General features: G+C 51.3%; 2 protein-coding genes across 3 annotated transcripts; both read left to right on the plus strand.

Moving 5' to 3' along the window:
• Positions 1-17,421: 17,421 nt before the first annotated feature.
• SLC26A9 (solute carrier family 26 member 9) lies at positions 17,422-32,425 on the plus strand. 2 transcript variants are annotated; one of them, XM_021535337.3, is made up of 21 exons: positions 17,422-17,678; positions 18,274-18,413; positions 18,584-18,694; positions 19,500-19,675; positions 20,853-21,017; positions 21,531-21,683; positions 22,025-22,107; positions 22,592-22,739; positions 23,374-23,487; positions 23,904-23,981; positions 24,472-24,567; positions 26,973-27,079; positions 27,583-27,652; positions 27,741-27,833; positions 28,257-28,373; positions 28,913-29,203; positions 30,436-30,490; positions 30,863-30,984; positions 31,652-31,678; positions 31,758-31,823; positions 32,378-32,425. In XM_021535337.3, the coding sequence occupies exons 1-21, from the start codon at positions 17,554-17,556 to the stop codon at positions 32,423-32,425; spliced, it is 2,385 nt and encodes a 794-aa protein (XP_021391012.2). In that variant the 5' UTR covers positions 17,422-17,553. The 2 variants fall into 2 exon arrangements, with proteins under 2 accessions (XP_021391012.2, XP_077645154.1); XM_077789028.1 differs by lacking the exon at positions 31,652-31,678 and having other exon boundaries at positions 30,863-31,008; positions 31,746-31,823.
• A 2,762-nt stretch (positions 32,426-35,187) lies between these two features.
• PM20D1 (peptidase M20 domain containing 1) lies at positions 35,188-47,630 on the plus strand. The gene is made up of 13 exons (XM_021535318.2): positions 35,188-35,389; positions 37,128-37,214; positions 37,747-37,979; positions 39,777-39,863; positions 40,599-40,732; positions 41,174-41,293; positions 42,041-42,116; positions 42,329-42,390; positions 42,632-42,710; positions 43,802-43,873; positions 44,369-44,537; positions 45,216-45,315; positions 46,050-47,630. The coding sequence occupies exons 1-13, from the start codon at positions 35,194-35,196 to the stop codon at positions 46,177-46,179; spliced, it is 1,545 nt and encodes a 514-aa protein (XP_021390993.1). The 5' UTR covers positions 35,188-35,193; the 3' UTR covers positions 46,180-47,630.
• The last annotated feature ends 3,284 nt before the right edge of the window (positions 47,631-50,914 follow it).

The raw sequence follows: 50,914 nt of genomic DNA on the forward strand, positions 1-50,914 counted from the left end.
CTTGCCCTCAGTGTCCTCTCTTCCTCCTTGATTTTTCCCCAGGTTTTGCAGCAACTCTGAGCTTTGTTTTGGCATCTTTTGCCCCTTCCCACTACACCTCATTTGCTCCCAGACCATGTTCTTATGCTCACTGCATGTCTCAATTTCCCTATTTTTGGGGTTTTTTTTTTCCTTTCAATGGTATTTCATTTGATCATATCTCATTTCCAGAGTCTTTGGCACTCAGATTCCCAGGGAGGTCAGCAGGGACCCCTCCTGCCATCCCTCCATCCCCCTCCAGCCCCCCGCACCCACTGCAGCGGTGCCGCAGCTTCCCGCAGGCTGCCCTGGCATCACCCGGGGCTGCCCGTGGGGACAGCACCCATGGGTGGCACTGCCAGGGGCTGGGGCTGGCAGGTGAGCTCAGGAAGGGTGAAAGCTGAGCGAGGGCTGGGCACGGGGGGCGTGGGGGCTGCAGAGCTGGAGCTGGAGAGAACGGAGAGTTCCCACCCTCGTCCTTACGCAACGCTCCGCCTGTTTATCTGGGCACTGGGCCGGGGAGAGGATTTGTCCCTTCCTATGAGGAGGAGAGGGGCATTAACTATTTCCTGCCCACCTTCTGGACGCCCTCTCCCCACCCTGTCCCTGCCCGGAGCCGCCCAGCATCTCCCGGTTGGTCCTGGCACCCGCCGGGGCTGTTGGGACGGCTCTGCCGGGCACTGGCCGTGCCAGCAGCGATGTTGTTTCTCATCACACCCTTCTCCCAGCAGCTCCCAGCGCTGGCAAACAGGAACCTGATCTGTTTTAGCCCAGCACGCAGCAGTTCGGACCGCCCGGGCTGAGCAGGTCACACAAATGCACCCAGGGGAGGGGATCCTCCCTGAGCCGGGGCTGGCAGCCCTGGCACAGCCCGGGGCTGCTGTGGGTGCTGCAGCCCGTGAGGGGAGGAGGTGGTGCCGGGTGGGAGCTGCAGGCTTGGCTCAGGGTCCGGCTGGATGCTCTGGACAGGGCTGGGGTCACACCTGGAGCTGCAGGCACAGCTCTCTGCAGAGCCCCCGGGCAGGCTCAGACTTTGTGCATCATTCCAGACGCGGGACTTGGGACTGTGAAGGATGCTGCAGCCTCGGGAGCTGGCAGGATCTCCGGTGGCATCACCACCGTGTAGAAATCCAACACAGCTCGCAGGGGTGCAGCACCGTGCTGGAGCCAGCTACTGCCCTCCAGCTTTTCCTCTCCCTCCATCCCTGCTGGCCAGGCAGCCCTGGGACAGCCAGGAGAGCGGGCAGGGTGGCACGGTGCCAGGCAGGATGCTGGCAGGAGCAGCCCGAGGTGCTAAACTGGTAACACTATCCCGCGGCCGAAACCCGATAATGGACAGGGGGAGATTTGCAACACGTGGGATTAACAAGGTCAGCTCAAGATTTTCTCAGGGTGAAAATCAAAGGGGAAAAATATTTGCCTTGTGTGACTCAGTGAGTTCCTGACAAGCCACCTGAGTTCCTGAGCTCACCCCGGCGGAGAGCCCGGCCTGTGGCCACTGCTGAGGAGCCAGACTGAGCCCTCCTGGCCACAGTTTAATATCCAGACACTTCCCAGCTGCTCTGCTGTCCCTACAGGCTTTCATTCCCAGCAAAAATCAGTAAAATCCCACCCTGGTGCTGGTCACCAAACACCAAGCCTCATGCAGAAGATCTGCCCTCAGTATTTGAGGAATTAGCACCCCACACTCACCCTAAATCCCCGACTCCCAGTTTGCTTCATTGTTCTGAGGTTCAACGACCCCTGAGAGCTCTTCACCAGCCCTCACCCCCCCTGCTCTGACAGCCCAGCCTGATGGAGCCTGCCCTGCTGAGCCCGGCTGGTTCCAGGGGGGTGGGAGAGGGTGGGTTTGCATCACAAATCCCCCTGCAGGGCTGGCAGAGAGCGGCTCCTCCGCTGCTCCTTCCCGAGACACATCCCAGGCACAGGCAGCAGTGCCCAAGAATGACAGAATCGATCATTCAGGTTGGAAAAGCCCTCTGAGATCATCAAGCCCACCATGAAATGATGTGCCTGAATGTCCACCTACCCCAGCCTGTGGCACCTGGAGATGGGTGGGATTAAAATCTTTTACTGAAATGTGAGGATTTAAATAAAGGCACTGGAAAATACCTTCAAAAGCTGCAAAAAGAATCAAAAACCACCAAGTTTTCCTGCTTGGAAGCAGAAGCCCCATTAACCTGGAGCTGGGACTGAGGGTAACGCAGTGGCTTCAGCCACTTCAAAGCTGACCTGATAAACGCCAGCGGTTCAAAGTTCCAGGTAAACTTTCAAAGGCGTCAGACGTGAAAAACAAAGCCAGGGCATCACGCAAACCTTATCTGTGTCCCGTGGTGCCACCGGCCGCAGGGCAGTAAACACCTCCGGAGGTGTCAGCACGGCCCCTGGGTCACCGGGGCCACTCCTGGTCGCTGTCACCCGGCAGCGACCGGCTCGGGGTGGTGGCCTGGCCTGTGGCACACTGCGATTTCTTTCCAAGAAAGCTCCTGGTGCTGTGAATTACCTGAAGGATTGCTGTGCTTTTCCTCAGTCGCCCCCGGAGTGAGGGGGTGGCACTGATGGGGTTGGTGACTGTCCCCACAAGGTGTGACTGTCCCCCCAAGGTGTGACTGTCCCCACAAGGGACACACAATCAGCCCAGGTTTGAGGCACAGCTGTCCCCTCATCCTCAGCCACAGTACATGTTGGTGCTCCTCCTTCCCCCCAGCCCACGGGAGCTGCTGTCCCGTGTCCCACCCCAGAGCACTCCCGCGTGTGGGGCTGTGTGGGGTCACAGGCTGTGCCTGGCCCCGGGGCTGGGACAGCGGGCTCTGGGGACACGGAGGGCTCCGAGCCAGCACGGAGGAGGACTAGGGGCTGTGGCAGTCCGGCAGCCAGCGCTGGGACATGCTGAAGTCAGCAGCCAGCCCGAGCCCCAGGATCAGCATCAGCATCAGGATCGGGATCAGGATCGGGATCAGGATCAGGATCAGCATCAGGATCTGGATTAGGATCAGGATCAGGATTAGGATCAGGATCAGGATCGGGATCAGGATTAGGATCAGGATCACGATCAGGATCAGGATCAGGATCAGCATCAGCATCAATATCAGGATCAGGATCTGGATCTGGATCTGGACCACGATAGGGATTGGGATCAGGATCAGGATTGAGATCGGGATCGGGATCGGGATCTGGATCAGGATCTGGATCTGGATCTGGATCTGGATCTGGATCTGGATCAGCATCAGGATCAGGATCAGGATCAGGATTGGGATCAGGATTAGCATCAGGATCAGGATCTGGATCAGGATCTGGATCTGGATCAGCATCAGGATCAGGATCAGGATCAGCATTGGGATCAGGATTAGGATCAGGATCAGGATCCGCATCAGCATCAGGATCTGGATCAGGATCAGCATCGGGATCAGCATCAGGATCGGGATCAGGATCAGGATCGGGATTGGGATCAGGATCAGGATCAGGATCTGGCCCTGCCAGCCTGGCATGGGGCTGCCCCACTGTCCCACTGCGTTCCTCTGGGTTTTGCAAAGCCCCACAGAGGTGCTGAGGGCTGTGGGGAGAGGATCCCACCATGGGACAGAGCCTGGAGCAGGAGCAGCTCCAAAAGCAGCCGGAGAAACTGTGAGGGGCTGGTTTGATCAGGATTTGATCCTGACTGGTTTGATCAGGTGGGATCTGAACTGGTTTGATCAGGTGGATCCTGATTGGTTTGATCAGTTTGGGACCCTGACTGCTTTGATCAATTTGGGACCCTGACTGGTTTGATCAGTTTGGGACCCTGACTGGTTTGATCAGGTGGATCCTGACTGGTTTGATCAGGTGGGATCTGAACTGGTTTGATCAGGTGGGATCCTGACTGGTTTGATCAATTTGGGATCCTGACTGGTTTGATCAAGACAGGATCTTGACTGCTTTGATCAGTTTGGGACCCTGACTGGTTTGATCAGGTGGGATCCTGACTGGTTTGATCAGTTGGGATCCTGACCGGTTTGATCACAATGGGATCCTGACTGGTTTGATCAGGTGGATCCTGACTGGTTTGATCAGTTGGGATCCTGACCGGTGTGATCACAATGGGATCCTGACTGGTTTGATCAGTTTGGGATCCTGATTGGTTTGATCAGTTTGGGACCCTGACTGCTTTGATCAGGATGGGATGGGATGGTCCCGTGCCAAGGGCCGGGCAGCAGCTCCGCGGTGGCCGGGGCAGCACCGAGCAGGGCTCACACGGGAGGCTGTGGCCCTTGGCACAGGGCTGGGCACCCCCTTCCCATGGGAATTGCAGCGTGAGTTGGACCTGGCGAGCAGCAGCCACCTCAGCCTCCTGCTCCTGCTGCCCGAGGAGGAGCTCACTGTCCAAATTGCCCAGATTTGGGTTTGAGGTAGGCTGGACTCTGTCCTGGGTGAACAAGCAGCTCCTCAGAGTGTGGACAGACACAAACAATGGTGATCTGCAGCTCCACTCGTGCTCAGCGCAGGGGAAATGTGGATTTGATCACTCTTGGTGACCATTTCCCTCTGTCCCAGGGTGAAAATGTGGGGAACAGAGAAATGTGGATTTGCCCAACCTGTGAACTCTTGGTGACCTCTTCCTGCTATTCCAGGATGAAAATGTGAGGAACACGGGGGAAATGTGGATTTGGCTCCTCTCACTGCCCTGGCTGAGCTCACTCAGATCTGCGTGAGGCCATCAGTGATGAACAACACAGAGAATAGAAAATTTCAGTTTTTCCAAAGCTGCTGAATGGAGTTTCAAGATTAAATACTTCAAATTGTGTTAGAAAGTTGATTCTGGCCCATTTTGGTATCACCAGCATCCCTGGGGATGGGGCTGCACCAGAGCAGAAGCCAGGGCAGCAGCAGAGCCTCCCTCAGGCCCTGGGTGAGGCTCAGGGTGGTGAATCCCTCTCCCACCAGGTTCCACCTGGACACTGCATCCCTCCGGCCCCAGATGCTTTATTTATCTTTAATTCCCTTTAACCAGCCGCTGTTCCAGGGCAGGCTGGCACCTCAGCTGGCCCCTGGCCTCATGACAGGGCTGCAGCACCAGCACTCCTAAAACTCCCCAAAAAGGCAAAGCAGGCAGCGCTTTCATCTAAAATCTAAAATCTGCCTGCTGATCTCTCTGGCCAGAGGCGACAGGGCCTCCTCCTGCTCCAGCTCCTCACGTCCAACACCTGAGCTCCTCGGCAGGCATGACCTCAGAGCCCTGAACAATTTCAGATTTATTTCAGGGCTTATCTCCCTCCCATCGAAGCGTTTGGGCCTTAATGAGTTGCCCAAGGGCACACAGCAGCAGTGATGGGACCACAATGACTTTCCCCCAAGGAAAGCCTCACGTTCTCCTCCACACACCTTCCCAATTTTTTTTTTTTTTTTTTTTTGAGGGAAAATTCCTTTTTTTTTTTCAGATTGGGAAACCTCCCTTCACAGGAATTCAATGGTTTAAGTGAAAAAGCCTCATTTGGGTTGACTCTGCTGGGTCAGAGTGGGCAGGAAGCCTTGAGGGGTGGGGGAGGCAGTGCCTGGAGCCAGCCCCCAGCCCGAATTCCAGGAGAATTGGATGCTCCACTGGCACCCCTTGGCTTGGGGGCCCCCAACACTTCAGGGCTGCTCCAAGGGTAGGAATTTTTGATGCTGGGCTGCTCCCACCCAGCCCCAGGAGCTGCTCGTGGCCCTAGGCCTCGGGCAGACCTTGCTGAGCAGATTTGGAGCTCCCCAGATAGCTTACACCTATTTTACAAATAAGATAAGAGCCCTTGCTCAAGGTGACCTGAGGGTTGTCCAGAGAGCAGGGGCCAGTCCCGGGTGAGGGCACACTGCCCAGGTGTGTGCCAGGTGCTCTCTGCGGGCTGGGCAGTGTTTTTTGGAGGTGGAGATCCTTGTGGTGCTCCAGAGAGGAATCTGGGTCGGTGGGGTTGGCTCTGACCACCCAAACGTGCTCTGCTCCCCAAGCCAGGGTGTCTCACCCCACAAATCCTTCACTTTGGGGGTGTGCTGCAGCCCCAGGAGGAGCTCCCCAGTGCAGAACAGGCTGTGGCAGGGCTGACCCCACAGACACGCGCGGGTGACACGGTGCCAGCAGCAGGGTGGCCCTTCCCTTGCCTCTGGAGATGTCCCCACAGGGCTGGGGCAGGCTGGAAAAGCCCTGAGGAGCTGTGACCCAGCAATTCCTCCAGAGATGAACCCCAAAACCCCAGAGCCTCTCCCAGCCCCGAGAGCCGAAGGGCCCCGAACGCCCCCGCTGAGCCACGGGGGCAGCTCGAACCTCCCGAAGCCTTCCTGCATTCCAGCCTTCATTTTGGTGCTGTAAATAATCCTGCTGCCTCCTCTGGAGCACGGTGTTCCTCATTCCTGCCCGGATCAGGCCGCTGTCCCCTGTGCCAGCCAGTGACACCGAGCGGGGGTGGCAGTGCCAGCGGTTCCCTTTCAGGTGGCAGCCGTGGATCCAGCCCTGGCACCACGGAGCCAGCATTCCTGGGAGAGCAGGAAATGGTGATAACCAGCCCTGGGAATGGCAGAGCTCTGTGCAGTGCCCCTGGTGACACCGGCAGTGCCAGCCCCTGCCCACCCTCCCGACAGCTCGGAGCATCCTGCAGCTCTGGGCACGGCCATCGCCTGGTCCAGGAATGGTCACCTCATTCCTGTAGGAATTTGGCAGCCCAGATCTCTGCTTTCCCACCTGGCTGAGGGGTTTGAAATGCTCCTGAAGGGACAGACAGACAGACAGACAGGGAAGCAGGACACCCCGCCTGTGTAGGTGTCACAGCCTGAGCACGCGTCAGCCATGAGGAACAAGCCCCCAGCATCTCTCGGCCTGTCCAGCACCTCCCAGATCCTCATGGAAACCCCAGATTCCCTCCTCAAAGGCTGCCCCGCTCCACCTGCAGCATCTCCATCCCCAACCCCACGTCCTTCCCACACCTGGGCCTGCACAAGCCTTGTTTCCTCAGCAAAACCACCCAAAAATGAGGAGCAGATCTGGCTGCAGGGGTGGGGATGGGGATGGGAGGGAAGGATAGAGAAAGGAAGGCTCCTACAGGTGCCATCATCTCCCAGGAACCAGCTCCCTCTGCCCCAGGGCACGGCTGCCTGCCCCTGCTGCCCCCAGCCCCAGCCTCCCACTGAATTATTACCACTGAATTATTACCACTGAATTATGGCCCCGTTAAGTTCAACGTATCTGCTAAAATTAATCATCTGCAAATGAATCCACACATTCCAGCACATGGAATGCTGCTATCAGCCCAGGAGATAACCAGCTCAGCACTCTGCGCAGCCCAGGCTGACCTGGGGAGTCCCTGGGGTGTCTTTCCATGTCCCAGTGCTCCCCAGCTTCCCAAACACTCATCCATGCCTTGCACACCATCCTGGATGCTCTGTGGGTGGTCACGTCCTTGGGCCACACGTGGGCAGTTTGGTCAGAGCAGAAAGAGGCAGAATGGGCTGTATTTATAATTACTGAAAATGGAATTTGACCAGGACTGCACCTCCCACACCAGAAATGCCCCAGGACCATCGGTGGCTGCACAGGGCTGGGCTCTTTGCAGGGCAAGACTTCGTTTTATCCTGATCACACCCAGCAGGACTTTGGAATAGCAGCTCCTGCCACAGGCAGCAGGAAGCAAGAGGGAATCCATCCGTGCAGGAGGGACAGGGAGAGCATGAAGGCCTGGTGTCATTCCCTGTGGAAAAACCACCTCGCACATGGTTGAGAACTTCACTGGGTTTTGTGAGCACTGGGGGGACAAAAATCCATCGTGCTGGACTCCAGCCCAGCCAGCATCCCAGTCCAAACCCCAGCAAGTGCAGCACTGAGTCCCTTTGGGGTGGTTTTGTGTCCCAGAGTGCTCAGACAGCACTTTCCTGCCTGTGCCAGGGGTCAGTGGCACTCCATGGTCCTGGCGTGGATCTTGCTGGGCCCTCCCCGTGCCTGGTGCACAGAGCAGCTCCGAGGATGAGCAGCACCAGCTGCTCCTGTTTCCCTCACGCTGGGAGCCAGCTTTGGATTGTTACCTTTTGTCTTTCTCCAGTGGAGCTTTGCTAGGAAAAATGCCCTTTACTCCTGGCAAAAGTCCCTTTTGGCACGAACGCTCCAGCTAATTAACCCTGCACATTAGCCCTGGAAGTTAATTAGCATCATCTGGGATGCTGTTCCCCCTCTTTCCGTGGTGCAGGATCCCTGTGGATGCTGGAGCTCTGCGTTCCTGGGATTTGCTCTGTGGCAGGAGCCTTTGGGAACACTCGTGGGCTGCTCGGGCTGCCATGCCACGCATTCCTGTCCCACAGGGCTCCACTCCTATCAGGCTGTCCTGTAAGAAAACCCCACTCGACAGGAGTTATTAATGATATTTACAGGATAACTGTAACTCGGCGGTGATTACCTCTGTGGGTCAGATGGCAATGAATCAGCCCCCTTCCCTCGGGCACCCTCTGTGGGTGTTCCTCTGGCGTGCTCCACACACCATGATTGATCTCCACACGATGAGCTTTCTTGGCAGGAGCTGCCGATGCCTCGAGCGTGCACAAGGTACCAGGAATTTTTACTCTGGGGGTGAGCACAGCCCGCACCGCTGCCTTCCCCCTCTGCTCAGCCCAGCCCTGCGTTCCCTGCCCTTCTGCCCCTCTCCCACTCCCTTTTCCCATCGTTTTCCAGCACATCCCGGTGGCTCCCGGAGGAGGGAGGGCAGCAGAGCCACACTGTGAACACCCCGTCCTTGGGGACAATGGGAACACGAGGGATCAGTTCCTCCACAACAAAAAACCCCCTGCAGCTCCCTTCTGGTGGCCAATTCCTTTGGGGACATGTCCCTGTCCCATTCCTCGTCCCATTCCGTGCTGATGTCCCTGTCCATCTCATCACCTGCAGTGTCCTGGCTGGTACCTGGCTCCTGCACTCTCAGATCCCTCTGGGAGGAGAGGAGAGGTGTACAGGAGCCTGGAGAAGAAAGAGAGGAGATCAGGATCTTGGAGAAGAGAGATCAGGATCCTGGACACGAGAAGAATCCAGGAGCCTGGAGAAGAGAGGAGTCCAGGAGCCTGGAGAGGAGTCCAAGAGTCTGGACATGAGAAGAGATTAGAATCCTGGAGAAGAGAGGACTCCAGGATCCTGGACACGAGAAGAATCCAGGAGCCTGGAGAAGAGAGGAGTCCAAGAGCCTGGACATGAGAGGAGATTAGGATCCTGGAGAAGACAGATTAGGATCCTGGACATGAGAAGTGTCTGGGAGCCTTGAAAAGAGAGGACTCCAGGATCCTGGAGATGAGAGATCAGAATCCTGGAAAGGAGAGAAGATTGGGATTTTGGAGAAGAGAGATCATGATCCTGGAGATGAGAGGAGTCCAGGATCCTGGAGAAGAGAGATCAGGATCATGGAGAAGAGAGATTAGGATCCTGGACATGAGAAGAGTCTGGGAGCCTGGAGAAGATAAGAGATCAGGGATCCTGGAGAAGAGAGGAGATCAGTGATCTTGGAGAAGAGAGGAGATCAGGGATCCTGAAGAAGAGACAGGATCGTGGAGAAGAGACGAGTCCAGGAGCCTGGAGAGGAGAGGAGATCAGGATCCTGGAGAAGAGCATCAGGATCCTGGCCCCAACTCAGCACAGTGGCGCTGCCATGGGTTGGACACGATGGCAGCACGGGATGAGCCGCGTCCCCCACTCTGAGCTGCCAGCTCCTCCGTCCCAGGAGCTTTTCCAGCTTCAAAATCCTCCTCCCCCAAAACCCTGGCAGCTCCCACGCCAGGAGATGGAGCAGCACCTCCGGGGCGGCTCCCGAGCTGCAGCTCCGGCCGGCCCCTCCCCGCACATCGGGGGCGTCGGGAGCGGACCCCGAGCGGAGCCGGCGGCCGGGCGTGGCTCCTGCGGGGCCGTGCCTGCGAGGCTGCCGGCGGACAGCGCATCCCCGAGCGCTCGCACGGCCCCAGCCCTGGGCAGGCAGCGGCGCTTCCCCTCTCTCCCCCGCTCCTCTCATCCCTTGGAACGTGGAAGTGAGAGAGGCTCCGCTCCCCGCCGCGGGGTCGGGCGCTGGCACAAAGCGCCCCATTGTCCATCCCGGGGGAGGGGGACGGGTCCGAGCTCCGAGGCCGGGCAGGCGCTGCCCAGCGCGGCGACAAGAGCATCTCCTGCCGCCCCCGGCCCGGGCAGCCCCGGGAGGGGGCCGGAGACGGGAAAACGGGTTATTGTCACCCCGAGCACGGAGGCACCCGCAGAGGGGATCAAACGGCCCAGGCCGGAGCGGGAAGGGGCGGGGTGAGGGGGCACATCCAAAAAAGCTCTTCTGCCTCTTCAGATCTCCCCTTATCTCGCCAGGCTATCTCCTGGGCTTAGCCCGGGTGTACCTGCTCAAGCCAATCAGGTGCCGAGCACAGCCCTCGGTCCCCTTGACTGGGGTGATTTATAAATGACTCACGGGCTGCTTGGAGCGCAGACCTCTGCACAGCTCCTGCCAGCACCTCTCCTGCCCCATCCGCACCCCCGCGCCATCGGCCGCTTCCCCGGGCGCAGGTACCTCCAACAATCGGGCTCTTTGTCTGGGTGGGCGTGGGGGATTTACACTCCGCTTGCACAGCCACTGGGTGTGAGGCGCACTATTTGGAGAACTGCTACTTCTTTTTTTCTCTCTCTTTTTATTTATTTTTTTTTCCCTTTCCTTTTCCCCACTTCTCTTTTCCTCCCTTCTTTCGCCAAGGGGATTTACGGCGGCAGATTTACTCAGGAATTAGCAACACCAACGATCCAGCAGCTTGATTTATTGTGAAGAGAGAGGCTGGAAGAGCCAAATTTGTGAATTAATTATTGCTAGAATAAATCCTGCCATCTTATCCTGCCTGGTTCCTGCTGAGATGTGCGGAGGGATTTGCCCGATATAGGACAGGCAACACTGATGAGAAACGCTCAGTTTCTGGACCCTTGTTATGATCAGAACTTTCTGTGTGTGGGACTGTGGAAAGCGGTCCCTGCCCTGAGGATGTTGCAGCCCCAACCGGGTGTTGCACATCCCGGGATAGAGGGGAGGGATGTGGAGCCCAGAGCCTGCAGGCAGTGGTTGGAAAGCACTGGCTGTGCACAGGAATCCAGCCCAGGAAAGGGGATTTGGCTGTGTGGGGCATCCTGTGCCCACAGTCAGGTTAGGAGGGAATTACAGAGCTGGGAATGAGGAGTGCTCCCAGACTGAGACCTGTCACACTGCAGGCAGGGTCTCCAGCTCCTCCCAGTGCCCTTTCAAGGGATGTTTAGGTCCAATTTGGGCAGGCTCCTTCATATATAAGCAAGAGGAAATATTCCCTCAGTCTTGCTCCATGGTTGAAAATTGCAGTTCCCACAGCTGGGATGCTTTCTGCTCTGACCTAAATAAATTTGTCCACACCTTATTTGTAAGCAGGCTGAAACCTGGAGCTGAGGACCTGTCCTTCTTTCCCTCTGAGATAAGTCCCTGCAGTGACATTTGTCCTGGTCACGCCGTGTGTCTGCCCCGGGTCAGAGATTCCCAGCACAGAAATGCTGTCCCATCCTCCACCTCCGGGACAGCATGGACGGGGTGACCCCAGAGGTGTTTTTCCTTCTCCAAGAGTGGATCCACAGGGGAGGGATCATGTGGAGGAGTGAGCTCTCAGCAGGCACCCCAGATCAGTGCTGGCAGGAGCTGCAGGAGCGCTGCAAACTTTGTAATTCCTCTGGATTTGCCTTGCCCACCTGCTCTTCAAAGGTCTGTGTCAGAGACAGGTGAAGAACAGAGATTGTGGCACAGAGGGACAACAAAGTCTCACTTCTTCTTCCTTTAAAGCCCTTTCCAGTTCACTGCTGCCCATCCCAGCTGCCTTTTCCACAGGAAGGGGATGGAGACAACACTTCCAGGGACTGGGCTGAGATGCTGTTGGGGTCAGGCCCTGCCCTGCCACACTCTGCCAGGTGACAGCCCGGGGGTACAGCAGGGCAGGGAAGCTTTTGGGATGTCCATACAGACATAGATATTTGGGATGGACATCCCAAAGCAGCACCCCGGGCCATGTGCCCGATGCCTCGCCCCAGCCCAGCCCTTCCTTGCAGGGCTACGGTGCTGATGCAGCTCCAACAGCAACTGAGAGTTGGGGTGGGGTTGGGAAAAAGTGGGTAAATCAAACAAATCCCACGGAAAGTGGGTCCAACCTGGGCATTGCTCCTTGCTGTCAGTGCAGGGCAGATCCACCATGCCCACAGCATTTTCTCCCTCACAACAAAGTGCAGGAGCCGAGCTGCTGAGTAGAAACATTTCACTTAATAAACACCCCGTGAGCCAAACACTTTGGCTTTACCCTCAGGAGCTGGCAGATGCCTGCAGATTTTATTCTTCTGGTTCCCGGGCACAGAGCTAGTTTGGTTAGAAACTCGTGTGAAGTGGTACATCAAACATTGGCACCGGCCCAGCAGCGGCAGCACAAGAGCTCTGCCCGCAGCCTGCGCTGGGCTGGGTCACTCACAGCGAGAAAAGGACCATCTGCCCCATGAAATACCTGCTGAACACCCCAAATATTGCACCTGAGCGGAGAGAAAACGTTGGTTTAATGCCTGGTGTTGCGTGGTGAAGGTGCAGGAGTGGGACAGTGGGCTGGGGGATCCTTGGGGACTGTCAAAGCCCACCCTAGGTCAGGAGTGGCTTTGTGTGGTGAAAAACTCCTCCAAGCCATGCTTCCCAAGAAAGGCTCAGCAGTCTCTGTTGTTCAGTCTCAAGGCAGTTTATTGCAAGTTATCTCAAAGATTTTCTTCTGGGGCTGCTGTGGTTTGCTCACAGCTCAGGCAGAGGCACACACACACCCTGACATCCTCTCTGACCCCGACTGCTTCTTCTCTCCCCGCCCAGGGCTGCTGCTGTCTTTTATATGGCACATTACGTGTGACATGGTTACAGTTTTTCCCAATGCCTGTTACCTATATTAAATGGTGATTTTCTATCTTTTATATGGTACATTACGTGTGACATGTTTACAGTTTTTCCCCAATGCCTATTGCCTATATTAAATGGTGATTTTCTACTCTAAACCAATCTGGGAGTGCCAACATCACCAAGAACATGGAGGTGAGGAAGGAGAAAGAGGGAGGACAGGGCAGGCCCACATCCCAAATCCATCTTAAACCCTCTGACCCCCATGTACAAAACCAAAACCCCCTGTACAGCACTCAAAAATTCTTCCCTCTACTTTGTGACTACTTCTACTCTAATATCTAAACTTTTGTGACTTCTTGTTCTTCCTGCAAGGTTGGTAAATCATTCCATGGCTCAAACCCAAAATCACAGCTGTTTCCAGCTGTGCCAGGGTCTCAAATGCTTCTGACCGGGGCCTGGAACCTCCAAAAATGTCTGAGGGATGTTTTGAGTTCTGACAGGGGATGAGGAGCAGCCCAGGGCAGTGGGATGGGAGGTGGGGGCTGGAGGGAAGCAGAGATGTCTCCTCCCGACCCTGCACACCCATCCCGTGCCTGCCCAAAATCTATCAGAGCCCGTTAGCACCTCCTTTCACCCCCTTCTCCCTCTGGCTCCTATTCCTCCAACCATCCCTGTGGTTCCTCCTGGAAAATGGACTCGAAAATGCAAAGTTTTGACTGAACTTTATGGATTCTGGCATTTTGCCTTTTCTGAAGCATGGATATTTTTCATAACTGATTTATATGCTCTTCTGGTGTCTTCCTCTTCTATTTCTAATGGGTAAAGGTTAAGGAAAGGTTAAACCCCAGGGACAAAGGTGTGTGGCCAGTGCATGGCATCAGCCCCCTGAATACAACCCCTGCTTCCCTGCCCCTGCCTCTTCCCCCTCCCCAGATTATTGAGAATTATTTTTTCCCCAAAATACTCATGCCAGAAATGTGGGACTGCAGATGTGCCTTTATCACTACCAGCTTTTCCTCCTGAATCAGTTCATTTGTAGGTGAAGCCTTTGACCATCCAGAGCCAAAGCCAAAACAAACCTAAATCAACCAAATTCTAAGCGTGAAAAAGAATTTGTGCCCAAATGGCCCAGCTGAAGACTCTGGGATCCCTTGGTAGTCAGTTCCTGGCATGGTCCATCAGCTGGACTCGGTCCTGGCATGTTCCCAATGCCAGGAAGTTGCAGGGAGTGACCGGGGAGTGCCAGTGCCCGATGGCAGAGGTGAATTATACAACATCTTCTGAAATACCTGAGCTGAGTGACAGCAGGAACCTCCTCCTCCTCAGGCAGAGGGGAGCGGGTGTGTGGCAGGAGGGTGAGGGAGAGTTCAGCCAGGGGGAGCGCCTGGCGCTGCAGAGCCTGGCACCGCCACATCTGGCACCGCCACATCTGGCACCGCCACATCTGGCACCGCCACATCTGGCACCAAGAGCAGCTCTCCGGGAGGAACTGGTGGCTTTCCCTGCTGACCTTGCAGGACCTGGGCCCTTTCCCCGCGCCGCCCCGGGGCTCCTGTGGCACCTGCAGCCGCAGCCAGGCGGGAGCTGAAGGCACCGGTCTGGGGGCACAGGAGTCAAGACCTTGTCCTGGTGTTGCAACCAAACCCTTGCACCTGTGCCTGTGCTCTCGCAGCAGGCCTGGGCTGGGGGAAAGGGGGGAGCTGCTTTTATGGCCCTTTCTTGGGCAATGGGGCCAGGAAGGGGTTTTGGAGGGAGATTCGCACGGGATTGGGAAGAGCTTGGACCTCTGAACCCAGTCCCGAAGCAAACAGCACGGAGGGCTGGGTGTGCCTCGTGCAAGGGGGATGGAGAGGGGGCAGGCAAAGGAGGAAGTGTTATGTCCAGAGCGCTGATTTTTAATCCCTAAAATTAAGAAGCAGCTGGTTGAACGGGACATCCGTCCATCTATTTGGGCCCTTGTGTCACGCCTAAGGCAGGGATCAGATGGCTCTCCCACCAAATTTTGACTCATTCCTTGGACTGGAGCTCCTGTTCTGTGCCTACGTCAGCGCTGGAAAGTGGCTTTGTGCCAATGGCTCCTATCAACCCCAGCCAGGAACCTCAATGTGACTTTCCTCTTCCCAAGCACGGCTATCACCAGCACGGGGACAGCAGATAAGAGCTCAGTGAGTGCGTTTGCAGAATGAACTCTGGGAGAAAAGGTCCATGCCTGGCATGCACAGCCTGGCTGTTCCTGGCAGGGCTGGGATCAGCCAGGTCTGGACCGAGGGGACGCTCCTGACCTGCTGGGACAATGTTGGTCACCCACATCACGTTGCTGGAGCAGAGCAGCTCTGCTCTCATGTGTTGTTTGCTCTGAGTATCACATCCCATTTGTGTACTCAGCGAGGTCAAATTTTGCATTTCTGAGCATCACCCACTGCAGGGATGGGCTGCCTGAAAACTCGTGAGCTCTTGGAGCTCTTCTCCCAGACTTTGTCCTTTATTTCCATGCTCAGACTGGAAGAGAGATCTTGAAAAACCTGGTCCCTGCAATGCAGCAGCTGACTGGCACTCGGCTCTCCCCTCCACACTCATGGAATTGCTCCGGGCTGCTGCCCCAGCTGCAGGGTTTAAACCAGCTCTGCAGCTTGCTCTGGGCTCATCCCACCAGCACCAGGCCAGCTGGATTTGCCTTTTGTCCAAGGAGCAGCCAGGCAGCTCCTCGTGCTCTTTAATGCCCAAATCTCAGAGGTTTAAGCTGCTGTTTGATCTGGGCAAAGCTGTGATAAGCCAAGTCAAGAACTTGACTCTGTCCGGGACGCTGACATCACGAGCCTGTTTGTTTAAGATGGAATTTAATCATGGGGATATTTTCCCCTCTATACCTGCTCTGTTTATTATTTTTCCTGATTGCCAGCACTTTCACTCAGCGGGGGAATTTCATTAAAGAGCTGGGGTTTAATTGGCTGCTTGGGTCTGTCTGGTGGCAGGAGGGATGGAGATCAGAGACACCACCAGGACCTGGGGTGGGATTGTCAGCCCTCAGAAGCTGTTGCTGAGTGTGGACCTACAAAATATTCACCAAGGAGAACTGGAAATTCCGAGCAGAGCTGTGGGGCTGGGAGGAAGGCTGGGAACAGACACAGGATCACGGGAAAAGTGGGAAAGCCATGTCTGTTTATCAGACAGGCTTTTGGCAGGAGGGACTGGGAAGAGCCCAGGACACTGGTTAGCACCATGATCCAAAGGCAAAGCTCGTCCTTGCTCTTAGAGGGGAACCTGCAGGGGAAAAGGAACAGCAGGGATGCCCTGCAGAGGGCACAGGATGGGGCACCCGACACTGCAGGAAGAGGGACGGGTCTCCCCTGTGCTCCAAAGCCGTGGGCTGGGGTCGCAGATCAGAGCTGGAATCACAAACACCCCGCGGCAGGGGCAGTTTTAGGGCAGGCTGCTCTCTCTGGCCGCTGTGATCTCTAAAGGAGCGGGGGTGATGACCTCCCTTTCTAGAGCCATTAGCCGCTATTTGCATAATGATTCTGTTGACCTAAATTCTCCCCAAAGTTTCGGCTCCCTGCATCATCCTTTCCTTCCTGCTCTGTCCTGCTACAGTCCCCTCCTGTCCTCCACTCCGAGGCATCTCACCGGTCCTGTGGAAGGACATTTCGCCCATCCCGGTGTCCAGGTGTGCCCTGACTTTCAGCAGCACCCAGAGAGGGGAGGGGAGGCTCCGGCACATCCAGATCACTCCATTAACTCTCAGCAACCTGGATGCTGCTTCTCGATGCGTTCTCCTGCCTGAATCACCAGCTTTTCCCACCCCCTCTTCTCCTCCTGCGTTGGGCAATGACCCGCTTAGATACACGCCAAAACAGAAATAATTACCGAGATCCGCGGTGTGTATCCGACCACTTCCTCCCTCCCCTCCCCGCCCGGCCGCTTCGGGGTGATTCTCCCCTCTCCCCAGGCAGATCTGGGTAAAATCAGGGATGCCTGAAGTTCATCATCCCTCTGGTGAGACCCAGATACCGGGCAGGACTGGTCTGCCGGGATGTTTTGGCATCTTCATCACTGCCATGAGTTAGCAACAGTTATCTCCCCGAGCATCACTTCCTAGAGGAACCCGGGCACTCACCCACGGCCAGCGAGGATTGGGAAGGCTCTGGAATGCCGGGCAGGCTGGGCAGTGTGGCAGGAACACCTCGCAAGGGATCCAGCCCTCAATCCCGGTGCCGGCATCAACCAGGCTGCCAAAGCTTTGCCAACGCCGCGGATGGTGAAACCGAGCCATGGGAAAGGTCAAGTGCCTCGCCCGGGGCAAAAAGGCACTCCCGGAGCCGGGATGGGCACCCCTGGCCGCCTGCCGGGCGAGCCGGGCCGCTCGTTCATTAGCAGCGCTCATTAGCATCACGGCCGAAGAGCCGCGAAAGCGCCGGGCCGGGGAGCAGCAGCAGCCCCCGGAGCGGGGAGAAGCCACACCCGGTCCTGCCTCTGCCACGGGGAAACTATTTAGGGTGGAGGAGCTGGGGAGGGCTCCAGACGCTGGAGGTGTCCGTTCTCTTAGAGCGCAGGTGGGGCCGACTCCAGACACATTCTTGGCTTTGCTCTTGCTATTTATTTTTTTTTGTTTTGTGTTTTTTTGTTTTGTTTTGTTTTGTGTTTTTTTGGGAAAAATCCAAATGCTCCAGAGATGAGCCAGGCCAGGCCTCGCTATGCCATCGAACGTCCTGCCTACTCTGTCAGCCTCTTCGACGAGGAGTTTGAGAAGAAAACCAGAACTTACCCCGTTGGGGAGAAACTGAGAAACCTTTTCAGGTAACAGGGAATGTAGTAGAATGTAAACCAGATTTAGTCAGGAACTGGGGGGGATAATTCAGACCTGGGAATACAGATCCCATTTTTATCCTGGGGAACTGTGATCTTCAGGGGTTTGATGGATGAAAGGTATGGGAGAAATGCAAATTGGGCTGAAAAAAATGAAATTGGTAGATGCACTGAGTGCATTTGGGATCTGGGGTCCTGTTTCCCAAGTTTTGTTTTTTTTTTTAATAGTGGAAAAAGCACAATTGGTGATGTAGGGACATGTGGATTATTTTTTTTAAGCTTTCCAGCTGTGATTTCCTTTTCTCAGCTTTCTGTTTGAAACCAATACCACCTTAAAGAAAGGCTTATAATTATGTAAACAAAGGTTAATAACCCTGCTGATCATGTTCTTGGAAATTATCTCCACTCCTCAGGTAAAGGAAGGTTATAATAGAGAAAAGAGAAGGCTCAGAATGTGGTGAGGGAGAAAGGTTGAGACATTTCTAGAAAGATCATTCCTTACTTCCAGCTCATTCGTTTCCTCCCTTCTTTCATTTTCAAATTCTTCGCCTTTCAAATCTGCTTTCATTTTTTATTTCCCTTGTAGATGTTCCGCTTCCAGGTTCAAGCTCACCCTCTTCCACCTGTTCCCAATACTGACGTGGCTCCCCAAGTACAAAATCAAGGATTACATCCTGCCTGATGTGCTCGGCGGGATCAGTGCAGGCACAATCCAAGTGCCACAAGGTGAGAGAGTCCCTCCCTGCCTGTCCAAGAGGGAATCACGCTTTGCCAGCTGGAGTAAAGCCCTGCAGGTGATGCTGGTGCCCCGTGGGGAGGGTTTTGTGTTTTACTGACGACCCCAAGCTCTCCCTCCAGACCTGTATTTCCCTGCCTGTGCCCCTCGTGTTTTGCAGGGATGGCCTTCGCCCTCCTGGCCAATCTGCCTCCTGTCAACGGGCTCTACTCCTCCTTCTTCCCCCTGCTCACCTACTTCTTCCTCGGGGGCATCCATCAGATGGTGCCAGGTGAGGATTGCCTGCCCAGCACGGTGAAATGCTGGCTGGGAGTGCTGCTGTGTCCCAGCACTGGGACGTTTGTGCAGGATGTCCCCACAATCACCCTGTGCCACCTCCCGTGAGGCTGGGGGTGCTGAGTGACTCCTTGAGTGTCAGAATCTGAGGTATTGATGATTCTGAGATTGTAAAAGTCTCTGTCTGTCAGCCCCCTGCCAAAGCAGAAGCCATAATTGGTCTCTGCTGGTTTCCAGGTTGTTTATTCTGTTGATCTCTCACATGTTCTGCTGCCCTGCCCAGCTCTGTCCTGCAGGGCAGCGTGTGGGGCTCTGCCCTCAGTGGGATGTGACAAACATTAAATACCAGAAACTCCCTGGGCTGCATTTACAAGAACGTGCCAATATCTGTCACCTACGTTGGACAGTGTGTCCCCAGCCTGAACCAACAGAAAAATGCCAACACCACAGTGAGACATGGAGGGCATGAAGAAGGAAAAAAAGGACAAGGCACACCCAATTTCCTCCATCTTGTCCCCTTTGGACCCCTCATCTAGAATCCTAAAATTTTACTTTTGCACCCATGCCACACTTAATTATGACTGATATCAAACCCTCAGAGCTGGTAATTGATCCTGTGAGATTGAAAACTCTTTTCCATGGGCAGAGATCACAGCCAGTGTCTCTGGGGGCTCTGTCCAGGGGGTTCCTGACCCCTGCCAGGGTCCCAGAGGGAAGCTCTGCATTCCCACAGTTGAGCACAGCCCCAGGAGCCTTCCTCTCCCCAGAGGGAGTTCCTGACCTCCCCGTGCTGCCTGCAGGAACTTTTGCTGTCATCAGCATCATTGTTGGCAACATCTGCAACGAGCTGGCTCCCGAGTCCAACTTCCAGGTCTTCAACCACACCACCAACGAGACCAGCGTGAACTCCACGGCCCTGGAGGCGGCCAGGCTGCAGATCTCTGCCACCCTGGCCTGCCTGACTGCTGTCATACAGGTGAGGCTCTGCAGTGTCCCCAACCCGCCCCAGAGCACAGGGGCTGGGGGCAGGTGCTCAGACAGGCCCTGCTTCTGGGTGGATGATGCCTCTAAATTGAAATTTTTGGGGCATTCTTGGTCTTGGGGTGGAATTCTCTACCAGGACAATCCAAGAATGGCACTCTTAGCCATGAGAATGGGTGGATGATGGATGAAAATAGAGATTTTTGGGGATTTTTTGGTCTTGGGGTGGAATTCTCTATTTGGACAATCCAAGAATGGCACTCTTAGCCCTGAGTGGGGGTGGATGATGACTCAAAATAGAGATTTTTTGGGGGATTTTTGGGGCATTTTTGTTCTTGGGGTGGAATTCTCTACGTGGATGATGACTCAAAATAGAGATTTTTTTTGGTCTTGGGGTGGAATTGTCTATGTGGACAATCTAAGAATTCCACTTTTAGCTCTGAGTGGGGGTGGATGATGCCTCAAAATTGGGATTTTTGGGGATTTTTTTGGTCTTGGGGTGGAATCCTCTACGTGGACAATCCAAGAATGGCACTCTTAGCCATGAGTATGGGTGGATGATGGATGAAAATAGAGATTTTGGGGGAGTTTTGGTCTTGGGGTGGAATTCTCTACGTGGACAATCCAAGAATAGCACTCTTAGCCATGAGTATGGGTGGATGATGCCTCAAAACAGAGATTTGTTTTTGGTCTTGGGGTGAAATTCTCTATGTGGACAATCCAAGAATGGCACTCTTAACTCTGAGTACAGGTGGATGATGGATCAAAACAGAGATTTTTGGGGATTTTGGGGCATTTTTGGTCTTGGGGTGGAATTCTCTATGTGGGCAGTCCAAGAATGACACACTTAGCCCAGAGCTGGGGTGAATAATGGATCAAAATAGAGATTTTCGGTCTTGTGGTGGAATTCTCTACGCGGACAATCCAAGAATGGCACTCTTAGCCCTGTGTGGGGGTGGATAATGGATCAAAATAGAGATTTTTTTTTTGGTCTTGGGGTGGAATTCTCTACGTGGACAATCCAGGAATGGCACCCTTGGCCCTGCTGTCCCATCCCTACCCCGGCACAGCCCTGCTGCGCGTGGGCGAGCCGTGTGTGCTCTCCCCGAGCATCGCCCTGCCCCACGGGGGGCTGTCGCTGCCGTGACCACATCTCCTCTGTCCCACCCTAGCTGTGCCTGGGCTTCCTGCAGTTTGGCTTCGTGGCCATCTACCTGTCCGAGTCCTTCATCAGGGGCTTCATGACGGCGGCGGGGCTGCAGATCCTCATCTCCGTGCTCAAGTACGTCTTCGGCTTGACGGTCCCGTCTTACACCGGGCCCTTAGCTATCGTCTACGTAAGTGGGGGCTCTGCACAGCCACCTTCCTCCCCCCACGGCAACACCGCCACCCCTGCCAGGGAAACGGGGCCCAGGAGAGCAGCAAAGGGCTGGGGGAAGGGGGATCCCTGCCCCAGCAGCGTGGTTGTGATGAGGAATAATGAAATGGGAGGAATAATGAAATGGGAGGAATAATGAAAAGGGATTGGGATCTAGGGGGGGGGATATGAGCTGTGTTGCTTTGCAGCAGGAGTCTTGCAGAGTTGTTAGCAGCAGGAATGTTTCCTCAGAGCAGGTTTGGCCGTTCCTGTGGGGTTTCCTGTGTGTTGCATGGATGCATCCTGTGCTGATGCAGCCAGAGCTGTATTAAATCACCAGCACAGGCCCATGGCTGGGGGCTGATCCCTCAGTTTTTAGCACTGCTCACGTCTCAGGGTGTTGATTGTGGTAGAAGTGCTGTCCATTGTTCTGTCCATGTTGTCCAGAGTGTCTGGCTCGCCGTGACCCCTTCTCCCCTTGTCTCCCCTTCAGACGTTCATTGACATTTGTAAGGGTCTGCCCCAAACCAACCTGGCCTCCCTGGTCTATGCCTTGGTCAGCGCTGCTCTCCTGATCGTCGTCAAGGAGCTCAACCTCAAGTACATGAAGAAGATCCGGGTGCCCATCCCGATGGAGATCATCATTGTAAGTGACCCCTGGGCTGTCCCTGGGAGCCTCCCCTGGCCTCACAGCCCTGACACTGCTGCTCTCAGCAGGGCCACCACGCAGAGCATCTGCACAGTGAGTGTGACACAGCCCCAACATGGTTTGGGGTGAGGAACGGGGCCAGCCCCAAGCTCATCCCTGCACTGCATCCTGGTGATGCTGAGGGTGAAGAGAATAACCCCTGCTGGGGCTGTCCTCGCCTTCCCCAGCCCAAACTTGGTGCTGGTTTTGCTCTGTCAGCTCTGGGAGCGTGGCAGGGTTGATGCTGTGAGCCAGCCCAGCTCTTCCTGCTCACAGCTCTTCTCTCCCTGTCCTTGCAGGTGATCGTGGCCACCGCAATCTCCGGCAGCTTCAGCATGCCCAGCAAGTATGGCATGCCAATAGTGGGGAAGCTCAGCATGGGGTAAGTGCTTCTGCAGGTCTGATTCACCTTCCAGACAGTTTTCCTTCCTCCTCCTCCTCCTCCAGCTTGGAAAACACCTCATTCTTCCCTGTAATCCCAGAGTCCCCTTCCCGGAGTGTCAGCGTGCCCTGTGACACAACCACCCCCATCCTCAGGAGTGTGGGCAGGGGCTGTGTCACTCCTGAACCCTCCAGCTCCTCACCAACCCCCCAGCCCCCCAAGCAGTGCTGCCACAGCTTCTCACCTGTGCTCTGAGTGCATCCTCAGGAGTGTGGGCAGGGGCTGTGTCACTCCTGAACCCTCCAGCTCCTCACCCACCCCCCAGCCCCCAACCAGCGCTGCCACAGCTTCTCACCTGTGCTCTGAGTGCATCCTCAGGAGTGTGGGCAGGGGCTGTGTCACTCCTGAACCCTCCAGCTCCTCACCAACCCCCCAGCCCCCCAAGCAGTGCTGCCACAGCTTCTCACCTGTGCTCTGAGTGCAGGTTCCCAGAGCCCACCCTGCCCCTGGTCAGCAAGTGGAAGGACATGGTGGGCACGGCTTTCTCGCTTGCCATCGTGGGCTACGTGATCAACCTGGCCATGGGGAGGACCCTGGCAGCCAAGCATGGCTACGACGTGGACCCCAACCAGGTATTGCTGGGGCTGGGGCAGCCAGGGGCTGCTGCCTTTGCTCTCAGGCGTGAAGGGAAGAGCTCAGACGTGCTGCTCCCAAGGAGGCTCCGTGGCTTTGTGCCATGTGGGGGGGAAAAGGACACGGCACAGCTCTGTCCTGTGGGCTGGAGAGAGGCTGGAAGAGGGAAAGGAGCTTTAGGCTGGGCTCGCTCTGCCGTGCTCCCCCTCCAGGCTCAGCGTTTTGGCAGCTTGCTGAAGCACGGGGAGGTGCGTGCGCTTCTCAGGGAGCAGAGAAAGACCTGGATTCCTGGTGTGTCACCTAGATACTCTGGGAGGCAGGACATTAAATAATCCTCTTTTGTCATCCCTGGCACAGTGGCAGCTTTCAACAGCAGCCACACATACCACATGGAGCCCTGCCCTGAGTGTGTCAACAGATGACAGCGTGTTTATGTGGAATTGTGCTTCCAGGTTTCCCTGCTACACCAGGTTCTATCCCAGATCTTACTGGGAGGAAAGAGTCTGGGATGCACTGCAGGGAACCCAGAGCCTGCCCTGGCCACATAAACCAGCCTCAGGCCCCTTCCTCTTGCCATGTGCCAGCAGGAAGGGCAGCTGTCCTTTCTGATGGGCATTCTCCACACCTCCACAGGAAATGCTGGCCCTGGGCTGCAGCAACTTCTTTGGATCCTTCTTCAAAATCCACGTGATCTGCTGCGCTCTCTCTGTCACCCTCGCCGTGGATGGGGCAGGAGCGAAATCCCAAGTTAGTTCCTCCTCCTCCTCCTCTCTTCCTCCTCTCTCCATTCCCCCTGGATCACAAAGTGCTGCAGCTGCCACATGTTGCCAGCCTGACTGAGCAGCTCTGGAGAAGTTTCACACCCAAGTGCTTCAGGCTGCTGCTGTTAAAGCAGAATTTCCTCCCTCCCCAAGCCCGTTTTGGTCCCTGATTTAGTTCTCTGGGTTGGGCACAGAAGCAGAGCTCTGCAGTCCCACTCTGGCTCCCTGGACCAGTGAGGGAATTTTGGGGTTATCTGTGAGATCTGCAAACCCCTGCCTGTTTTCAGAGGCAAACATCCTCTCACATAAAATCCTGCAGTGCCCAGTTGTGCCCCTGACTACACCCAGGGGAGCTCTGGGAAGCCTGATGTTTGCAGAAGTGATTTGCTTCCCTCTTTGCAGGTGGCGAGTTTCTTTGTGGCTCTGGTGGTCATGGTGACAATGCTGTCCCTGGGAATCTACCTGGAGCCTCTTCCAAAGGTAACACAAACATCTGTGCAGGCAGAGCCATTGCAACACCCGCTCACCACACCCAAACACAGCCCCGCTCCGAAAAAACCCGATGCAAAAAGCAGCATGGGACAGCTTGTTCCTGGCCTGGGCACCTGTCTGGAATCACAAAATCACACAATTCCAGGCTGGTTTGGGTTGGAAGGGACCTTAAGCTTCATCCCTGCCATGGGCAGTGACACCTTTCACTGTTGCTCCAAGCTGGCCTTGGGCAGGGATGGGGCAGCCACAGTTTCTCTGAGCAAATGTAAGTGTAAATTATGAATTATAAATTGTTATTAAGTATGAAATTATAATGTAAATGATAATGAAAGAATCATCCAAATGACCCTGCTCAGATCCAAGTGAGATCACCCTTGTGATGGGGGTGGCCCAAGGCAGGCAGATGGTGCAGAAAAGCATCCACTGCCAAACGTGGCACATCCAGGTGCTGGCTGACACCATTCCCTGTCCTCCACAGTCCGTGCTGGGAGCCCTCATCGCTGTCAACCTGAAAAACTCCCTCAAGCAGCTGGCTGACCCCTTCTACCTGTGGAAGAAGAGCAAGCTGGACTGCGTGAGTGCCTGGGGTGGCAGGAGGCATCACCTGGCCAGGGCAGCGTGAGCAGGACAGACCCCAGGAAAGTCCTTTGTGGGGTTTTGGGGTTATGAGTCCCTTGCAGGAGGTGGGTTTGGCTCTCTTGGTGAGATGGTGCTGCCTGTCCTGCCCAGCTGAGCACGCTGCTGCTCAGAGCACATAAGAGCCTGAACTCTTACCTGCTGTGTTTAAATGCCAATCAAGTGCGGAGCCTGTTTGCCCAGAACTAGCCAAACCGGCCCTGCTCAATATCTGGGAGTCATGACTTAAAAACTCACACAATGGCCCTCCAGGCTGAGGAGAGCCCTTCAGAGTGATAAGGACTCCAGGCACTGGTTGATGTATAAACCCAGGCAGGGGGTGGCGGGGGAGTGAGAGCGGAATTTGGAAATGTCTGACATAAAAAGACAGTGTTTGAACAGGACTCCCACGGCTGAGTGCCGTGTGTGGACACGGAGCCAATATCCTGTCAGGGCCCGACAAACCCCCTGATCGGGGCAATCAGGGGTCCAGAGGGGCTGGCCCCAGCCATGAGGAGCTTTCCCAAAATCCTGCTCATACAAATGCTGGAGAAGAGCTGGGTTATCAATTTGGGCACATCTCTGAATGGGTTCTGCTGCTGTGGGGTGAGAGGGGAGGTCTGTGGGCTCCGGCAGCTCAGCTGCTGCCCCTTTACCAGAGCACAGATGGACCCCACAGGCTTCAGAGACCCCAAAAACCTGGGCAGACCCCTGAGCGTGGACTGAGTGGAGATGGATGCTGCTGCCTGAGGAACACCCTGGCAGATGCCAATGGAGTGAACGGGATTCCCCTGACCTTAATCTCCTTGGAATTTGAACTGGATTCGGTGTCCTGTCCCAAAATGGGGTGCACCATTCCTGGGTGATGTCAGATCATTGGTGTTCATCGCCTTAATGCCAGCTTGTTTCAGGACAGCGAATTCCAGCCAATTCTAATGAAGCCTGGATGGATGGATGGATGGATGGATGGATGGATGGATGGATGGATGGATGGATGGATGGAAGCTCTTCCTTGCTATTTATGCACAAAATGAATATAAATTAAGATACTGAAGTCATCAAAGTTACCCTTATTCATCCAAGGTCAGAGTTAGTTTTTATTAATTTTCAGGATGGGATTAAAACAACCTGATAATGATTTTCAGAGGGGATGTTTAAATGCAGAGCAGGACTGATCTCATATGAAGCGAGATGCTTGAGTGCTAACACGTAAAAATGACAAATGGCAGAGCTGTGAGCTGGAGTGGGGCAGGTTTTGGTCTCCTCTGTCACACCTGCTATTGAATCCTCTCTGTGTTCAGGCCATTTCTAGCAGGTGCTCAGGCAGGTTTCAGAGAGATGATTTCTGATTTTCTTCTGAACTGCTCTGATGGACAGCAGGAGCTTCTCAGGGCTGGAGCAGGGAGCAGCAGATGCTGGGATCTGCTTCCTGACAAGCCAAGGCTGATCGTTTTTGGGTGGAAGGTGCGGGGAGGGCGCTGGAGCAGCTGTGGAGAAATGCCCCAGCTGCTTTTATGGCTGACAGGAAACTGGGGCTCCTGGCAACCTTCCCAGCAAGGACGGCTCACTCTAAACCATGCAGCACCTGCAGCACTGGAACAGCTGCAGAAGTCAGGGTTTGGCCTATTCATGTTGAGCTGGGAGGGTTTGAGAGTCCAGGATAGCAGCACAGAGACATTTCCCCATCCATTTTTTCCCCATCCATTTTTTCCCCATCCATTTTTTCCCATCCGCCTTTTCCCCCATCTACTTTCTTCTATCCATTTTTTATCTGTTTTTTCCCCATCTGTCCGTTTTTTCCCCATCTGTCTGTTTTTTCCCCATCCATCCATTTCTTCCCCATCCATCCATTTTTTTCCCCGTCCATCAATTTTTTATCCATTTTTTCCCCCATCTGTCCGTTTTTCCCCCATCCATTTTTTCCCCCATCCATCCATTTTTTTTCCCCATCCATCCATTTTTTTCCCCCATCCATCTATTTTTTATCCATTTTTTCCCCCATCTGTCCATTTTTTCCCCCATCCGTCCATTTTTCCCCCCCATCCATCCATTTTTTATCCATTTTTTCCCCGATCCGTCCATTTTTTCCCCGATCCATCCATTTTTTCCCCGATCCATCCATTTTTTCCCCATCCATCCATTTTTTCCCCATCCATCCATCCATTTTCCCCATCCATCCATCCATTTTCCCCATCCATCCGTCCATTTCCCCCCATCCATCCATCCATCCATCCGTTTTTTCCCCCATCCATCCATTATTCCCCTATCCATCCATTTGTTCCCCTATCCACCCATCCATTATCCCCCATCCATTTCCACCCATGCCCCCATGGTTCAGCTCTCCTCTCCCTTCTCTCCCTGCAGCTGGTCTGGCTCGTGAGCTTCCTCTCCGCTTTCTTCCTCAGCCTCCCCTACGGCGTGGCGGTGGGCGTGGGATTCTCCGTGCTCGTCGTGGTTTTCCACACGCAGTTGTGAGTACCTGCTGGCCCCAGGAGCCACGGGAGATCTCCCAGGGGCAGAAGGAGGGACGGGTGATTTTTCAGGAGCGACCTCTGGCCCGCGGAAGGCGCGGCGGGAGCCCCGGGGAGTGCAGGTGTCCTGCCCGGAATGTGCAAACAGGAATGGCAGGCGCCGATTTACTGCCTGCATTCCCGCTCCCGTGCACATCCCAGGGCAAGGGGGAGCCTCGAGGTATTTGCTTCACCCCACACAGTTCCCAGCTCATAAAAAGAGCGAGTCCTGTCTGCCTGCAGGGCCCTGGCGTGAGGGCTTCTCACCACTTTAAATCCATCACTTTTAATCTTTCTTAATTTCCCAATCCGGCATCTCAAAATAGTGACTCTTTTTTTTTGCCCTGTAGACTCTGCAGGGGTGAAATGTAAGAGTTTTCACACAGCAAATGTTCAAATCCTGGGATGGATTTGAAGCAAAAGCAGTTTTCCTTCCCCTAATGCTGATCCCTTCTTTTCTGCAGCCGCAACGGCTCTGCCCTGGGCCAGGTGACTTCCACCGACATCTACAAGAACCCCAAAACCTACAACAAGGTGAGCTGCAGATAAAACATCCTCAGAGAAAATGCTGTTCTTTGCCGTTGGTGCCCAGGCTTGCTCTGAGCTCCTGTCTCTGGTGCAGGTCCATGAAGTTAATGGGATTAAAATTGTCACCTACTGCTCGCCGCTGTATTTTGCCAACTCGGAGATATTCCGGGAGAAAATTATAGCCAAGGTGAGCAATTCCTTAACAAATCCCTGCCTGAAGCCAGTCCCAAACCGCCCTTGCTCTCTCCTGTGTTGCTACATGGGGATAATTAAGCTGTGGATGATCATGAATCATGGTCACCTCCACTCTCTGCTCCTCAATCTTCCTCTCCCTGATACTCAGGGCTGTTGGCAGAGCTCATTTTAGAGGTTGTGCCCAAATCCTGGCAGGTTCCTCCTCCAAGCTCTGCAAAAACAGGGGCATCCTGCTATTCCAAGTCTCTCCCTGCATGTGCAGGTTCCCCAAGTTCCAGGAGATGTTCGGATGCCATCAGGATCACCCCACTCCAGTACCCAGCTGGTGCCCCAGGCTGGGAAATGCCAGGAAGGAACAGCAGCTCCTGACTCTTGGAACAGACTTTTTAAGGAAAAAAATCTCTCTTTCCCACAGACAGGGGTGGATCCTGGCAAGGTGTACTTGGCCAGGAGGAAATTTGTGAAACAGCAGGGGAAGGGCACAGCACAACCACCAGCAAAGCTCCTAAAATTCCTGCTGAAGGAGAACAAGGTAACTCAGCTCCTGAGTTCCCAAAAAGGTCCCTCTGTCCATGGGAATGACCCCAGGTCTCCATCAAAGAGCTCCTCTTGACATGGGATTTCCTGCAGTTTTCTCCTGGCCACATTTCCCACTTCTCATCCCCTTTCCTCCCCACCTTCATCTCCATTCCTCCCCAAACCTGAAGGTGCAGGAGAATTGGGAATGGCTGGGGTTCTGGAGAGGAGGCTGGAATGGGAACATGGGGAAAAATCTGCAGAAACCAGGCAACGTTGGCCTCTTTCTCTGGGGCTGTGTCAGCAGTTCAGCCCCAAGGTGCCCCTTCAAAGCCCATTTCTCAGTCACCCCAGCCCCATTTCCTTTGCAATGCTGAGCAGTTGATTTTGAAATAAATGATTCATGTAAATTATCCTGACTAAATGCAGCCCCAAGGGACAGCCAGGCTGGAGTTAGTCCAGACTCAAACCCTTCATGTCAGTGGGTAGAGGTGCAGTCACCTGCCAGGACCCCACCTGTGCCCTGCCTGACTCTGCCTCTCTGCCCTGCCACAGACCTTGTCTTTGCAAGAGCTCCAGAAGGACTTTGAGAGTGCTTCTCCAACAGACACCAACAACAACCAGACCACTGCTAACGGTGCCAGCATCTCCTACATCACATTCCGTCCTCCTGGCCCCGGGGCTGGCCCAGGGCAGAGCCCCGGGGAGCTGGGCAGCAGCACCACCCTGCAGGGCAGCAGCGACCCTGTGCTGACAGCCCCGCCCTACATCAGCTTCCACACCATCATCCTGGACATGAGTGGGGTGTGTTTTGTGGACCTGATGGGCACAAAAGCGCTGAGCAAGGTGAGTTCTGTGCTGCCAACACAGCTGGGTGTTGGAATCTGAGGTATTGATGATTCTGAGATTGTAAAAGTCTCTGTCTGTCAGCCCCCTGCCAAAGCAGAAGCCATAATTGGTCTGTGCTGGTTTCCAGGTTGTTTATTCTGTTGATCTCTCACATGTTCTGCTGCCCTGCCCAGCTCTGTCCTGCAGGGCAGCGTGTGGGGCTCTGCCCTCAGTGGGATGTGACAAACATTAAATACCAGAAACTCTCTGGGCTGGATTTACAAGAACGTGCCAATATCTGTCACCTACGTTGGACAGTGTGTGCCCAGCCTGAACCAACAGAAAAATGCCAACACCACAGTGAGACATGGAGGGCATGAAGAAGGAGAAAAAGGACAAGGCACACCCAATTTCCTCCAGCTTGTCCCCTTTGGACCCCTCATCTAGAATCCTAAAATTTTACTTTTGCACCTGTGCCACACTTAATTATGACTTATATCAAACACTCAGAGCTGGTAATTGATCCTGTAAGATTGAAAACTCTTTTCCATGGACAGAGATCACAGCCAGTGTCTCTGGGGGCTCTGTCCAGGGGGGTTCCTGACCCTGCCAGGGTCCCAGGGCAGCCAGGACAGCCAGAGGGAACGCTGCATTCCCAGAGCCAGGCAGCAGGGACCTTCTGCTCTCTTACACAAAAGTGTTTATGTGCCTCAGTGCACAGAGTCACAGAACCACCAGGTTGGGAGAGATCTGAAAGATCATCAAGTCAACCCAGCCCCAACACCTCAACTCCACCCTGGCACCCAGAGCCACATCCAGGCTTTGTTAAACACACCCAGGGATGGGGACTGCACCACCTCCCCAGGCAGAACATTCCAGAACTTTATCACCTTTCTGTAAAAACTTTTTCCTGATATCCAAGCTAAATTTCCCTTGGTGCAGCTGAGGCTGTGTGCTCTGGTTCTGTCAGCTCCTGGAGAAAGAGCCCAACCCCAGCTGGGCACAGGCACCTTTCAGGAGCTGTGCAGAGTGACAAGGTCACCCCTGAGTCTCCTTTTCTCCAGGCTGAGCACCCCCAGCTCCCTCTCAGTGCTTCCTCACAGGGCTTGTGTTCCAATTGTGTGGCTTTTCCTCTTCTGCATCTGTGATTTTCTCCTTCAGCCCCAAAGCTGAAAGAAGTCTTTATGCATAAGCACAAAGCTGGAGCAGCAGTGTTTTTAATCCTCTCTCTCCCATCTCATCCCTTCCAGTTGTGTTCCAGTTACCAGAAGATTGGGATTAAAGTGTTCTTGGCAAACGTGCAAGGTAGGAACCCCAAAGAATACATTTCCATGGGATCTACCCCCATTTCTGAGCTTCTGACAAACAGCAGATCCTTTTCTGTTCTTTATTCAAACTGTAAGATGTCAGTCCTTTGCTGGACCAGGCCACAACAGATTAAAAAAAAAACAGAAGAAAGGAAAGAGAATCACTGTTGTCTGTGTGTGAAATCAGTGCTTTCATTTGGGAAGTGGTAAAGCTGTACATCTCCACACTCAGCATGCAGGGAAACAGATCCCCACACTCATTTCTGCTGCAAACCTGCTTCTTCTGAGCCTTGCCTTAGCTCAGAGGACCCCAGCAGGCACAGAATCCCTCCTCTGCTTTCCTCCTCGTTCAGCTGTCTCCTTTCTCCAGCCCAGGTGTACAATGACATCAGCACAGGGGGAGTGTTTGAGGAAGGAGGCCTGGACCGAAGCCACATCTTCCTGACCATCCACGATGCTGTTTTGTTTGCACTGGCCAGTATCAGAGAATTTGTCCACCCGCCCATCTTGGAAGAGGTAAATTTGCTCCCCAGCCCACAGGATTCTCCTGTTTGCCTTCCAGGCTGCGTCAGCACAATGGAAAAATAACAAATTGCTACTGCAAAGCTTCATGTTTATCTCAGGTGGTAAAGGCCTAAATCCAGCTAATTATTTAATATTCCAGCTGTTGTGTACGGGCCCAGCACCTTGGGATGGAATGGATTTCCATGGGAATTCAGAAGTGTCAAAGCTTTACACAAACCCTTGGCTGAGAGATGAGTGCTGTGCCAGCCCGGAGGAGCCAGGAGAGCTGTTCCAGCACTGTGCCCTCAGTCTGGTGCTGGTTGGAACAGGCAAAGGCAGAATTTGGCCCCCAGTAATGAAGAAATGAAGGCAAAGCTCGTGCAGCTGGAACAGCATCCATGAGTGCTCCGTTGGTGGGAGGAGAACAGGAGGAATCCGAGGCAGGGTTGTGGCCCATGCTGGTGGCACAGTGTCAGACAGGCTCTGTCCCCAAACAGGGCTGCTTTATTGTGTGCCAGCTGGAGCTGACACCAGTAGTTATCTCCCCTGGAGGAGTTAAGGTATCTCCTATCAAACCAGAGCGATAGGCAAGCGCAGATAAACACCTGGAGCAGGGCTCCTCCTGTGCCCCTTCTCCTGGGCAGCTCCCTTGGAGCATGGGTCACCCCTTAGGCCTGGCTTAGTCATTGTTGTCACTCCTTTTGACCCTGCACTCTGCTAATTTGTGCTCTCAACTCTTCCCTGCACAGAGGCCGACCCAGACAGAGCTCTCCATGTATGACGAGTCTGTGGATGAGGGCAGTGCAGAGTACAAGAACCTGGAGGAGGTGAGTTGTAGTGCCAGAGGTCACTGCAGCTGCGGCTGTGAGGCAGAAATCAGAACTTCTAATTGGGATTGATTAGATACCAATGGGCTGGGATGGGAATTCATCTGGATTAGATGGGAAATCATCTGGAAGTAACTGCAGTGCTTCAGAAAGTTAATTGCAAATATAATTTTAAATCCCTGTCATGAGGAGCTCTGGGAGGAGCTGGGTGAGGAGCAGGTAGGGCATCCCACAGAGGAGCCACACAGCTCAGGGTCAGCCAGACCTGTGGTCTCACACACTGGGGTGAACTTGGAGAAGCAAGCCTGGTTCATGCCCAGAGGAGTCATCAGTGAAGATTTTCAGCACAGGCTTTGTCGTTGCTGCAGCAATTTGCACCCACATGTGGGTGTTGGTAGGAGATCCCCTCCAGGCCTGCCCTTCCCCGTGCTGTCCATGCCCAGCTGGAAGCATGGAGAAAGGCTGGAGCTCCTGGGGGTGTTTGTGTGCCAACGACACCCAGCTGTGTCACTCTGGCACCAGCCCTGACCCTGCTCATCCTCTGTGCCCTTTAGGAGATGTTTGGGAGCATGTTCCACTCAGAGACCCAGACAGCTCTGTGAGCACAGCGAGCTGGGCAAACCCTCCAGAGGAAAATCCTCCTTCCCACCCCTCCGTGGAGAGCTGTGCTTCTGCCTGGGGATCCAACGGGTTTGCAACGGGAACATCAGCCTCCAGAACTGCCAAATCCTCCCTGCTCTGCTCGTGGCACTGGGAGCAAAGGGCTCCAGAGCAGGCAGAGCCAGCTGGGGAAGCAGGAGCTCAGGAGATGCCAGCTCATGGGTTGCAGAAGTGGAGCCAGCTGCCTGAACTCCTCTGTCCCTCCCCGTCCTTCTGCCCACGCTGGAATTGCATCCCCTGGGCATCCTGCTCCTTGTCTCTCCCTCCTCCCTCTTCCCCCCAACACAAGCAAATGCTGAGAGCCCTTCAGGGTTTGCTTCACGAGGTGTGGCGGGGCAGCTCTGCCAGCTGCTGCTGCTCTCTGATGTGCACTGACCCCCCCATTTCCCTGCGTGTCTCTCCTCTTCTGTGTCCCAGCATCCCAAAAAACACTGCCTCGGACCACTGCTGCATTTCTGACACCCCAAAGACCTCAGGACACTCTCAGCAGGGCTAAATTCTGCTAATATATTAGCAGAGGCTATATATGTATATATATATATACATTTCACCTTAATATACATATATATATATATATATATACATTCTAGGGCTATATATATATATTAGCCCTAATATATTAGGGCTAATATACTTTTTTTCATAATAATAGGACAGGCTTCTACACAAAAATAAGAATTCTTTTTCATGTGCATGTTGTCCTTGCCTGCCCAGTGGGCTGAGTACAGGAGAACAGATTCTATTTTAAAATGCTATTTCTCTATTTTAACACTCTAAAATATTACAAATATAAGCAAGTTTTAGCGTATGGTTTTGAAGTACACAGACGTTATTGAGCTGATTGCTGAAGGCTTCCTGGGAAGAGAATGTGGGGTTTTCCTGCAGCTCCCAGATGCCTCATTTTTAAGGAAAATAACTCTTCCTGAACCATCCTTGCTAGACAGTCACTAAATGAAACAACAGCAGCCTGCCAATTTGGTTTTGTGTAACACCTCAATAACCAAGTCACCATTTCTCTACCTCAGTTTCTGATTATGTGGTGCAGGAGAGTAATAAAACCAAAGGAGGGCAGAAAACCCCACTAGCTGATGGTTATTACTTGTTTTAATCTTAGACAACGGTGGTTTCTCCAGAAATCTCCATGTATAGCTTGTTTTACTCGGTGAAAGCAAGAGATTAAGACTCCTAAATTATCTTTGAGGGTGATTCCTCGTGGCCTTTTGTACTGCCTGAGTGCTCCTTTTAAAAAGTGCTGATTTTGAAAGAAAGGTAACAAAGAAATTGGTGCAGAGCAACAAGAAGCTGTCCTGATCAATATTTTTGGGTCTCTGAGGTGGCATCAAATGAAAAGAAGGAAGTTCCAGTTCCCAGCTCTATGTTCAGGATTCATTACAGGAGGTTGATTTCCTAACCTGGGGTCTGACAGGCCAAATGCAGCAATCCTCAATCTGGTTTATGCAGAGGCATAAACCAGATTGTATTTCCTGAATTTCCTACAAGAAATGGGATGGGAGGTCACGAGAAATGGCTCAGAAAGAGCAGCAGTGGCTCTCCTGCAAATCATGACCCAGGCAGAAGGAAATCCCATTTCTGTAGCCAAATTCTGGGTCAGTTCTGGCAATAAATGTAACACCAGCAGGTAAATTCCGCTGCTGGAAGCACAATGTGGCCAAAGTCATAATTCTCAAGTGCCTGGGGATAGAATTAGGGGAGCTCAAAGTCACGCTGGTGAAATATTTTCACTTCAAGTAAAATATTCCCTTTATTACTCTTAAGTAACAGTGAGGTTGATGCGTTTTGGCTCTGAAGCCTTACTTGGTAAATGCATGATGTATAACCAGCTCAGAAATGTTTGTAATTTATTTAATTTAATGTTGGTTTCGTTCTTCTTCTTCTTTTTTTTTTTTTTTTTTTTTTTTGATAATAAAGAATATGCGAACAATCATTGTCTTCTTCTGCTGACTCAGGGGCAGGATTACCATGGCTGTTCCCATCTGCTCTTTGGCATTCTGGGACAGGTCATGCCACGGGAAACTGGGATAAATCTTCACATTCCACTCAGAACAGCTGCAAAGAAGGGAATAAGAAGTGTTGTGTCATGCTAGCTGGTAGAATCAAGGAAAGAAGTGACACATTTTGAAAAGCAGGTGGATTTAAAATCTGTCAGGAGTGGGGCTGCACAACACAGAGACTCCCTGGGCTGTCCCTTGGCCAGTCCTGGAATCACTTGTGCCCCCAATGAGCCTGGGGTGGTTATTCTCCGCAGGAACTCCTTTTATCCCCGTCCTTTTGGGAGCAGCACCCAAAATATTGGGAAGAAATTCTTCCCTGTGAGGGTGGGCAGGCCCTGGCGCAGGGCGCCCAGAGAAGCTGCAGCTGCCCCACCCCTGGAATTGTCCAAGGCCAGGTTGGGACGGGCTTGGCGCAGCCTGGGACAGCGGAAGGTGTCCCTGACACGGCAGAGGAGGAATGGGATGGGATTTAAGATCCTTTCCAAGGCAAACCATTCCCTAACTCCGCGACCATTCCCTAACTCGGCGCTTCCCCCGGCCGCCGCCACATCCGCCACAAACTACAGCTCCCAGCAGCACCCGCGCGAGGAGCGGCTTAAACCCGCCCCTGCTCCAATCCCATTGGTCATCGTGCTGACGACGCGTGCGGCGATTGGCTCCGGGCCACGCCCGTCAGCTGCGGGCGCGCTGGGCCGGTGATGGCGGGCGGGCGGCGGGCGGTGCTGGCGGCGCTGCTGGCGCTGGGCTCGGCGGTGCTGGCGCTGGCGGCCGCCGTCCTGCTCCGCGCCTTCGTCCTGCGAGCCCCGGCCGCGGTCCCGCGGCTCTGGGCGCGGAACGCCGGCAGCGCCGCCCTCAGCGCCGGCGAGCGGCGGGAGCTGAAGGAGGCGCTGCGAGGTGAGGGGGCCCGGCGCTGTGAGCCCCCCTCGCCCCGGGCCTGGCTCCTCCTGAGGGGGGATCCGGGCACGGGGCGGGTGTGCAGGCGGCCGCTCCCCGGGTGCTTTCCCTGCAAGGAAGCGGGGGTTGGATGCCAGCAGGACTGAGGAAGGGATTGGAAATCTGTGCTGGGCGCTGCTGAGGCCACGCCTTGAGCGCCAGGTCCAGCTCTGGGCGCTGCGGTTCAGGAAGGGCTGGAGCGAGTCCAGGGAAGGGAATGGAGCATACTGAGGGAGCTGGGAAGGGTTGGGAGAATCCTGAGGAGTTGGGAAGGGTCTGGAGAGTCCTGAGGGAGCTGGGAAGGGTTTGGAGAGTTCTGAGGGAGCTGGGAAGGGTTTGGAGAGTCCTGAGGGAGCTGGGCAGGGGCTCAGCCTGGAGCAAAGGAGGCTCAGGGGGAATTTCTGGCTCTGCACAACTCCTGACAGGAGGGGACAGCCGGGGGGATTTGGGATCTCATCCCAGGGAACAGGGACAGGAGGAGAGGGAACGGCCTCAGGCTGTGCTGGGGAGGCTCAGGTTGGACAGCAGCAGGAATTTCCTCATGGGAAGGGTTGGAAGGGGCTGCCAGGGGGGTTTGGAGTGCCCATCCCTGGAGGTGGCACTGAGTGCTCAGGGTGGGGATTGGGCACAGCTGGGACTCGATGATCCCACAGGGATTTTCCAGCCTCAGGGATCCTGTGCTTCTCCTGAGCCAGCTCTCGCCCTGTGTTGATTTTCTCTACTGTTTCCTGCTTGTACACAAAGAATTTTGCCAGACACCCATGAAGGCGTTTCCAGACATGCCTTTATCCACTGGATAAGTCACTGTCGGGATTTTCTCCCTTTCTTGTTCTTGCTCACCACTGCTGTGACCAGTCCTGGGCTGTTTGTGCTGTCTGACGTAGAAGATTTGAGGGGTTTAGCTCTCAGTAGGGCTGGCACTGTGCAGGAAACCACAATCTGGCACCAAGTGATAAAACTCTGTGTGTAAACCTCATACCTTGCTGGTTTGTAGGATTTATTGCCTAGCAAATCATGTTTGCATTCCTTTTTTAATGGGAAAACGAAGGCTCACAATAGATGTTTGTATTAATTCATGAATCACAAGACCTCAAAAGAATCTGTAACCTCTCCTGGCAGCTGCTGTTTGGAAAGGCAGCTGGGCTGAGTTACTCCCATGTGCTGCAGGACAGGGACTGGATGTTGGAGAGCCTGTTTAAATGACAGGGCAGACCAAAAGGGCCAACAAAAGCCCTGTCTGTTTATATAGGTTAATTTACAAAGCACTATGGAGGTGTAATAACCATCACAACCTGCTTAACTCTTGAGAAAGAGCCTTGGACTGCCAACCCAGCTGCCTGTTCAGCTGCCAGAGGAGCCTATGGCTCTGGGGAATCAGATCACCCAAGCCAGTTGCAGCTGCTCCTGGACAGTAGCATTTCTAAGGATGTCATTCAACACTTCAGCATGAAAAGTGGAGTCAAATTGTCTGGAGAGATACCTTGGCTGAGCTGTTAGGAAACGCTGTGGCTGCATGTGCACGGCCCAGCTGAAGCACATCAGTCTCCTTTTGATGGTGGCAGCTCGTGCTGTGCTGTGAAATAATGTTTAAAGCCTGGAAAAACGCTCAGGAGCATAAATGTACTTCCACTTTTGAAGGGCAGTTTGAGCTTTGTTTGGTTTTGGTGCTGAGTGATTTCTGTCCTGTGTTTCTTTGAAGGGGCCATTAAAATCCCAACTGTGTCCAGGTCTCCAGAGGATTTGAATACAACTGCCATGGCAGAATTTGGGAGTTACATTCAGAAAGGTACTGAACTGTCAGTCTTGGCAATCTCTGCTGCTCTATTTTCATTCTCATAAACAAATTGAAGAGCATGTATCATTCCTGAATATAAAGGAAGTGATTTTTATATTTTTCCTGAAGAAAGGCCTGTCAGAAATGTCACTTGTATATCCCCTCTGCAGCAGTGGTTTGGGGGCATCATTGGCCCCCATAAGGTTCAAAAGACTTTTTGTAATGATGGTTTTTGGTCCTTGAGATAGCTAAATGCCACATAAAAAATAAAAGAGGATAACTGCTGCTGCTTCAACCTAATTTTTTGTCTCCATGCAAAAGAGCTGCAGCACTGTTGAACAAGAATTCTGCTTTTGTTTAGGAGAACTTCAAATCCCAAGTGAGATGGATTGGCAGAAGTGTGAGAACTTCTATTTTCTACTGTGGCCAGTCTTACTGACAGTCTAGCTACCTAGCTGACAACTATGGAATAATGCTAAAATTGGCCATTATTGTTAACTTTTTCTTTTACACGTGTCTTTAATTTTTTTTTTTCCCTTAACAGTCTTCCCGGCTGTATTTTCTTCAAAGTTCATCCAACATGAAATTGTTGGGAAATACAGCCACCTGTTTACAGTTCAGGGCTCTGCCCCTGGCCTGCTGCCCTATATGCTGCTGGCACACATGGATGTGGTGCCTGCTCCCCCTGAGGGCTGGGATTTCCCTCCTTTCTCAGCTGCAGAGCACGGAGGTTTCATCTACGGACGAGGAACGCTGGATAACAAAAACTCTGCCGTTGTACGTGTGCTGGGTAATGTCCTTCCACAGAGATACAGCCTGGGAAAGGCACAGGGAGCAGCCCGTGCTCTTGGAACTCGCTCTGTTGTCTCTCTCTTACCCCTTTTTCTGGTAGGGATAAATTCCTAGTTTGGATCAATTCCAAGAAATTGATCCATTTTCCAAGTCCTGATCAATTTTCCAATTTCCAGATCAATTCCAAGTCCTGCAGTTTTCCTAAAGATGGATTAGAGTGACCACTGTTACTGAAGAAAAGAGGGTTAAAACTCATGAGGAATCAGGAGGATCATATTCACAGATGCAGATAAATTTGGTTAAATGCCATATTAAAGTTTTATGCCACAGGTGCCCAGAGAATTTGTGGCTGCCCCATCCCTGGGAGTGTCCAAGGCCAGGTTGGAGCAGCCTGGGATAGTGGAAGTTTCCCTGCCTGTGGCACTGGATGAGCTGTAAGATCATTTCCATCCCAAACCATTCCATAATTCTCTGTCAAATTCTCTGTCAAATCAGGGATGGACCTTTTCCTTTTTCCAGGTGTCACAGGGGCACTGCAAGCCAAAACTGGCCCTTTGCAAAGGCTTGAGTTTCAAATTAAATCTGTTTATTTAATAGGATAGACAAACAACCCTGCATCTTTTGTGCAGCCTGTGGCAGAACAAAGAGGTGTTGTACTAAACACATTTGGGAGGAATGGATTCAGAAAAGATTGGGAGAGATTTCTCATGGGGAAAAGGTTGATTGAAAAATTAATAGGAAAAATGTCCCTTTGTGACTTTGATGATGACTTCCGTGGCAGCCCTGTATTTAGATTTGAACAGATTCACACAGAACACACTCCAAGAAAGTTTCAGGATCTTTAATCATCAATTTCAAAGCCTTGAAACTTTAAAGTTTAGGTTGGTGCTTCATTCTGCTGTGAACTGCACAAGTAACTTCACAAATTACCAAAACCAAAAAAAAACAGCAATTTGAAGTGAACATGGCAAAAAATGGGTGCTGACAATATAGAGGTGATACGTGAAAAATTAATTAATTTAAATTGGAAAAGAGATGGAATAATAGAGTAAATGTATTGTTTTTAATATATATATATATATGTATATATATATTGCCACAGCAAATGGTAGATTTGATTTCTCATCCTTCAGATTAAGTTTCCTGTTCTGTTTCTGTCACCTTGGCACTTGTACAAAACACGCAGCCTGGATTTGGTGGCTCCAGACAGAGCCAGTCTTGGTGTGTGACAGGCACTGTAAGGGAACAGTGAATTCTTGCATAATTCTGGCTCTGGGGGGCTCCTTGTGCAGTTTGTCCCTGAACCAGCTGGACATGAAATCCAGAGCATTATTGATCTAAACCACCGTGGTGCCCTGATTTTTAAGATTTTTTAAAACTTTTTAAGTTTACATTTTGTTAGATAATTTTCTCACACAACTTTCTATAAACAACCTATTATTTTACATTCCTTCATAAGGGTAGAGAAACTTAATATACTAATAGTTTATCCAATATCTTTAGAGAGGTGACACATTGACTCTCCAATCCATTGTCACCTTTAAAAAAATAGAAATACTAAAATCAAAAAATAAACACTCTCTTTTTTCACCTTACAAATAACAATAACTCACATTGTACTTTCCCATATCCTATAGCAACACCACTGCAGTGTCTTTTCTAAGGAATGGGAATATCCTCAGTGGGAGCTGTAGGAATCAAAGCTTAGCTGTGGCTGTGAAAGCATCACAGTTCTGTTCCATCACACTGCATTCTGTTGCATTTATTCTGCTTTTCTTGCAGGGCATTCTGCAAGCTCTGGAGTTCCTGCTGAGGAGGAATTACAGACCCCGCCGCTCCTTCTATGTTGGCATTGGCCACGACGAGGAGGTATTTTCTTTCCTTTCCTTGAAACAACAACAGCCTGTTTGCATTGTTCCTCTAGGTAACAAGGCTTAATTTTGAAACATTGTTTAGCTGGAAAGTCTTTCCTGTTTTTCTTGGTGTAGTGGTGGGGAGATACTGTGTCAGGCCCCAGGTCACACTTCTGGACTGATTATTTGGCTTGGAGTGACATTCACTGAGGGTTTGGTGTGATGAGCAAAGGGAAAAGAACATTGGAGGGTGTCACTTCAAATTCTTTCCTGCAAGGAAGGTGCAGCAGGAATTCCATTTTGGAGACAAGAAAAGCTGGGTTGAGATCACATGGTTGTGCCAAATGTTCAGAAAGAACTGACCAGTATGTCCAGTGGTCCAGAGAAACAGGGGAGGTGGGTTTAGTTATGCACTGTCAAAATATAAAGACAAGGAATTTTAAATTGTTGAAATAAATAGGTCTGCAATTGCTAATCTGTGGAGTTTATAGCTCTGAGATATCAAAATGAAAGCAGCAGACAGCGACTCATCAGTGAGAGCACTTCTCATCATGGCTATAAATTAATCTGCTATCAGGCCATTAACAATCTCCAGTTAATTTTCCTGGAAGAATCTTTTATGATTGCTCTGCAGCTGTTCCCCAGGGGATTTCATGCACTCTTGGTGCTGTAGCCAACAGCAAGGTGCTTTCCAGTTTTCCTCCCAGTGTTCTGGCTGGATCTGATCAGTTCCTCTGCCTGGATTGCACAGGTGTCTGGGCTGAAGGGAGCAAGGAAAATTGCAGCTCTGCTGGAAGCCAGAGGAGTGAAACTCTCCTTCCTGTTGGATGAGGGCAGCGCAGTGCTGGATGGCATCATTGCAGGGGTGAAGAAGCCAGTGGCTATGTAAGAGTGACCACCAGAATGTGATTCATTTTCAGTCATTAATTAGTGATAAGTTACTTTGTTGATGTCCCTACAGAATGTTTTCAGGATGTGTGGCAGCGTTGGGGCTGCTGGAGCTGCAGCAGTGGCACAAGGTGCAAGGCAGGGACCTTCAGCCTCTGCCTGCTGTCCCTCACAGGCATGCTGACAGAGGCACAACGTTCCACTGAGCATTTTAATTCTGTGCTCTGGAGCTCTGCTCACTGCAGAGGCAGCCCAGCCGTGAGCCCTGCTGAGATCAAAACACTGTGTTAATGATTTGTTGTTGCTGCTTGAGTGCTTTTTATCATACTAAAACTATGCAGAGTAGTTATTTTTATCTACAGTCTGTGTGTGTGTGTGTATGTGTTTGGAATTACATTAGTCATTTATTTGTTAATTAATTAATTTATCATTGTGCAGGATTGCTGTCACAGAAAAAGGTTCAATGACACTGAACTTCACTGTGGAAAAAGAGCCAGGGCATTCATCCTTTCCTCCTAAGGAGACAAGTATTGGCATTCTGGCAGCAGCCATGTCCAGGTGAGAATTTCCCTGTCACCTGATGTCAGAAAACCTCCTGAATCACTGATATGTGACTTTTTAAATGTTTCTGTTTAGAGTCTTTTTCAAACTGCTGTTGTTCTTTGTAGCTCACTTTGAAGGGCAGAAATGAAAGTCCCAGTCAGGGAACAATTGCCAGATGTCTGCAGAGTCTTTGCACTTCAGCTGTTCCAAGTGTCAGCCAATTCTTTAAAAGCAAGACAAGTGCTGTCTGCCCTAATTTACTCTGTAGCAACAGAGATTCCTTTGTTGGGGTGGCAGGATTTCTCTGGAATTTGTTCCTGCCCATCCCTGCTACCTCAGCTGGGAATTCTCCAAGCCAATGAACATGGAATAGAGTCATAATGTGACTGCAGGAATCTCTTTACATCTCTGTGTAGATACCAAATTGGCTAAGAAATACAAATTATAGAAAAACTGAGTATGTCCAGAAATGGTGGGATTTGTGTGCTATTTTTCTAGATTTCCATGCATTTATAGGAGCCAGTATTTGGGATTTTTTCAGCTGTTTCTCAAAGGAAATCTTTGCATGTGACTGGAACGCCCAGAAATTTGTGGAGCTGTGCTTGCACATTCACTTACCAGGAGAGCAGAATGTGACTGCATCTCCAGTAACAGGGATACATTTCACAAATCAGATTCCTGACATCCTTCTGGAGCAATAACAGCCAGAGAGTTGCTTTTTAACCTTTTCAGTGTTGAAAACATTAACAATTTGTTTTGTAGGCTGGAGCAGAATCCCTTGCGCAATCTGTTTGGCTACGGCCCAGAGCTCATGACTATGGAGCACCTCGCAGCAGAGGTGAGGACAGAGGCAAGATTTCATCCCCAAATTTCTACAAGAGTAACCAAATGAAAAATTTAGAGCACAGCTGTGTAGAAAGCATTAAAAAAGCTGATTTTTCTCCCAGATTATTGTTCCTGCTGGAATTGTTTTGTCCATATTCAGGTGACTCCACTGTGCTCTTGACAAATTAAAACTTTCTGATTTGTGGTTTTGTTTCTTCCCTTTAGTTCAAGTTTCCTCTCAACATCATCATGAGCAATTTGTGGCTGTTCTCACCTATTGTCAGCAGGTAAGAAAAGAGATCCTTGATAAACATCCTCAGCCTCTCACCCTTAAAGGGTGAAGGCATTTCTAATCTTCCCAGGAAATCAGTTATTTTGTAGTTTAGATAATTCAGTGGTTTCCTGTTAATAACCACTTTCTTAATTGAATAAGCCATCATTCAGCTTATTGCCTGTGGAATTATGGTACTTGTTTTTTAGCAATATTCAACTTGCTAAAATTGTGTTTATTTGTTTCTATTTTTGTAGAGTGCTTGCCTGGAAACCTTCCACCAATGCCTTGATCCGAACCACCACTGCAGTCACCCTGTTCAATGCAGGAATCAAGGTGCTTTCATTTGGGTTTTTCTCCATTTAATTATGATGAGACAATTAGGATATTTAATTTCAACCTATTTTTATATCCAGTTCTAAGATCAGTGTGGGCTCTGTGTGGTGCCTCAGTCTCATTCTTACCTCAGATGTGGCTTGGATTTGGCTACAGTTGGAAATAATTTCCTTTCAGAAGTATCTGATTTTTGTCCACCACTGTTAATATTTCAGCATAGACAAGAAAATGTGGTTTCTGCATAATCCTATAAAGTATCAAAGGCAATATTTGAAATTGTCCCAGTCACAAACACTTCCCTGACCCAGACATTTGCAGCACAGGTCTGGGGTTTGCCTGAAGTGTGTTAAATGTGCACCTTGGACTGAGAGATAACAGCAAGATCCTGCCCTGATAAGGAGGGGAACTGTCCAAAAATACTGGAGCCCTGGAAAACAAACAGGCTGTGTTTGGTGTGGCCCTGAAAAAATCTGTGACTGAAAAGCATCACTGGACAGGAAAAGATGCAGTGGCTGAACAGTGACACGGAGTGGCCAGGAGGAAAGTGACACCCTGGTTCCTTGGGCTTTCTCCTGAAGATTACACATGTTTTTGTTTAACAAAGTTGTAAATAATCAGTCTGTAGATAAGAAGAGTTACGTGTTCAATAAAAATCTGTTGTTAAGTGACTTACATTTACCCAAATATGAAGCATGTAATGTGACAATGTGGTAAAGATATCACTTAAAAAAAAATCTCAGTATATACTGAAATTCTATACTGAAATTCTGTACTGAATTTCTATACTGAATTTCTATATGATACTGAACTTCTCAGTATAAGTTTTCTGAAGGTAGAGGGCTTAGCTCAATATAAAAACTACAGAAGTAACAACTAATTTCATTTCTCCTAATTTGATGAATATTTCTTTGTGTATTTATCTGCACTTTAGATAGGATTTGCAGTGTTTTAACACAGAAAGAGACATCACACTTGGTGGAAACAGTGCAGCACCTGAGGCCTGCAGTTGTTGGAGCAGTTCTGAGTTTTCAGTTGGCATTTTATTCTGGTTTTTCACTTCCTTTTAAACTTTGGCCCTTCCTTTTTTCCAGGTGAATGTCATCCCTTCCTCTGCAAGAGCCACAGTGAATTTCAGGATCCACTCAGCTGAGACAGCTGCTGAGGTAGCCCTGCTCAGATTTCCTCAGCTTTTGTGCCACAGAGCACGTGGATCACCTGGGCTATGGAATGGCTTTGTGACCTGGGAGAGTTTGGGAATCAGACACCTCAGGAGGTCTGACAGGCCTGCCCGGCTGTGAAATGTTGTCAGTACAAAACCTCTTCCCTCCCCAAGCCTTTGCTGGAAGTTTCTTTCTCTGGAAGCTTTTTTCTGGATTATTTGAATGCCATAATTTCCAAGAGCATCAGGTTGAGCTGTTCCAGGGCTGAAGCAGTTCAGGAGTCCCTTGGGACAGTGATGTGCATCTGATTAAAAACTTCAGCTGAAGTATCAGCCATGCACGCAGAAGAGGCACTGACACAGACTTTCAGCCTGTATTTGCAGCCACAACTGACAGTTCCCAGACAGATGTTTTCTGGACAGCTGAACATCTGCTGATGTCTCTAAGGGCTGCTTTCTCACTTCTTGTGCTGCTGTTGTCTCTGTGTTTCACCCACAGGTGCTGGAGGCAGTCAGGAACACCATTGCTGATGAGAGAGTGAAGATTGATGTGGTGGAGGCCTTTGACCCCCTGCCCATCAGTCCGTGGGATGAGCAGACATTTGCAGTCCATATTTTTCAAAGAACCATCCTGGACACTTTCCCAGATGTTGACAGTGTAGTCCCAGGTGACAGCAGGCACATGATCATTATTGTTTCCTCCTCTGCTTTTCCCTCCCCCAGGACTCCTTGTTTCCATTTGCTGTGTGCTCCTCCACCCCAGCTGTTAACTGCTGGAAACAGCTGGTTTTTCCTCTTTTTATTCCGTTCCCTCTTTATGCTTTAAAAATTTTAATGTTGTTTTTTAGTAGTGGAAGTAAAAAAGCAAACAGGAAGCTGACAGAAACAATGAGCCTTGAATTGGGCTCTGTGCACATACAAAGGGATCTCTTCAGGGAAGAAAGGAATTGTGAGGGAGAGGAGGAGGTCTTCTTGCTTTAGTTCTTCTTTTATTGTTTTCATAGCTGGCAGAGCCATTCCTGTTTTTCTGTATTGTTCCTTATGATCCCAGCCCCTTCCCTTTCTTGCAACTCCTTCCTAGCTCTGCAGTTGTTGGATTGAATCTTGAAGTTTTAATTTTTGGGGAGTCTGAGGCTGTTCTTAGGTTAAGTTGTGTGTTTAGCTCCTGCTCCTGAAGGAGAGAGTGTTCTCCAGCATGTGCCAATCAATGTTTCCAGTGATGCTTTTGGTGCAGGCAGTGCAGGACTGTTATCACTTGCTTTTCCTCTCTCCTGGGGAAAGGTGGGTCACTTTTTGGAGTTCAGTTGTTCCTCTCCTGCAGAACAAGCCTGAGGTTTGTTTTCCAGGCACATGCATTGGGAACACGGACAGCAGGCACTTCACCAACGTCACCAAGGCCATTTACAGGTTCAACCCTCTGCTCCTGAAACAGGATGATCTCCCCAGGTACTGAGCTCTGCTGGGCAGCTCTTGGGGTGGGCCCAGGGAAAGAGGAGATCCATGAGCAGAAGGAAACCCAGCCTTGTGTACCTTGGCCTCCCACGCTGTCAGGCCACCCATTTCCTGCAGATTTGGGTGCTGGGAATGGAAATTACCCTTGTATATATTACCCTTGTATATATTACCCTGGGACACTGTCAGCCCTGGCTCTTCCTTCCTTCAAATGCAGGCAGGACCCATTCAGGTGTTTGATTCTGTGGTGCTGAGTGGATCTTTTGTGTGCTGCAGCAGTGTGAGAGGTGTTGTTGTGGTAGTTGGCCTTGTCCTGCAGATTTATCCACCTATTTGGACACTTGCCACCATGAATTGCTTTGAAATTTCCTGAAATTATGTGATAGCAACATCATCATGCAAGGGATTGTTTGCTTATTTAGATTTCTCATTTTATTGAGGTGCAGACGATGCAGGAGTTGAGTGTTTTGCCTCTACAGGAATGGCCAAGAAATGGGCCATTGGGATTGTTTCAAGATTAGATTTTTAGATGTTTTCCAGCCTTAGCTGTTGGGCTCTGAGCCTTTGAATCAGTACATTTGGGTTGGTTACAGTGCAGTTTTTGGTCTGTATTGCTGTGCTTTTCTGTTGTGCACTACTTTATGAAGTCAGCAGCCAAACAGGGTGCTGGGTTTGTGCAATTGGGTCAGAAAGTCCCCCTGGACTGAAAAATGTCCTTTTTCTTTCAGGATCCATGGGTTGAATGAGAGAATCTCCATTGAGAATTATGAGAAACAGGTGGAATTCCTCTTTCAGCTGATCAAGAACTGTGACATTGAGACACTTCCAGAGCCCCACGCCAACTCCCACGAGCTCTGAGAGACTTCTGGGAAGAGCAGCTGCAGGTGGATTCTGGGACAGGGGGCTGAAGATGCACTTGTGTATTGAGCTACAGCTGAAATTTGGGGGTTTTTAATATTGTGGTTTCCATACAGATGGGAAAAGTGCTGGTTGTGTGATAGGAACCTGGCCAAACCCAACAAATAACCCTGATTCCTGCTCTCTGTGGTCTGATGTGCAGCCATTAATCTGACATTAATTTTTTTTCAGCACTTTAAGCCTCTGAAATGGGTAATCACTAAAAATCTAAGCTATAATCAGCAGTCACTCACCACTGGAAGGTGACTCAGCCTGTGCGCTTCTGACAAACTCCTTTTTTATGGTGAATGGCTCTTTCTCAGGTGAGGACTCTGCCAGGAGCTCACGGGGAGGGTTTGTGGCTTGGTGAAAGGGTTCCTGTCACTGGTACAGCCACACTGAGAGCTTCTTGCACTGCTGCTGGGCACTGCTGCTTCCCAGGGGATTCTCCCAGGGGATGCTGTCACCAGCATCCATGGTACTCTGAGCCAGGGTCAGTGCTCACCCCCATGGCTGCACTGATTTCTGACTCTATTTTCAGGTACTCCAGAGCTTCCATGTTGTTGTAACTGAAGAGGTGCTGAAAACTTTCCTTCCCATCATTTTAGTGATTTTATTTTCCCTCCCTGACACATGGTGTGGCTCAGGGTGTGACTGGGTGTCAGAAGAAGGGATTGCAGCTTTAAATAAGGAATTAAATCCCTGTTGTCTGCTCGTGTCTTTTCCCACTGAATCACTTTATGCTTCTCCTTTGTTTTTCTGAGAACTTGGTTGTGAAAGATGTGAAGCCCTTCAGTTCTCCCAGTTCAGAGGGCTTGGAGGTTTGTTCCCTCACTGCCAGTACAAGCAATTTCCACTTTCCTGCTCAGTTTTTTGGGAATCCTGGGGAAGGCAGGCCATGGATGTTAACTCTGCTTCATCTTGCACTTCTTGCCTACCTATAACAGCACTCAAGGGTTCAGCATTCTTTTGGCCTTGACAGTTGGGGTTACCAGTATTAATTAGAAAAATAATTTATTTACTCAGTTAATTAAATTAATTCTATCAATAAATAGTTAGCCAAAAAAAAAGCCTGAAAGCTGCTGTGTGACAGTAGCTGTCTCTGCTGCAGGGACCAGCGCAGCACCTCCTGCTGCACAGATGTGTCTGTTTTTCAGAGCTTGAATTATGCACTGGGATGGGTGGATGTTCTGCTCTAAATTCATACTGTGAAATGTGCTGGAATGTAGAGGAAATACCCTGAAATGTATCCTGAAAAACACTGATGGAACTGTGATTCCAATTCTTTCCGTTCACCGTTCTCTTATTTATTTGTAGTCTGATCTTATCACTGTGCCCAGAGGGCTCCAACTGTATCACTGAGTAATTGAAACAAAACTGACAGTTTCATCTAATAAAATGAGGAATGTGAATTCTTTTCTGGTGATTATTTAGTCTTTTTATGTAGCTGTGTAATTGCAGTGAAGTAATTTCCACACCTGAGCAGTCCATAAAGTTTCCATCAAAACAAACCCACCTATTTTCCAGCCAGCTTTAATCTTTGCTCCCTTTTCTACACAAAATCAACTCACCCTGGCCAGGCATTGTTGGGCAGTAAATAGTTTGCATCTTTTCTGGTTTGCTGCACTCTGTGATTTGTTCAGCCACGTGTCTGTGGCTCTTTTGTGGAGGTGTCACTGCTCCTGTGAGCTCCTGTGTGCAGGCACAGCAAAAGTGATGTGTCAGGGCACAGCACTGAATGGGACCCAGCCCTGGCAGTGGGAGGTGCAGAGAAGGATTTGTCGTTGTTTTTTCTCTGGCAAATCTCTGTCAGACTGAGTTTAAAGCCTTTGCTTTGGCTGTGGCTGTATGATGGTTGTGCTGGCAGTCAGAGGGACTGGAAAAATGGGAAAATGGGGAGAAAATGGAAAAAAAAATCTCATGAGAGAGCACAGGTTGTGAAAGTCCTGACATGGGTCACACTGTTGTGGTGTGAAAGGATGGATTTCTTGCCTGTTGTACCAGAAAATGTATCCTAAAAACATAAAATATCCTTTATATTCCGTAATCTTCCCCCAGCCAAAATCCCCTCACCTCTGTTCTGGTGAGGATTGTTTCTTTAAAGGACGAAGATGCATTTTGCTGCTGAAGGAAGCGTGAAGGGCAGGGGGTGCTGGGAAGGCAGGGCTGGGTTTGGCAGCTCCTGTGTGAACGTGTGCTGTGAGATTTGCTGGGGCAGCTCCTTGCAGAGCTCATTAAGTGCAGCTCATCAGCCAGGCCTGGGACCTTGCAGTGCCTCTGCACTGGGGACGTGCTCAGCAGAGCTTTGCTGCAACCTCAGGGGCCACCAGAGTGCTTTAAACAGAGCCTGTCCTGCAGGATCCACCGGGCAAACACCACGTTCCCATCCTTACCCATTTTCCCAGTCCCTTCTGATGATTATCCCTGATTTTCCATGAGGCAGCTTTGCCTTTGTGCTTTAAGCCTCTTTATTTTATCACATTTGCTGGCAGGTCGTGGCTGTGTGACACAGCTCCAGGGAGGCACTCAGTGTTTGGTGTCTGCACACACCTCCTGACTGAACAGATCCCTTGCACCCCATTTCACCTTGCAGATGTTTCTGAAAACATCTTTTCCTAAGTGGGGTGTGAAATTCCCATAAATAATAACAACAATATGAATGATGCCTTTTCTGTTGAGATCACTTCCGAGCTTGCATGGTGTGAGCAGTTACTGGAGAGTGCCAAGCACATGTGAAAACACAGATTAATGATTCCAGGAGCTATTCTTTTTGTGTTGCAGTGAGTCACTGTGCCTCGAGCAGGGAGAGCAATTACCTCTGACTCAGAAGAGGAAGGAAGAGCCTGATTTTCTGCTCTGAATTCAGGTAACTCAGTCATATTGACAGATATGGTTGGAGCAGTGTGTCAGCCCGATTCCAATTGTCTTACATCCATAGCAAGTTCTTTTTTCCCCAAGTCTACAGCGTTGATGTTCCTGTGCCAGCAGTGACTCCAGGTGAGCTGTGTGCTGTGTCAGGCTGCTGTGTTCCAGCTGAGCTGGGCCTGCTGCACCCTGGGGAAAAGAAAAGGTCACATCCCACACCTGCATTTTCTAAAGAAAGCTCTGTTGCTGGGCACTCTTTAACAGAACTTGGTTTATTTTCAGCCCCAAGTGGCCGTGGGGAGCTCAGGCTCAGAGCTGGAGGAACGAGGTGTTTACAGAGTTGTTTCCTCCAGCTTTGCATTTGACACTTGGATTCTTGGCTCCTCTTTTGCTGTTTCATTGGATATTCCATGGAGCTGCTGAAATCCATTTTCTCCAGCAGGTGCTGTGAAAATTTCTCAGTCTCAGTGGAGGGAGACATCCACTGAGAGAACCTGGAGGCTGCTCAGCCACAGCCTGGGTGCCCTTTGCTGTGAGAGAGGAGCATTCCTCACCTGCAGCTCAGCCTGTGACCCTGAATTCTCTGGTTTTCACTGCTCTTTCTGCTGCTGCTTGAACCCTGCACAAATTCTTGCCAATCCCTTCAGTCCTTGCTGGTGCTCTGGAACTTTTACAGAATTTTTGTCCCTTCACTCCTGAATTCAGGCTCTTGAATTGTGAAAAACGCCAATCACTTGGGTTTTTTTAAATTTTAAAAGTTTAATAATAATAAAATGGTTATAAAAATAATAATACAATTAGAGTAATGAAGTTTAGAGTTAGGACAATTACAAGACAATAAAAAGCAAAGAATTGCAGATGTCTGGATGCTCTTGGACACTAAGTCACAGAAAGCATGGCTTGTGAACAAAGGAATCACCTTTAAAACAATACACTTGTTGTTTATTCACACATGCTTCATGGTTATGCATACATTCTATTTAAAACAAGAAACTCTGTCCGTTGTATGTCAGCTGTTTCCTTTAATCCCCTGGCATCTTCGAGTCTGAGCAAGGCCTGAAGAAATTATTTTCTTCTGATAAGAAGCCATAAATTCCTCTCCTTTGGAAGATTTAGGTGTTCCTCGAAGCGAGTATCTCCTTCCTAAAAAGAAAACTCCCCTACATACATAGTCTCTATTTTAACATTATGTTGGAACCTAAAACTATATTTAACACACTACTTAAGAGAATTAATACAGTATCACTTTCTAACATTACACATATAATATTAATTGTAATAGTTGCAAAAAGCCAATCATAAAAATATGCATTTTCCACATGTCTCAACCCTTTAGAGATGTGCTGCCGTGAGGTCTCTGCAGCACTGGCAGCTCTGTGCCACCATCTCGGGGCCTGTGGTGGTGCAGAAGTGCTGCCAGGGTGCCGAAGCCCACCCTAGGTCTGGGGTGGCTCCATGTGGTGGAAAAACTTCTCCTCCAGCCCGTGCTTCCCAAGAAAGGCTCAGCAGTCTCTGCTGTTGGGTCTCAAGGCAGTTTATTGTGAGTTATCTAAAAGATTTTCTTCTTTAGCTGCTGTGGTTTGCTCACAGCTCAGGCAGAGGCACACACACACCCTGACATCCTCTCTGACCCCGACTGCTTCTTCTCTCCCCACCAGGGCTGCTGCTGTCTTTTATATGGTACATTACGTGTGACATGGTTACAGTTTTCCCCGATGCCTATTACCTATATTAAATGGTGCTTTTCTATCTTTTATATGGGACATTACGTGTGACATGGTTACAGTTTTCCCCAATGCCTATTACCCATATTAAATGGTGATTTTCTATC

This window comes from Lonchura striata, chromosome 30, assembly GCF_046129695.1.
Source record: "Lonchura striata isolate bLonStr1 chromosome 30, bLonStr1.mat, whole genome shotgun sequence".
NCBI classification, from domain to species: Eukaryota; Metazoa; Chordata; class Aves; order Passeriformes; family Estrildidae; genus Lonchura; species Lonchura striata.

Excerpts from the sequence above, each read along its gene's own strand:
- SLC26A9 (XM_077789028.1), top strand. The coding sequence starts at position 17,554 with ATGAGCCAGGCCAGGCCTCGCTATGCCATCGAACGTCCTGCCTACTCT. Across the intron at positions 18,695-19,499 it reads CATCCATCAGATGGTGCCAG|GAACTTTTGCTGTCATCAGC; the intron begins GTGAGGATTGCC and ends TGCTGCCTGCAG. Across the intron at positions 28,374-28,912 it reads TCCTGCTGAAGGAGAACAAG|ACCTTGTCTTTGCAAGAGCT; the intron begins GTAACTCAGCTC and ends GCCCTGCCACAG.
- PM20D1 (XM_021535318.2), top strand. The coding sequence starts at position 35,194 with ATGGCGGGCGGGCGGCGGGCGGTGCTGGCGGCGCTGCTGGCGCTGGGC. Across the intron at positions 42,711-43,801 it reads TGTTCAATGCAGGAATCAAG|GTGAATGTCATCCCTTCCTC; the intron begins GTGCTTTCATTT and ends CCTTTTTTCCAG. Across the intron at positions 44,538-45,215 it reads TGTTGACAGTGTAGTCCCAG|GCACATGCATTGGGAACACG; the intron begins GTGACAGCAGGC and ends TTTGTTTTCCAG.